General features: G+C 47.2%; 3 protein-coding genes and 1 long non-coding RNA gene across 4 annotated transcripts; 2 read left to right on the plus strand and 2 right to left on the minus strand.

The window, feature by feature from the left end:
- The first annotated feature begins 7425 nt into the window (after positions 1–7425).
- On the plus strand, positions 7426–10422 carry LOC136503491 (uncharacterized). The gene is made up of 4 exons (XM_066498553.1): positions 7426–7654; positions 7743–8361; positions 8445–8799; positions 10183–10422. Exons 1-4 carry the CDS (start codon positions 7426–7428, stop codon positions 10420–10422), a joined length of 1443 nt encoding a protein of 480 aa, XP_066354650.1.
- Positions 10423–14617: 4195 nt separating this feature from the next.
- On the plus strand, positions 14618–18575 carry LOC136505406 (syntaxin-132-like). The gene is made up of 13 exons (XM_066500559.1): positions 14618–14845; positions 15706–15822; positions 15940–15996; positions 16191–16239; positions 16350–16438; positions 16566–16639; positions 16727–16769; positions 17027–17087; positions 17190–17215; positions 17428–17505; positions 17591–17671; positions 17752–17817; positions 17981–18575. The coding sequence occupies exons 1-13, from the start codon at positions 14828–14830 to the stop codon at positions 18143–18145; spliced, it is 924 nt and encodes a 307-aa protein (XP_066356656.1). The 5' UTR covers positions 14618–14827; the 3' UTR covers positions 18146–18575.
- A 606-nt stretch (positions 18576–19181) lies between these two features.
- On the minus strand, positions 19182–22954 carry LOC136505407 (uncharacterized). Its single transcript, XM_066500560.1, has 6 exons — positions 22658–22954; positions 21886–22202; positions 21490–21599; positions 20303–20388; positions 19806–19916; positions 19182–19691 (listed from the first exon to the last, which is right to left on the minus strand). The coding sequence occupies exons 1-6, from the start codon at positions 22765–22767 to the stop codon at positions 19553–19555; spliced, it is 873 nt and encodes a 290-aa protein (XP_066356657.1). The 5' UTR covers positions 22768–22954; the 3' UTR covers positions 19182–19552.
- Positions 22955–30725: 7771 nt separating this feature from the next.
- LOC136505770 (uncharacterized) lies at positions 30726–34302 on the minus strand. The gene is made up of 3 exons (XR_010771311.1): positions 33693–34302; positions 31264–33577; positions 30726–30813 (listed from the first exon to the last, which is right to left on the minus strand). It is a non-coding gene; the product is annotated as an uncharacterized lncRNA (long non-coding RNA).
- Positions 34303–71191: the final 36889 nt, after the last annotated feature.

Here is a 71191-nt window from a genome sequence, read left to right on the forward strand (position 1 = left end):
TTATCATTGCCGGATGGTACACCGGGCTGGCGGTGGTAAGATGCCATCACCGCCGTATGGTACGCCGGGCCGACGGTGGTAAAAAAACCGTCACCGCCGGTGCGCAACCGACAGAGATAAAGGTCGCCCATCACCGCTGACATACACCAACAGGGCCCAAAACCGTCGGTAATGGGGTTCTGGAGCCGGCGGTGTTTAGCTTTCTGTAGTAGTGATATCCAATCCACCTATCGGGCTTATATATATATATAGGAGTTAGGGTTTCACCTCACATCTCCAACTCTGTCTCACTTCTCCCTCCCTCACTTCTGGTGGTGCCACCGTCTCACCCTCCCTCTCTTCTCACGCATCTGTCCTCTCCCTCTTCTCTCTCACTCTCTTCTCTTGGTTGTGGTGTTGGAGGGCCCAGCCTTGTGGCGCGATTTCGCGGCCTCACCCCTCGTCTACGACCGGTGGTGGATCCCGGTGCCCCTTCTCCGTGACTATGGCAGCCCTCCTCTCCCACGCACCGGATCTGGTGGTAGAGCGGCCGGATCTGGACGGTCGTGCTCCCCTGGTGCCGGATCCGATACCAGACGTGCGGCGCGGGGCTCGTCCCTTCTTCGGTGGTGGCAGGTGCTTAGATCTTGCGAGCCGCTACGGTAGCACACACATCCAGCAAGAGGCAGCGTCTGCGGCGGCGGTGGTTCGTGGATGGGCTCAACGGCCTTGTCCATGGGTTTTCTTTTTTTCTTTTTTTATTTGATTTACTGAGGCGGGCATTTGAACCGTCTTAGGAAAGATCGATTTATCGTGACCTTTGAACCAAGACAGTTGTGATGGCCGTCTCGTCTAATGCATTTCGCCCGCCTCCAAAAAAAACATTGGACAATCAATTCTCTACTTTATGAACATCTTACATATAGAAAGACCACTTCTTAGATCTTAATTAGACCCATATTATTTTTCTGATGCTTTTTAATTATTACATCACAATGGTAGTACATAGGATTGTTTATCCTCAGGTACAAGATGGATTGGTAGGTTTCATCGCGGCCAGAAATCCAAAATCTGTTCCTCAGCTACGGTTTATTTTCCTAATTTTTTTTGTCCTCTGTTGTGCACCCGCTTCGTCTTTTTTAAAAAAAAAAAATTGGTTCCTCAGCTGCGGTGGGTTTTTTTTTTTGTTTTTTCTCATATAAATAAACATAAAAAATAAATAATAAGCACAACACTATTCTTTGAACCATTGACCTTTCTCCAAGAAACAAAGATTTCCAATCTCAAATTGTTATATGTAGTTTTGTGATTTGGTTAAAAATAAAACCTATTCTTATTAAATTCTAGATTAGCTGATGGTCCAACTAATCAACCAGTATACTGAAATCTTGGTCATTTTATTTTCTAATCAAGTCTAAATAAATGTATCTTTGCAATCCTCGATTGAGAGCTACCATGTGAAAAATTAAGAGAGATCTCCTGTCATAATCATCAGTCGACATACCAATTTTTAAGTCTTGACACTTCAACAACTAAATCCTTGCTCACTTTAATCAGAGATTCCTGCTCCGGTCCTCAAAGAAAGTGTTGAAACTGATTATTCAACTATAGAAACACATAGATAGTATAATATTTTTAAGTATGATATATTTACACCTAAATATTTCTATGCTTTGTAGCGAAAGAAAAAAATCTATCAATATTGTATTTTATATTTTAATTCGATACAAGTTTGATTTGACGTTGTCATATTATTACCAATTTTTACATGTATTATAGATGTCATGGTTATCCTAAAATAAATTAGAGGTCTTAAATTTCATAGAAAAGGAAAACAAAAATAGACATGTAGCACTACCTACAGCAATCAGTGATGTCATGGTTGAGGATGTGCATCTCTCGCCGGAGTACTCTGCGGCCTCAGCATACTGTGCTATGTTCATCGGATCGACGAGGCCACCGGGCGCAAAGTAGTTATGGAAGAGAGGCGCACCTCCTCGTCACCTCGTGTGAAGTTCTTCTTTTGCAGGTTGGTACATCACCGAAGATGCTGGACAGCAGTGAGAAGGAGGCGCCATGGTCTGCAACAGAATGACGAACACGCCATGTGTGGTCAGGCCTCGGAGACCATGGATCACATCATCATGGCTCGTGGGCTGTGCCTTTAGCCGTCAGGTTTGGACAATGTTACTTGCCAAACTACATTTGCTTGATCAGGTGAGGATGTCATTATATGGTGGTTGCGAGTTAGAAAGTTTATTCCTAAAGTTGACCGGCGTGGTTTTCTCTCCACTTTCTGGTCGGTTGGATGCTTTGGAAAGAGAGGAATGCGAGAACATTCAGAAACGTCTGCTCTACGCCGGAAGAGATGCTACGTCTGATCATTGAAGAGGTTAATACTTGGATGTTGTCCGGTTAAACTAGACTGAAGTCGCTGCTTGCTCTTCTTTGATTAGGTCTCTTCGAGTTCTTGTGGTTTGGTCGCCAAACTGTTTGTATGTAATAGACTCTTAATGCGCCACAGGGGTTCAGGGTCGTGGGGATTACCGTGTTAGTTTGTACTGCAAAACCTTTTTCCTCTCAATGAAAACGTGCCAAGGCACGGTCGCGAAAAACTCATGAGCACTCCGCATAAATCTGAGGCGTCAAGCCCTCAACCCATATTATCGGTTGATGTCGGCATCGGCCACGCGCCGAACAAAGCCGTCAATGCTGGCTTCCCTTTCCAAACCTTAACTCTTTTCCACCTGTGCATTTCGCTCGGGAGAGAGCCGAGCGGCGAAGACGCGACGGCGTCCCCGCGGTTGCTCTCTGGTGAGCGTGCCGCCGGAGTCACCATCATCAAGGTCCTCAGCACCGGCTCTCGATCTTTTTTCTCTCCCCAGTCTCTCATTATAAATGATTAGGACAGGGCGTCCGGACGGTGCTTTTCATCGAACACATTAACTCGTCGTCAGATGTAAACGTGCGCTTGCTGCTTGGGCTTCTCTACGTAGGTCCACACACCAATTCACTCACTCATTTTCAGCTGCAAGGAGTCGCTCGCTGCGCCGTTTCGTTTTTGTGTTGCCGCCACTGCCTGTTCCTTCGAGGCACAGCGCTCAGCCGCCTCCAAGTCGCTTGGCAACCGGCCTTGCTAGGCGTGGCGCGTGGCTACCCTTGCCCAGTCGTGCGGCTGCTGCGTCCCCGCCGTGTCGTGCAGCCGCCGACGCCGCACTGCTGCCTACAAGTACCGTCGGTGCCACTCCGGTGAACTACACATGACGACGAGCCTCTGTTCTCTTAAGCAGGTGTTACGTTGAAAGTGCACGTTGTAAGCATATGTTTCAAGTATTTCAGATATTTCAGAGGTATGTTGCAATTGTTTCATATGGATGTTGCAAAAGAAAATCGGGATGTGGCATATGTTGCAATGGCTATATATGTGTGTTGCAAGCGTCTGTTTCAAATGTTTCATATTTTTTTTTCATATGTATGTGTCGGTGTTTTGGACCGGCGAGCCCTCAACCGACTAGTAAAAATGTACTGTGTGCCCCTAATCCCGGATGGTGATGCAAAGAGACACAAGGTTTATACTGGTTCAGGCAATAGGTGCCCTACGTCCAGTCTGAGAGAGCGATCTTGTATTCCTTGCACCGAGGTGCTTGTAGTAGGGGTTTACAAGCTGGGCGAGAGAGGGAGCTAGTCCCAGGTCTCTGCGTAGTGGCGTGAGTTGCTTGAGATGTTGATCTCTTGCAGTGAGGAAGCGTGTGTGTTACAGAGCGTTGCGCATTGCTTGCGCGTGTGTGTGTCCGTGAGCTCGTATCCCCCTAGAGTCTCTGTGTGAGTCTGTGAGCTCGTATCCCCCTAGAAGCGGCCCCGGTCACTCCCTTTTATAGTCGAAGGGAGGCACGGCGACGGTACATAGATTTGCTACGTGGCGTTTTGTGAGCGGAGGCGGCATGTCCGAGCCCCGCAGCTTGTCACTGTGGCGGCACGGTCGATGGAGCGGTCTTGTCCTCGGTGCACTGGAGCGACGCGCCGGTCACGCCTGATCCCGTGCGACGTGGGAGCTCCTGTGATGGCTTGACGCAGGGCATGGCGCATACTGTGGACGACGTGCCGGTCGATGTATGTTGACAACATAGAGAGCCGAGGCCCAGTCGGTGCAGAGGCTGAACCATTGTGGGGGGCTCGGCGGGCGCGAGTCCCGAGGCTACCGAGACCCCGAAGCGGATAGCCGAGCCTCGGAGGGAGCAGTTGGTCTTTGTACGTCGATTCCGAGGCTACAGGGACCCGGTCATGACTCTCCACGCCGCGCTGTCCTCGGAGCAGGGGTTAGGCAGCACAGTGCAGCACGGGTGTCAGTCATGGGCCAAGTGCCGAGCACAGCGGCCGGTAACCCCTGCCCCGTCCTGTCCCGGACGGCATGGCGTCAATGTGACTCACGTCTCGTCGGCCACTCTGCTGTACCGAGCCGTCGTTCGGTTGATGTTGCGGGAGTGGTTGAACGCGTTAGTTGGACGTGACGTCCTGTCAGAGAAGTCGGTCGAGGCGGAGGCGACAGGGTTGTTGCCGAGCCAGCCTCGAGCGAGTCGGAGAATCGGTACCTCGTCCGAGGCCTTACGTGCGGGGCCTCGAGTGAGTCGAAGAGTCGGTACCTCGTCCGAGGCCTTACGTGCGGGGCCTCGAGCGAGTCGGGGAATCGGTACCTCGTCTGAGGCCTTGCGGTTTGGGGCCTCGAGCGAGGCAGAGAGTCAGTACCTCGTCCGAGGCCTTGCGGTTTCGTTCTGGGCCGAGCCCGCTTCGGGTGAGCCCGGATATTGTTTGAGGTGGGCCGAGCGGCCCAGCCGAGCCTCGGATGAGGTGGGGGTTTGCCGATGGTTGTCTCTTAGTTTTGATTTTTATAAGGTCTAAGCGAGTTTTTTGGTCCTTGCTTAGTGGACCCCTTTTTATGGTACCCGACAGTAGCCCCCGAGCCTCGAGGAGAGTGTGAGCACTCTTCCTAAGGTTTTGACAAGACTTGGCTCACGGTAGCTTCTGGCAGGATGGTATTTCGTACTCGAGGCCTCGGTGGGTGCGCACGAGCGCACCCACCTGGTGTAGCCCCCGAGGCCCTGGAGGAGTGGATTTATTCCTCCAGGGGCTTTTCTCATGTTGAGCGAGGGGTTTTATTGCGTTTGCCGAGCCCATGAGTGCGAGTTTGGGTCGCTGGGCCTCGGCTTGTTTGCAGGAAGAGCCCTCGAGCCTCTGCACGGAGCAAGAGGGCGATCAGGAGTTTCCCTGTCTTTTTTGTGCGGCCCTCGCGCATCCTTTTCGCTCAGAAGGAGGGGTGGAGTATGCCAGGCTACCCTTGGTGGGCGCGAGCAGTGACACCTCCGGTGAGCTGTTATCGGGTAAGTCCAAGTGGAGGCCCGTGCCCCATTCGATAGGGGTCGGCTAGTGGTCCAGAGACACACTCCAAGAGTACCAGAGGGCTTCTCTAGTGGGTCCCAGGGCCGTTCGATTGGCCCCGGGGGCTCGGTGCCTCCCTATGGTGGGATCCCATTCAGAGACCTCCCTGCCGGTCTCGGACATGACTTAGGGCATCCCAAGCAATCGCTTGCTTGGGCCTCGGCCATGTACGGGCTCGCCCATAGTCATCCCTGACTCTGTTTGTCCTGAGGCGGCTATCGAGACCTTCGGGGGCCCAGCCTTCGAACCCTTGGACCGTAACGGGCTCGGTGCCCTTTATCGTGTTTGTCGAGCCCCCGAGTGCTAGTTTGGGTTGCTGGGCCTCGACTTGTTTGCAGGGTGAGCCCCCGAGCCTCTGCGTGGAGCAAGAGGGCAATAAGGAGTTTCTCTGTCTTTTTTGTGTGGCCCTCGCGCATCCTTTTCGTTCGGAAGGAGGGGTGGAGTATGCCAGGCTACCCTCGGTGGGCGCGAGCAGTGACACCTCCAGTGAGCTGTTATCGGGTAAGTCCAAATGGAGGCCCGTGCCCCATTCGATAGGGGTCAGCTAGTGGTCCAGAGACACACTTCAAGAGTACCAGCGGGCTTCTCTAGTGGGTCCTAGGGCCGTTCGATTGGCCCTGGGGGCTCGGTGCCTCCCTACGGTGGGATCCCATTCAGAGACCTCCCTGCCGGTCTCGGACACGACTTAGGACATCCTAAGCAATCGCTTGCTTGGGCCTCGACCATGTATGGGCTCACCTATAGTCATCCCTGACTCTGTTTGTCCTGGGGCGGCTGTCGAGACCCTCGGGGGCCCAGCCTTCGAACCCCTGGACCGTAACGGGCTCGGTGCCCAGTTCCTTAGTCTGGAAGGAATCAGGTGGGGAATATTCCTTTCCCACCAGCTGACAACGGCGGTTGCGCCTTTTGAGGCGGTTCCTCGAGGAGACGGAATGGCGCCTGCCGTTGCTGTGGTCGGATGCGACGCGATGTCTGTAGATGGGACGTTATTGTGCGTGCGCAGTTAATAAGGAAAAGGTGGACGCGTGGGCAGTTTAGTCGGATCCGGATTAACTGCGCTAGATCTGAGGGAAATTTCTCCGGTTTCGTTGCCCGTCCATTTCGCCCCCTTCCCTCATAAATACGTGACGAGCCTCGCCCCTCCCCTCCTTACCCTGCCTGCCTACGTTCGCCTTTTTTGCCCTCGAGCGGTTGCTAACTGTGCTAGAACAGAGGAAGAGAGCGCCGGGGAGAAGAAGGGAGAACGGGGAGGAAAGGCGAGAGGGAGAGGGAGGGATAGCGAGAGCACGCCTTACCACTGTAGCCGCATTCTAAACCGCACCCATGGCCGGCGGCGCTGTTGTCGTCTAGGTAGATCCTTGGGGTCCGTCCGATGTGTCTGCGGCGATGCAGCAGTCGCTTGTCGACGACGGCCTCCTCCGCTCGGTTACCGACCCCAACAGACCGGAGTGGATTGCTCCGGGGGCCGAGCCGGAGCCGAGGCCACGCGATGGCTACATCGTGAGCTTCGTGGCCTTCCACGAGCGCGGTCTCGGCCTGCCGGTGGACCGGTTCATGCGAGCGCTCCTGCATTACTACGGTGTGGAGTTCCACAACTTCAACCCCAACTCCATTGCGCAGGCGGCCATCTTCGTCGCCGTCTGCGAGGGGTACCTGGGCATTGCCCCCCACTGGGAGCTGTGGCTCCACCTCTTTTGGGCGGGGCTCACCACCAAGCCGGCGGGCACGACGGGCACGCGGAAGGCGATGAGGGCCGGTGGCTGCACTCTCCAAGTGCGCCAAGACCGGCAGCCCCTCTACATCCTGGCCCAGCTCACGTCATCCAACCGTCGCTGGTACAACAGCTAGTTCTACCTCTATAATGACGACGGCGGGCTTCCTCCCTATACCGGGCGGGTCATGGACAGCTAGCCAGAGAGGTGGAGGTACGGCGTCCCGACGGCTGATCAGCCCAAGCTGCGGCCACTTCTAGAGGCGCTGGAGAGGCTATGCAGCCGCAGCCTTATGGCGGCTATGGTCGTGGTGGCCTTCCATCGCCGGAGGGTGCTGCCACTGATGGTTCAGCGGCAGCGCCTGTTCGAGATGACACTAGATGAGCCAAATGATGGCGTCCGGTTGTCCACCGTCGCCCTCTCCGACGAGGAGATTCTACGCCGGGTGAGAGAGACGGTGGAGGGGCGACTGAGGAGCAGTGGTCTAACCCTGTTTTCCGATGCGCTCGTCACAGGGGTACCTCTCTCTGGTGAGTCACGCGCCACTGCGGCCCCCGAGGCCTCCTTGCTCCTTACATTCTCGATCTATTCTCTTATTCGCGTTTGCTATTCCTATAGGGATGAGGGATGTGCGAGCCTCCCTGCCGCCCGTTCCCAAGGACACAGAGCGGCGGGCAGTGAATAGGGCGCACGCCGAGGCATACAAGGAGCGGAAGGACGCCGAGGAGGCAAGGCGCAAGAGGAAGAACCTCGAGCGCGACGAGCTGGAGAAACATCGCTGGCAGCAGAGGCACGATGGTCTCCCGATGGAGCCGTCTCTATCACCGTCGTCGATGGATTCTTCGAGCGATGATGACGAGAGCGAGGCAGGGTGGGGTCCCCTAGACCATCTCCCTGACGTCAGGGAGACAGTGCCCGGGGCATCGGCGAGCGGCCTGGTATCTCCAGGAGGAGGAGGAGAGGACGCCTCGGGGCTAGCGATCGCCCGCCCCGGGGCTAAGGCTCCCGAGACTCGAGCGTTGGGGAAGCGCGCCATCAACCCGATGGGCTCGATGGCGGAGGTGGAGCGGGCGACGGCGGGGGCGATGCAACCACCTCCGCAGAGGGTCGAGGGGGCGCTGGAGTCCGGCGAGGGCCGACCGGCACCGATGGACACGAAGGCCATGCCACCGCCGCCGCCACCGCCGTTGCAGAGGATGAGGGACACGGTGCGGAAGCTATTGTGTCCCCGTTCGAGGTAAGTGTTTCATCGGTGGAGTTTGCAGCATCTCCCACTCGTTCTTTGGTCGTATGCTGACCTCGTGAGTGCCTTGTTTTCAGTTGGAAGCGTCAGGCGGATGTGCCTGTCCTAGCGCCACGTAAGGCGCTCAAGGTGAGCACCAGCTCCACCGCTCGATGGGTGGAGGAGGCACAGGCCGCCATACAACGTGGCACGGCATCGACCAAGGTCGACCCGAAGGAGCCGGTCGCCCAAGGGGAGGCTACCGAGGCAGCCACGAAGCAAGCAGGGGAGGAGGCGCCTACGCCCTACGAGGCCGAGGCCCTCGAGCTAGGTGAAGCCGAGGCACCCTCAATTGCTGAGGCCACCGAGGGCGAGGCCAGGGCCCCTAGGACCTCTGAGGCCGAGGTGGCGGAGGCTAGAGCTCCCGGGGCCACCGAGGCCAAGGCGACGGAGGCCAGCATGGGCGCGACAGAGCCGGCGGCCTAGGATGCGGAGACGGAGGTGGGGCAAGCTTCGGTAGCGCCCCTGGTCCAAGACCCGCCGCCGCTACAGGAGAGTGCCCGGGAGGTGGAGGTTCATTCAATCTCCTCCGATGATACTTCTCAGGGGAAGGAGGTGGCGGACGCCAAGGTGGCCAGCACCGCAGAGCAGCTAGGTCTGACTTCTAGCGAGGGGGGCTCGGCCCTCGTCTGGGTACAACCCAAGCCCTGCGGGTGGGATAGCCCGCGTGTCTTGTGGCGGAGCCAGGACAACCCTGACGGGGAGCCTCTGTTCGCCCTCGAGGATGTGGCTGAGGGGGGCGCTGGGACTCCTTCGAACAATTCCATCATCTGGCAGAGCAGTCGTTGCGGACAGTGCTGTCCGTCGTGGCTGACGACCTGCCCGGTGTTGCCCAGGTACGCGCCTTCTTTTCTTATGATGTGTCGTTTTTCCCTGAGTTTTCTCGTGGTGCTTGACGTTTGTTCTGCCTATCTAGGAGCTCGAGGCCCGGTCCCTTGGGAAGTCATTGTTCCTTCGGTAGGAGAGGGATATCTGGGACTAGCTCCGGCAGCAGAAGGACTTGCTCGCCAATGCCAATGAGTTTCTGTCAGCGTGGAGCACGGAGGTGGAGGACCTCCGCCTTCGCTGTGCTGATATGAAGGTCGAGGCGGCCACGGCTCAGGAGCAGGCCACCCCTTTGGCGGCGTGGATCAGGAGCTAGAGGAGGAGTTGACCCAAGTGGCCGGCGAGCGGGACACCTTCAGGTCCCGGGCTGAACAAGTGGAGGCTTCTGCCAAGGCCGTCGTCGGGTAGCTTGGGGCGGAGCAGGGCGTGCACCTGCTGATGAAAGGTGCCCTGGCGGAGGCTCTCAAGGTGGTCGAGGCCTCTCGGGTCGAGGCCTTAGCCTAGAAGGAAAAGGCCGAGGGTGAGTCCCGATAAGCCACGCCCCTTGTTTTATTTGTTTTTCTTACGTTCGACCCCTAACTCCCCGATGTGATGCAAAGCTAGAGAAGGAGGCTTCTAGGGTGGCCAAGGCCTCTTGGGTCGAGGTCCAAAGCTGGAAAGAGAAGGCCGAGGGTGAGTCCCATAGGCCTTCGCCCCTGTTCGGCTTATTTCCTTTTGCGCTTAACCCCATCCCGCTTGTCTTGGCGTAGGGTTGGAGAAGGAGGTCTCTCGGGCAGCTAAGGCCTCCATTGAAGTGCAGGCGGTGCTCAAGGCCGAGATCTAGGAGCACAACGCGCTGCAGAGCGCCGCCCGTACCGCCTGTGAGGCCTTGGATGTCGGGGGGTCGAGTCGGGCAGCTCCGTCAGGAGCTGCTTGATCGTGTTGAGCGGCCGAGTCCACGAGCGGCTCTAGGGGGCGCTGCATACGGGCGTCAAGTGCGCCCTGGCCGTCGTCTCCTCGCACTACATCGGCATCGACCTTGAGGCCATCAGCGACGATTACGTCGTGGCTGAGGATGACGAGGAGGCCGAGGAGGAGGTCGTGAAGCTGGTGGAGGCGGCTGAGGCCCCTGGCACAGCGCTGCCCAAGCTGTTCGAAGAGGAGGTGGTTCCTCCTGCACCGATCGCTGATGCTGGCGACCCTAAGTTCTGACCTGGACCAAAGGGGCCATGTAAATAGATTAGGATTTACATTATTGTACCATAACGCTTATGGCCGTCGAGGACTTTTTAAAGTACTTATGCGTATACATTTTTTAATTGTTTTTTATTGTATTTCCGAGCCTCTGCCCTCTGTCTCGTCTCTGAACATATCACTTGCAAAAAACTTCCTCGGAGCCTAAGCTGCCCCTTGGGCAAAAGGTGGTGAGGGAGTTGCCGTAGCCCGGAGGCGTAGGCCATCTCGTGGCTCGGCCGGCCTTTTGGCCCTGAGACAGACTTTTGGTCCTTAGGTTTTTTACAATCGATTTGTCGGAGTGCGCGAGAGAGTTTTGGCGTAGAATTTTTTTTCTCGAAAAAACGACTAAAAAATGGTGCCTGGGACTTAGGGGGGGTCCCCCCTTCTAGCCCCCGAGGGAGGCTCGGTTCTGCAAAGGCAGAGCCGAGTCTTGTTCGAGCCCCGCGGTGGGCACCTCTGCAGAGGCAGAGCCGAGTCTCCCTTGTAGCGTTATCATAACGCTGATCCCCCATCGATAGGTTCGGGGGGTTTCTCGAAAAATTAGAATAACTAAAGAACGCTTCTTTATTGTATTTCGAGATGTATATAATGCTTGGAAATTTAAGGGTAGAAGCGACGTAGTTGTTCTATGTTCCAAGCGTTGGTGAGGATTTCGCCCTTCTCGTTGGCTAGCTTGTAGGTCCCGGGCTTTAGCACTTGGATGACGATGTACGGCCCTTCCCATAGCGGGGTCAGCTTGTGGCGGCCCTTGTTGCTCTGCCTCAGTCTCAGCACCAGGTCACCCACCTTCAGGTCTCGGCTTCGAATGCGCCGGGCTTGATAGCGTCGTAGGGCTTGCTAGTACTTGGCCGAGTGTAGCAGTGCAACATCTTGGGCTTCCTCCAGTTGGTCGAGGGCATCCTCGCGGGCAGTGCGGTTGCCTTGCTCGTTGTAGGCCTGTAGCCTCGGGGAACCATACTCCAAATCAGTGGGGAGGATGGCCTTGGCTCTATAGACCAGGAAGAACGGTGTGAACCCCATGGCTCGGTTCGGAGTGTTCCTCAGGCTCCAGATGACCGACGGGAGTTTGGCAAGCCATTTCTTGCCATATTTCTTCAACTGGTTGTATATTCTTGGCTTGAGGCCTTGCAGGATCATGCCGTTGGCATGTTCTACTTGGTCGTTTGTCCTAGGGTGTCCTACGGCTGACCAGGCCACATGGATGTGGTGGTCGTCGCAGAACATCAGGAACTTGTGGCCGGTGAATTGTGTCCCATTATCAGTGATGATGGTGTTTGGAACCCCAAACCTATGGATGATATCAGTGAAGAACAGCACCGCTTGCTTGGATTTGATTCGATTGATTGGACGAGCCTTGATCCACTTGGAGAACTTATCGATCGCTACCAGCAAATGGGTATAGCCCCCGGGGGCCTTCTGCAGAGGCCCAACCATGTCGAGTCCCCATACGGCAAATGGCCATGTAATGGGGATGGTTTGGAGGGCTTGGGCTAGGAGGTGCGTCTGCCGCGCATAGTACTGGCATCCTTCGCAGGAGCGTACCAACTTGGTGGCGTCAGCAACCGCCATTGGCCAGTAGAACCCTTGGCGGAAGGCGTTTCCGACGAGCGTCCGAGGCGCTGCATGGTGCCCACAAGCTCCCGCGTGCAAGTCCCAAAGTAGGGCTTGGCCTGCCTCGGTGGTGATGCATCGTTGGAGGACACCAGATGGGCTTCACCTGTACAACTCGCCGTTGCTAAGGACGTAAGTTTTGGCTCGTCGCGCAAGCCGTCGGGCTTTGGTCCTGTCTACAGGAAGCTCTCCTCGAACGAGGCAATCAAGGAACAGGACTCGCCAGTCCGCGCCCTGGTTGGCCTCGGGAGGCTCCGCGTTGACTTCCATGGCCTCGAGCTCGGCCGCGGGGGCCTCGGTGACAGAGTGGGCCTCGGGCCCTGCGATGGGTTCGACCGGTGGGCCCTCTCCTGCCGCCGAGGCGTAGTCGACGGAAGGCTTGTGGAGGTCTTTGGCGAAGACGTTCGGGGGGACCGGGGCCCGTGCCGACGCCATCTTTGCTAGTTCGTCCGCGGCCTCGTTGAATTTTTGCGCAATGTGGTTGAGTTCGAGACCGTCGAACTTGTCTTCTAGGCGACATACCAACTTGCAGTACGCCTCCATTTTGGGGTCATGGCAGTTCGACTCCTTCATCACTTGATCGACGACGAGCTTCGAATCGCCTCGTACGTCGAGACGCCGTACTCTAAGTTCGATGGCGATCTGCAAGCCGTTGACGAGGGCTTCATACTCGGCTGCGTTGTTGGAGGCGGTGAAGTGGAGCCGAATCATGTAGCGCATGTGCACTCCGAGGGGTGAGATGAAGAGCAGACCCGCGCCTGCCCCGGTCTTCATCAGGGACCCGTCAAAGTACATGGTCCAGCATTCCACCTGGATTTGAGCAGGTGGCAGTTGGGTGTCGGTCCACTCCGCCACAAAATCGGCCAAGACCTGGGATTTAATTGCTTTCCGAGGTGCAAAAGATAGGGCTTCCCCCATGAGTTCCACGGCCCACTTGGCTATTCTACCCGAGGCCTCCCGGTTCTGGATTATCTCTCCCAGTGTGAAAGATGACACCACGGTCACCGGGTAGGACTCGAAGTAGTGACACAGCTTGCATCGAGCCAAGACTATGGCGTAGATCAGCTTCTGGATGTGGGGGTACCGTGTCTTAGTCTCGGAGAGCACCTCGCTGATGAAGTAAATAGGTCGTTGGACGGGTAAAGTATGCCCCTCTTCCTGCCTCTCGACCACTACGGCTGCGCTGGCCACTTGGGTCGTTGCGGCGACGTAGAGTAAGAGGGCCTCGCCCTTGGTCGGCGGCACCAGGATGGGAGGATTGGTGAGCAGTGCCTTGAGCTTGGCGAGGGCTTCTTCGGCCTCGGGGGTCCAAGAAAAGCGTTCGGATTTTTTCAAGAGGCGGTACAGGGACAAGCCTTTTTCGCCAAGGCGCGAGATGAAGCGGCTCAGGGCCACAAGGCATCCCATAGCCCTCTGCACTCCCTGGAGGTCTCGGATTGGTCCCATGTTGGTCACGGCCGAGACCTTCTCTGGGTTAGCCTCGATGCCGCGCTCCGAGACTATGAATCTCAAGAGCATGCCATGGGGGACCCCGAAGACACACTTCTCGGGGTTGAGCTTGATGCCCTTCTCTCTGAGGCATTTGAAGGCTATCTCCAGGTCATCGACGAGATCACTGGCCTTTCTGGACTTGACCACGATGTCGTCCACGTAGGCCTCGATGGTTCGCCCGATGTGCTCGCCAAGGACCTGGGTCATGCATCGCTGGTATGTGGCCCTGCGTTTCTGAGGCCGAACGGCATAGTCACATAGCAGTACATGCCGAATGGGGTGATGAAAGAAGTCGCGAGCTGGTCGGATTCTTTCATCTTGATTTGATGGTAACTGGAATACACATCAAGGAAAGATAGGGTTTCGCATCCCGCAGTGGAGTCAACGATTTGGTCAATTCGAAGTAATGGGAATGGGACTTTTGGACACGCTTTATTCAAACCGGTGTAGTCTACACACATCGTCCACTTCCCATTTTTCTTCTTAACTAACACGGGATTAGCCAACCACTCTGGATGGGACACTTCCTTGATGAATCCGGCCGCCAAAAGCTTCTGTACCTCCTCGCCGATGGCCCTGCGCTTTTCCTCGTCGAATCGTCGCAGGCGCTGCTTCACCGGTCTGGAGCCGGCCCGGATGTCCAAGGCATGCTCGGCGACCTCCCTCGGTATGCCCGGCATGTCCGAGGGACTCCACGCGATTACATCGGCATTCGCGCAGAGAAAGTCGACGAGCACGGCTTCCTATTTGCTATCGAGGGTGGCGCTAATCCTCAGCGCCCGGCCGTTGGAGCAGGTGGGGTCGACCGGGACGAGTTTGACAGCCTCTGTGGGCTTGTGATCTTTATTCACACTAAGTATCTAATACATTTTGCAAATCACAATAGCTACAAGTACAAAATAGATGGATACAGATTGAGATGACTATACTCAACAATACCCTCTATCACTACCAACCAAGCAAAGCTACACCCATCATTCTCAGCAGTCAGCCAGCACAAACAACTGAAAAAAAAAAGAACTTCTAGAAAGTCTTCTAGGAGAGGAGACCGCGGCCGAATCCTCTTCTTCGCAGTCCAGCCAATAAAACCCCTCTCACGCGCCTCAACCGTTCCGTTCTTCGCCGCGCTGCCGCGGACGCTTCCTTCCTCCTCCGCTCCGCCCGCGAATTTCCAGCCAGACCATCCTTCCCCGCCCGTCCGAACACGCGCCTGCCAAGAATTTCGCCTTCTCCGGCGCCTATCCCGCGCGTTCTTGCGCCGCCGGCAGGCCAAGGATAGATGAGGAGCCTTCTCACGGTTTGCACCGCCGCCGTTCTCGCCTCTTGCTGTCTTTGCGTGTCACTTGCTTGCGGTTTTCCTAGTTCGCTTCTCGTGTCAAGAATGGGTTCATGGTTTACTTTTGCTTTGAAGATCAAGGCCGTCAGGGTTTTCAGATGTTCTTGCTCCGGTTGTGGTTTTATCACTGGATCGGCCTTGATCGGTTCACGCGTGCCAACTTATTTATTTATCTTATTTTAGTTTGCTCGTGACCTAATTTGCCATGAGCATCGATAATCTTGTTCCTGCTGTTCTTGGCTTCTTGCTCGTCTTGCTATTTATGGAAATTTTGAGATGTTGCTAGCACTCCTATTTCTTTGAACTTTGGCAAGAGGCAACGATCTTCTCCTTCCTGCTGTTCTTACTCGTGTAGCCATTTAAGGAAAATCTGAAATTTTGGGACTTTCTGTGCTGGAATTAGAATATGTGTTTTTTTTTTTTTTGATAAAAAAATTTGGTGCCAAGTGATGGTATTCTTCGTGCCTGCCTGGTGGAGCTATCCGTGGAAATTTCGAGTTGTTCAGAACATGCTCTGCTTGAACGTCAGCATTTGGAGATTTTCTTCTCTCTTTTTTTTTCAGCTTACAGGAAAGAAAGAGGTAGTTTGAGCTTTGGCATGATCACTTTTTTTAGTTGACGAAACATCATGGTTTGAAACTTTCAATCTTGATATGTAAATGGCAGCCTTAGGACTTTTCTGGTCCAACCTTTTGCAATCCACAGTCCTGTTTGGCTGCTTTGACTTTGTATATAAGATAAGAGGAGTCTATCTCTGTGATTTTGTGAAGAAAAAGTAGACGTGTATTCTGCAAATCATTTTTTTTATCTCGATTTGGCAGGACTCGTTTGAGCTCGGCAAAAGGGAGCAGGCCCCAGGAAATGTGGACATCGAGCTTGGATTGCAGGGTGACCTGACTAGTTCTGCGCAGCCAGGTTTTGAGGGATTCTACAAACAGGTCCGTGTGTTTCTGTCTGGCAGATTTGATCTCTTCCTGAAAGAAAATCTGAAGTGGTCAACGACTTAATATGGTTGCAGCCTAACGCATTAAACTTCGTGCTACCACAAAATTCAGGTCAAGGAGATTGAAAACTTGCTCAACACATTGACAAAGTTACTGAAGGACCTTCAGGTGACTGCCAACATCAAATTGGAGCTGTTTTATGTTGCATTATTTAAGTCCAGTATATTATGGCCTACTGTTATGTTCTGGCGCTATCATGGCATTACTTCAGAATGTGTCTGATATATTTATTCCAGATGTTTTTTGCTTGTTTGCTGACTGAACAATATTAGCCTACATCTAAAGACTGTCAATTTACGCAGAACTCAAATGAGGAGTCAAAAGTTGTCACGAAGGCATCTGCGATGAAAGGTACAATATGGGATATCGCCATATCGGTTTCTTTTCTGCATGTAGAACAGCATTGGCATTTTCCTCCTCAAATGTTATACAACTAATGATGATTTCTTTCCTACTTGTAGAGGTAAAAAAACGCATGGAGAAGGATGTCAATGAAGTGACAAAGATTGCACGGCTTGCAAAGTCAAAAGTAGAGCAACTGAACAAAGATGTTAGTTTTCTCCCTCCTTTACACTTGTTTCCTGCAAATATATGCGAAGTAATTACATGGATAATAAGTTATGGCTGCTTATATATTTTACCATCTATCTTATGCTGTGCTGATTACCCTTCCCCAGAATGCTGCGAACAGAGAAAAGCCAGGATTTGGTAAGGGATCAGGTGTGGACCGGTCCCGGACAACAACCACTGTGTAAGGTCCCTGTAATCATTTTCTGCTTGCCCTTGTCCTCTTTATCTGTTTCTTGATATGATTGATTGCTTGGTGATCTTGTTGCAGTGCATTGACAAAGAAGTTGAGAGAACGTATACTGGAGTTTCAGGTAACTCCTTTCAACTTCAAATTCCAGTTCTTGTGCGTAATTTACATGATGAACATGTTTTCTGCATGCTTATTAACTAGAAATGGCGCTAAATATACAGCCAAAATGTGTGTTCAGTGATTTTATGACTGTAGAATGCTTAGTCATATAAAGCTTGAAAAGGAGCTGAAAATGTCAGTTTATGCTGCTTAAAGATTATAAATGTCTGTTTGTAAATGGGCATGCAATTTTACTATGATGTATGTGCATGTCCCTAGACATTACGAGAAGAAATCCAGAAGGAATATCGTGATGTAGTGGAGCGTCGTGTTTTTACTGGTTTGCTTTCTCAAACTCTTAAACATACTTTTAATTGTTTGCAGTTCAGTTACACTATAGCTTAATTATTTTATTCACTATTGCAAATATCCAACCAAACAGTAACGGGCGAGCGTGCTGATGAAGAGGTAAGAGAATACAAATAGTCTTAACTTCAAGCTATCATTTGGCATGTTCGCTAGTTGGTTTCTGGGCTGGTTTGGGTTGGTTGGTGCTGGTTTGTTGTGAGAAAAAAATACTATAGACTGGCTGGTTTGAGCTGGCTGAAATCAACCAGCGAACAGGCTTATTGTTAGCAAACCTGCATGTGCTGTGTTTCTAACACGGAATCAAAACTCAGACAATCGACAAGCTGATAGAAACAGGTGACGGCGAGCAAATCTTTCAGAGAGCAATTCAGGAGCAAGGGCGAGGAAGGGTACTAATTCTTTCAGCCTATATAACTGCAAGAATTTCAGCCTGGATGCTGACAGAGCTGGATGGTGAATTTCTCGCATTTGCAGGTACTGGACACACTGCAGGAGATCCAGGAGCGCCATGACACGGTGAAAGAGATTGAGAGGAAGCTTCTTGATCTGCAGCAGGTAATGAATGGTCAATCTCCCAAGATTCAGGTTTCTAGGACTCCACACTTGTTCCGCGTATTAAATTCTCCTTAATGCAGATCTTCCTCGACTTGGCTGTATTAGTTGAAGCCCAAGGTGAGATGCTGGACAACATTGAGACGCAGGTATGATGATTGATGCTTTGTCACTCAATTGTTGTTATTTTTCTTGATACCTGCAATCACATATTTCATTAAACATTAAAAGAAGGGAACTGGCCACAGAATTATTAGCACTGTATTTATTGAAAGATTCATTTTTTCTGACTTTTGCTATATCTATACTCAGGTCACAGGTGCAGTTGAACATATTCAGACTGGAACAAACCTTCTCCAGAAAGCAAAGAAGCTGCAGAAGAACACGCGAAAATGGACTTGCATTGGCATAATCATCCTCCTGATAATCATCCTCATCGTCATCCTCTCCTTGAAACCATGGTCGTGGGGTAAATAAGCAGCAAACAAGAAGCATCGTTCCCATGTTGATTACCTTTAGTATTCTTGTTATAGCTGTGCATATGTCAGAAGGTGCGAGATAGTCCTGTACATCGTATTGGAAACTTTTTCTTTTTTGCTTTGGAAGAGAAACTTTGGGTGTGAACTTTCAGGATTTGCTTGATTCAAATTTGATATATTGGGTGTGCAACTAAAGGCCTATACCTACTGGTTTCTTGGGAGATCGATAACACCGAGGCAGTAGTTTCTGAACAGGCTGAAGGACGGGTTCTTCAACTGGAGATGCATGTTCTCCCCAGTAAACATCAACAAACAGCAGAACCATTGAAGCAAACATGACTTTCACATAGAACCCTCGACCTTCGATTCGCTGCCGTTTGCTTAGTTTGCCCAAAACTATTCCACGAACTTTGTTGCATTCAATCAAAATTCTTCAGAACTTCAGTGAATTATCACTCTCAATGCTCAAGAATATTCAATGGATTATTATTTGCAGATCAGTTGCATTATAGCCTTAACTATTTTACTCATTCTTGCAAACAAGAGGAAGCTCCTGGATCTGCAGCAGGTAATGAATGGCCAATCGCTCAACATTCAGGTTTCAAGGACTCCTCTTTTTATACCAGGTATAAAATGCTGCTAAATGTAGGCCATTCGCAACTTGGCTGTCTTGGTTGCAGTTCAAGGTGAGATGCTGGACAACATTGAGATGTGGTAGATAAGGACAAACAAGAAACATTATTCCCATGTTATTATTGTTGTACCTGTGCATATACCAGAAGGTCCGAGAGCGTCATTGACATCGTTTTGGAAACTTTGGGTAACTTTGGGTGTGAACTTTCAGATTTTGCTTGATACAAAATTGGTTATGATGGGTTCGCAACTCTTTCAGTTATGCTTCAATTGGATGTGCAACTCTTTCAATCATGCTCCATTCAAATACCGATGACACGCAGCTAGATCAGCAATAATTTTGAAGTCATCTGCATTTTGATTTGCCTTGATAGTAGTATTTTGTCTACAAAAGAGTGTAATGTAAGAAAAATACCACGACTGCCCCAAAGAAAAGGCATTTTACAGGATATAAGACGACACAACACCCAACATAAGCCAGAGCCATAATTGAAACATGAGGTTTGCCATTTGCCACTAAACCTAGTGGTTGCTTCGATGAGATCAGTTACTGTCTTGTTAAAAAAAAGGTGATCATTTGCAAATGCATCCCTCGATTCGTTTTACATCATCGTACATTTCTATGAAACTACTGGGAACAGGCTATCTCCAACTGGAGAGGCATCTTCTCCCCCCAATTAAACATCAACAGGCAGCAGAACCATTGAAGCGAACATGATTTTCACATACATTCTTGTATTTAAACAAAGATCTCCATAGCCTCAATGAAATGTCATTCCTCAATGTGCCGCCTCTTTCGGGACTTATATGGCTGTTCAGATTTCACCATGCCATCTTCATTCTTGAGTATTCTGTGTTCTTGTTCATTCTGCTCAATTTTGGTGCTTGTATCCCTTGATCTACTTTCATCACTGAAGATTTGAGCAGCACACTTATTAGCACAAAGCTTGAATAGAGAGGCTAAATTGGGTATAAGATATAGCAGTTTAATAGTAACATGAAAACATGTGTTTGTATATCCAGACCTTTTGAGTTCTGATGCATATTCAGTGTCATGTACTGACAACCAACGCATGCATCCAGTGTGAGGTGGGATTAATGATCCAGTAATATGACAATTCATTTCTGTATCCACCCTGTGATTGAATATCAGAAGAAACATAAATAATTTATTTTGATCACACAATGTGGAGCATCAGCAATCCATTTCAGCAACTGTGATGTACTTCACTTCTCATGTACAAATTGATAAGCTCAAGTTCATTTACAGTGCTGCTGTAACACAATCACTTGTTTTAGGTCATCGGACATGGTCAAACAGTACATAGGCACATAGCTGCATGGGCAACATACATAGATGGCACAACAAAAATTGAAAAAAAATGTAGAAGTGTTTCAAATCTATGTATGTTTGTTGTGCCTACATTTGACTTCTAAAAATGATGTGTTTCAAATCAAAAAAAGAAAATATTGAGAAAAACGATGTTAGACTGACAAAAAAGAGAACAAGATCAGCCCATACCTTTTGACAGAAAACCTTATCATTGTTCCTCTTTTAATCACGTGCTTTTTATCTGTGCTGCTCACAAATTTCCCTCCATCACTTTTCTGTGCAAAAGTTAAAATATATTAAAAAAAGTTATGCATGCATTTTCAAGAGACTGGTTAGCCTTGATGAAATTAACAATTACGCAGGCTTTTACAACAAAGATAAGTTTTGTAGTCACAAAAAACATACACCAGCCCATGAAGAACTAAAGTGCATTCATTTCAGCAGTATAACTTGATATTCACAATGGTCTGAAGAACATCACAAAAATTTTGTTGTGCAAACACAAGTATAGGAAAGTTTTTTTATAAAAATTCAAGCTTCACTGGAGTTTCATGTTGAGGGGAATCTTGACTTTCGACACTTCTAAAAAATCACCTGTTAGCTCCAAATTATTTCCCCAAATGGTCAAACTTTTTTAGAAGAGAGCAAGGCCCCGTTTGGCATGCCTCCTATCAGCTCTGGCTCCTAGCTAGAGCCATGCCAAACGGGCCTAAAGCTGGTGCTAATATTGTCAAAACCTTCAAAGCTGCACTGTATTAAAAGATCAGAAACAAGTCATGGCTGTCCATCTACAATAAATAGGCAAACTTGCGGCGTCATAGTTTAATACATTACTCCCTCCGTTCTGTTTAATGCGGCGGAAGCTAGTTTCTGTTTCTGAGAATGGCCGTGGCTTAGCACCATAACATGCGCTCCTATTAAATGGTATGCAGCAGTTACCAAGCATTTTTTCGCCTTTCCCACTCCATGCATGCGTGCATGCATAATTGATCTGTAATTCCATTGGCCTGCTTCTCTTCCCTTTGCTGCATGCAATTGATAACGGTTCCACTAAATATAGAAAACAAAGCTGGATTAAATTGTTCTTGGTATGTGGAATAATAGTGTTAGCGCCAGATAAAACAGAACGGAGGGAGTATTTTTAAAGAGTACATGCTTGTGAATTCTGATAACAAACAGTTCCATGCTTTGTTCCCACTTCCAAGGATATTTGTTTCACTGAATACTATTTATGAGACACAGAAAAGAGGAAATTGATACATGAACACTAAATTACTGAAACTAGAGAAGCTTCAAATCAAATATAAACTAATAGAAAAAGGTGGAGTCTCAAATCATCACAGCAAAATAACATTCTTTTTCTCAATATAACTTACCCTTTTGAATTTGAACTTTTCACGGATATCTTCAGACATAATTGCCACTGAGAAAACCCCTAAAACAATGGCATGGATTGACTCCTTTCCAAGCATTTCAACCATCCCTTCTGAAATTAGCAAACATTTAAGCATCAGAGCTATGCATTTCACATCTGTACTGGGCCAAGTTATTATTTCATCCCACAAGATATGATGGCAGATCAGTCATTAGCAAAAGCACTGATAAAACTTTGTAGCAACAGGATAGAAAGTTTCAATATTGTAGTATCTCCAGGTACTAGTAACATGCTGATTTGCTGGCATGAGCTGATACTAAACGCAGTCAATCAGGTCTACTGCCTACATAAATACTACAACCAACAGTGCCCAAATTCACCAGACAAACCAACTTACCAAGGATCATGTCCGGTTGGGGAGAGAAGAGAAGCAGATTGGCACGCACTTGGACGCCGAAATATGGCACCAAGCCATTCATGATTTTGCCTTTGAAACAAATTTTGGGTTTACCACTTTCATCTTTGGGTTCACCACTTTCATCTTTGGGTTCACCACTTCCATCTTTGATTTTGCCTTTGACACAAGATTTGGGTTCACCACTTTCATCTTTGGGTTCACCATTTTCATCTTTCTTGGGTTTGCCCTCTTTGTCGTTGCCAAGATGGAATGCAACTTCATGCGTCAGCAACACGCCATCAAAACGGTCATCATACCTGATATGAATCAGCACCATACATATTTGCTCAAACAATAATCAAACTAGCTACAGAAAGCTTTGCGGCAGCTCGAAAGTGGCAAGAAATTTTGCTCAAACAACAGTCAAACTAACTTGCTACAGAAAGCTTGCCGAAAGTGGCAATAAGAATGTGACGAAAAACAAGGGCCCTACAGCTCATGCATAATCTCTCCGGGGACTCGACGCCTATCAATTTGCTCGGAACTCAAGCCTTATTAGCAGATAAAAAGCGACGCTACCCACCCCCACAGCCACAATCACCACACATTTCGCGCTTTTCTCCTGTGACAAAATCGCAATCGGTTAAATTTGGCCGGTTACGAGCGATTCGAATCCTAATGCGTAAGAAAGCGGTAGTTCAAGGAACACTAGCTTCGCGAGACGCATAGGGAGGAGATGGACCGAAGAGAGAGGGAAGGATAGCGGACGCACGTGAAGAGGAGCGCGCTGAGCTGGCGGTTGACGGCGTGCCGGACGCGCTTGGTGTTGGAGGGGTGCACGTACACCGTGAGCTCCGCCTCCGCGGTCCGGAGCGCCTCCATTGCTCGGCGACGGCTGCCAGCGAGCTTGCCTCAGAGGCGAAGGCGGACACGACAGGGCGCGCGGATCCCGCCGGCTTGGACCCGCGGAGAGCCGCTCGGTGTTGGGGGAGGCGGCGGCTAGCGTCCCGCTCGCGGGGAGGCTAGGGCGGCGGCGAAGTGGAGAACACTGGCGGCGGGGAAGCTAGGGCGGCCAAAGAGACTTTGGTATTTCACCCCTAGAAAACTGGGTTTCACACTTTTATCGTCGCGCAAAATGGTTTCGCTAGTTTACCATTATAAAACAATGTGTAACCCGTCGGAATGACATTTGGTGACTTTAGATCTCAAAAAAATGAAAAACAAAGTTTTCTTCCACATTTGCCCCTTGCTTTTTCCTTCTTCTTTCATGTGATAGCACACGGACAGACGGAACCGAGGGAGGAGAAACGGATCGAGCGAGCGCTTCTTCTCCGAGCGGGCGCACCCCCACGGCAGTGCCGCGAGCCTCCAGCGACGCCCGCCCGCCCCCGCGGTAGCACCGCCCACTCGCCTTCGCCATGTAGAGTCGTGTTCCCACCAGCGAGGCATGGTGGCTGCAGCAGGGACCTCGGGGCCGCCGGGCTCGTAGGCCGCTTCTTCGGCGCCGGCGAGCACAGCAACAAGAGTCACGAGGTGGACGACCTAGCCCCGGCGAGGCTATTCGTGGGCTTGCCCTTCGACTCGGTCATGAACGGGCACGGTGAGACCGAGGGCCATCAGCGAGGGGTGGCCTCGGTGAGCCATGTGCCGACGACACCACGACACATCGGGCACGCGATGGCCACACTGTCACGACTGGAGTTGGAGCAGTGCCCGCAAAGGCAGATGTGCTCCCACGGCACGAGTAGCACCGTCGTCGGCCTGACCCGGCAAGCCCCGCACCTGAGGTTCAGGTGTGCCGATGCCGTGGCTTCCCCCGCCGGAAGGCGAGCCGAGCGCGACGGCCACGGAGCACAGAGGGGGAGAGGGTCCGTCTTCGTCACGCATCCACGTCGGCCAGCACGGGAGCAGCCGGTGGTGCACGAGCTCGACGAGCGAGCTGGCCATGAGCGCGTGGAACTCGACTGAGTGGAGCTCGAGGCTGGCCGCCTTGCGCTACCTCCTCCACACCTTGTCGTTGGCGCCAAAGATGCCATCGCCGAGCAGGTGTCGCACGGTGTCACCTGCTACGTCGATCCGTTTTGACCACGAACGCGGAACGACGACGTGTAAGGAGAAAGCAGGGCAGGGGTAGGAGTGGAAGAAAACTTCATTTTTCATTTTCTTTGAGATATAAAGTCACCAAATGGCATTCCAGCAGGTTGCACATGTTTCATAATGGCAAACTAGCGAAACCATTTTACGGGATGGTAAAAGTGTGAAACCAGTTTTTGATGATGAGTGAAATGCCAAAGTCTCGCGGCAAAGGAGGCCAGGGGTTTTCGGACCCCAACGGCTTCGTCAATACGGCCCATAAAATCGATTCTAACGGGCCCTCTAACGACCCATGAAACTCATTACCTGGATGTGCATCATATTAACTGTGCTTCTGTATCAAAAAAAATAAAAATAAAAATTAACCATTCGGCATAAGTTCTTTCCTAAAAAATCGGCATAGGGTATAGGTGAAATCTTTAATCAGCCATGTAAGGAAAATGGACCCTTGGCCCATTTACTTTGGATTTTGGTGTTTGATGACCAACACAACTAAATTGGACTAATGAATTTGCAAGTGTTTGTTTTGTAGTTCAATAGGGTGCAAGACGTGACTTGGACGAAGGCGACGTGATGATCCGATGATCAACACCTTAAGCAAGACCTTAGGAGTACAAGAAAAGACCCAAGAGATCAAGCAAAGTCGAAGCATGAAGATAGGAACCAAGCCGTACGTAAGATCACGAAGAAACGAGCTCGCAGATGCGACCAAACGCAAGGACCGGACGCTGGAAGCGCGACTGGACGCTGGACCGGTGGCTCGGCAGACAGGCGACCGGATGCGAGGACTGGACGCTGGTGGCAACCGACCGGACGCAGGAACACAGCGTCCGATCGAGTATAGAAAGGTTCCAGAGCGGCACATCTGTGACCGGACGCGTCCGGTGGCAGGCGACCGGACGCTGGCCATCGTCCGATCAGCATATTAACGGCTCAACGGTCGGGACGACCGGACGCGTCCGGTCAGGACGATTCAGCGTTCGGTCAGTAGCAATTTCGCGGGAATTCGACCCCAACGGCTACTTTCTCAGTGGGGCTTATAAATACAACCCCCAACCGGCCATTTGAGTAGTGTGTGGAGCTGAGGAAATATACCAAGGGTGTTGATACATCATTTTAGTGATCTTCACATGCATAGTGCTTAGTGTTTTATTAGGTGATTAGCATAAGTGTTTTGCGAAGTGCTTAGGTTGATTAGACCACCGCTTATGCGCTTGCTCTAGGTTTATGCCTAGTGTTTAGTGAGGTTTGCATACCTCTTGCCACCCCGTGCTTGCGAGCACAAGTGTTGTACATCGGAGGGGCTTGAAGTCTTGCGAGATCACACCAACCGCGGTTGTGGTGTGGCCGCCACCGTGTACCGGAGGGAACAAGGCCCGCGGCGTTTTGGCCGGAAGCTTGATAGTGAAGACGGCGGGGAGCATCTGGGAGAGGATTGCCGAGAGGCACATCGAAGACCCACTTGCGCGTGGGGAAGGCCCGAGGCTATCCATGGAGTTACCCGACTGGGAGCTTAGCCCTTGTGAGGGATTCCTTGTGAGGGGCTCCAACGAGGACTAGGGGGAAGCTTGCGCGCTTCTCGATACCTCGATAAAAATACCAGAGTCGCCGACGGGAGTTTGTATATCTCTACCTTGCTCTTTAGCTTCCGCATTTACATTGTTACTTTACTACGATTGCGGTAGAGATAGCAACACACTAGCAAAACCATAGTTGCATATCTAGATAGTTTATCTATTGTATAGATTTTGCTAGGGTTAGAAACAGAGGACATAGTTTTAAGTTAGATTTTTAAGTTGCCTAATTCACCCCCCCTCTCAGGCGTCACGGTCCCTTCAATTGGTATCGGAGCGAGTTGGCTCATATTTGGACCTTTGGCTTAACCGCCGTTGAGCCGACATTATTGTAGAGTGGTTGGGATGAATACCGTTAGGCCTCCACAATTTGACGACGCTAACTTCCCATACTATAAAGCTAGAATGGCTTGCCACCTTGAGGCGGTTGATTTGGGTGTATGGAGAGTCACTCGTGACGGGATAAAACCCATCAAGAATCTCGAAAAACCCACAAAGAGTGACAAAAAAGAAATGTATTTCAATGCTAGAGCTAAGAATTGCTTGTTTGAATCATTTAGCATGGATGTGTTTAACCAAGTGTTCACCTTAAATACGGCATATGAAATTTGGTTAAAACTCCAAGAGCTCCATGAAGGCACAAGTAATGTCCGTGAGCAAAAACATTGTCTATCCAAGCAAAATTATGATTCCTTTGCTATGAATGATGATGAGCTTGTTCGTGATATGTATTCTCGATTGAATTTAATTATCAATGAGCTCTATTCAATAGGATTATTAAAGCTAGATGATGCGAACATCGTAAGGAAGATCATCTCCGTTCTACCACAAAAGAAATATGCAAGCATCATCACCATCCTTCACAACATAGAGAACTTGAGCACCATGACCCCGGGCATTGTCATTGGCAAGCTAGTGGCATTTGAAATGTCACGTAAGATGGGTCAAGGAGAAGCATCTTCATCAAGCAAAGGCAAAGCTCTCGCTTGTAGCAAGAAGAAAAAGATGAAGGGCAAGAAAGTTGAGTCAAGCTCAAGCTCAAGCTCCTCAAGTGAAGAAGAAGAAGAAGAAGAAGATGAGGATGATGATGATGATGATGAACAAGAATCAAGTGATGATGATCAATCTTCCTCCTCCACCTCCGACCTTGATGAAGAATCAATCAAACTTATCAAAAAGGTGGAGAAGATGATCGTAAGGCTTAATGTTAAGGGTGTGCCAATCCAAATTCAAGACCTCATTTTCACTAATCAAAGAAACGAGCAAAGAAAGAGGGGATGCTATGGATGCGGCGAGTTAGGGCACTTTATGGAAGTTTGTCCAAACAAGCCCACACCCAAGACAAAGAAGAAGGCGTGCAAGAATAAAGCCCTCACAACGATAAGGTCATGGGATGATTCTTCAAGTGAAGAAGAAAACCATCACAAGAGGCGAGGTCACAAGCACTCATCATCAAGCTCTTCTCGTGTGTGCCTTATGGCACGAGGTAACGAAAGCTCATCCTCTAGTGAGAGTGATAGTGATGATGATTTGCCTTCTTACAATACAATTGTGCAACAAAATCTTAAATATGCTAAAGTTTGCACTAGCCAACAAAAGAAGCTTAAAATTTTAAAAGAAGAGCTAGGTAGTTCACAAGAAGCATACAAGAATTTGCTTGAACAATATGAAAACTTTGCAAATCTTAATATTGAACTATCTACTAAAATTGAGCAACTTGAGGCTAGTGCAACAACAAGTGCATGCACAATTAATGATAAGCAACTTGAAAAGAAAAATTAAAAATTAAAAGAAAAGTTAGCTAGCTTACAAAATGATTATCAAAGTTTGCTTGCTAAAATGGAAATCATGTGTAAACATTGTGATGAGCTAACAAATAAAGTTGCTAATCTTGAGGCCGTTAAAAATACCCCCACCAAGGCATCTAAAAGAAATGACATAATTAAAAAGGATGCATCTACCTCTTGCAATGATTTATGTTTAGACACATTTGTGCAACCAAGCTTATGTTGAGAAAGTGATTGTAGATACATGCACACAAGAGGTTGCAAAAGAGAATGAGCAACTCAAGCAAGAAGTAGCTCGCCTCACCAAGGACTTGACTCAAGTGAAAGGCAATGCGAAGCAAACCCAACTTCATCAAGATAACACCGTCAAGGGAGTGAAGAAGCTTGATGAAGGACAAACCGTGGTTTGCTACGTGTGCCACAAAGAAGGTCACAAGTCCTATAAGTGCAAGGTGAAGAATGGGGGAGGAGCAAAGAAGAAGGAGAAAAAGCAAACAAGCAAGCTCTCCAACACCTACACCAACATGGTGGACAAGAAGGCCTCTACACCTTATCTCTTAAAGAAGAAGAAAAATGACAAAGTGGTGGCATCAAGGTGAACAAGCAAGCCAACAATAGGGTCAAACGCTTTTGAGTGCCAAAGGAGATCATCTCAAACATGAAGAGCACCAAGAAGGTTTGGATCCCGAAAGGGAAGTGAGGAGTCCGTTGGAAATCGGGGAATTTGGAGACTTGGCAAAGTTTGGGTGCATTTCATGGGGTGCATCATGATGGACAAAGTCATTGCTAAGTAGGTTAGTGAATACAATGGACCCAAATTCTCCTTCCCATGTTAGGTAACTGGATGTCATTACTTTCTTTTAGTATTCATTTCAATTGGTTTTGTTTTTCAATTGATATACTCTTAAAGCATCTAGTTATCTTTCATGTCTATGATTGCATTTACATGCTTAATCTTTTATCATGCATTCAATAGGTATATCATATGATAGGCTTGCTCTGTTTCATGATCAACCCTTGGAGTAAACCTACATGGTTTAAAATTGTTTAGGAGCACGGCACATAGCTTGTTTTACAATTATTTATCTAATATGTGCCAAAGTCCAAATTGTAGAGAATCTATCCCAAATATCATCCTTCAAATGGTATTTTGATACTTAAATAAATGTGCACAAATTTTACAAGTATTCAACACTTGTGTGCATAAATTTAGGGGAAGCCTATTCTACAACTTGGATGCTTTGAGACTGACACTTTTTCAAATGGTAGCAATTTTTCAAACCTATCACATGTGTAATAGTCTCATTGTAAGGAAATTGGAGTCCCCGGAGTTAAGCATCATTCTTCAATTGGCATAATCATGTTGTTTTCATTTCATATTTATATGCTTTCTCCGTGCATTATATAGATTAAACTCCCTTGTACAATAAATTGCTAACTATGCATATGCTTTGCTTTCTACCATATGTATGCATATATTTAGGGGGAGCTTAGTCTATATAATGTGAGAGTCAAATTTTGTGATCCATTTCACTCTTATACAAAGGATCATGAAATTTGACCCTCCCTTGTGCTACTAATGTCTTCCTTTTCGGTGTTTGATGCCAAAGAAGGAGAATTTAAAGGACCAAAGGCAAGCATCAAGTTGATGTCTACAAGTGGTAAGGTCCGAGAAAGGGAGAAAAGTGAATTATGGATTAGTCTAAGTAATGGGAGAAACTTTTTAGAAAGCTAGACTTTAATCCATAATATTACATGGGGACATTTGCAAGGGCAAGACAAGCTTTTAAGTAAAAGTTTCAATTGGAATCTTTAAGTATCAAATGAACTTGCCCTTTTGCATTGCATCCTAGCAAGTAGGTAGTTTTTAACTTCCAAATTCTTATTATTTGCTTGCCTTGGTTGTGTTAGCATCAATCACCAAAAAGGGGGAGATTGTAAGAAAAATGAACCCTTGGTCCATTTACTTTGGATTTTAGTGTTTGATGACCAACACAACCAAATTAGACTAATGAATTTGCAAGTATTTATTTTGTAGTTCAATAGGATGCAAGACGTGATTTGGACGAAGGCGACGTGATGATCCGATGATCAACATCTTAAGCAAGACCTTAAGAGCACAAGAAAAGACCCAAGAGATCAAGCAAAGTCGAAGCATGAAGATAGGAACCAAGCCGTACGCAAGATTACGAAGAAACGAGCTCACAGATGCGACCGGACGCAAGGACCGGACGCTGGAAGCGCGACCGGACGCTGGACCGGTGGCTCGGCAGACAGGCGACCGGACGCGAGGACCGAACGCTGACGGCAACCGACCGGACGCAGGAACGCAGCGTCCGATTGAGTACAGAAAGGTTCCAGAGTGGCACATCTGCGACCGGACATGTCCGGTGGCAGGCGACCGGACGCTAGCCAGCGTCCAATCAGCATATTGACGGCTCAACGGTCGGGAAGACCGGACACGTCCGGTCAGGACGATTCAACATCCGGTCAGTAGCAGTTTCGCGGGAATTCGACCCCAACGGCTACTTTCTTAGTGGGGCTTATAAATACAACCCCCAACCGGCCATTTGAGTAGTGTGTGGAGCTGAGGAAACATACCAAGGGTGTTGATACATCATTTTAGTGATCTCCACATGCATAGTGCTTAGTATTTTATTAGGTGATTAGCATAAGTACTTTGCGAAGTACTTAGGTTGATTAGACCACCGCTTATGCGCTTGCTCTAGGTTTATGCCTAGTGTTTAGTGAGGTTTGCATACCTCTTGCCACCCCGTGCTTGCGAGCACAAGTGTTGTACATCGGAGGGGCTTGAAGTCTTGCGAGATCACACCAACCGCGGTTGTGGTGTGGCCGCCACCGTGTACCGGAGGGAACAAGGCCCGCGGCGTTTCGGCCGGAAGCTTGATAGTGAAGACGGCGGGGAGCATCCGGGAGAGGCTTGCCGAGAGGCACATCGGAGACCCACTTGCGCGTGGGGAAGGCCCGAGGCTATCCACGGAGTTACCCGACTGGGAGCTTGGCCCTTGTGAGGGATTCCTTGCGAGGGGCTCCAACGAGGACTAGGGGGAAGCTTGCGCGCTTCTCGATAACTCGGTAAAAATACCGGAGTCGTCGACGGGAGTTTGCATATCTCTACCTTGCTCTTTAGCTTCCGCTTTTACATTGTTTACTTTACTACGATTGCGGTAGAGATAGCAACACACTAGCAAAACCATAATTGCATATTTAGATAGTTTATCTATTGCATATGTTTTGATAGGGTTAGAAAAAGAAGCCATAGTTTTAAGTTAGATTTTTAAGTTGCCTAATTCAACCCCCCTCTCAGGCGTCACGGTCCCTTCAAGCCATATGTTTTATATAGGTGATATTGTTGTAAGTGTCTAACCTTCTCATGTATAGTACCGGTATGAATTGGTAATGTACTCTGGTCTTTTCTTTTCCTCTCTATAGTACAATGATACGCAGCTGTCCTGGTATTCGAGAAAAAAAAATCTTTAATCAGCACACTTGCGTCACAACTCGTGCCAATGCTTGCGTGTCGATGCGTGATTGAACAGAAGGTGCGTAGTGTGGATGGAACAACAGAGTGGACTGAGGTTATTTTGATTTGTTTATATGATAAGCTATCTGTAATCTTGGCTTCGACAAAAGCTATATGTAATGTTGTGTCACTACATAAGCTGTAATATAATGTATTCTAAAAATTTAAAGACAACTTAAAAGAATACTCAAATAATTTATACTCATAGATTAAACCCAAATAAGAAGTTGCTCCTTAAATTATAATTTTTTAACAAACTTTGCTAAATCTGTGCATGAGCACCATATAAAATGTATTATATTTCAATAAAGAATTTAGAAGTCATAATTCATTATATTTCAGGACTAATGGACTAGAAGTAGAAGACTTGTTTTTTTACCTTTCTTATAATAATTATATACAACGGAGACTGTCCGAGAAGTCAGAGTTGCTGTAGTCGCCACGATCATCGACTGTGTCTGAGTAGCAGTAAGCGGGAGAGGCTGAGACACGCCGATAATCCTCGGATCCACACCCTGAACTGCTGGAGAGGTGAAGTCGAGTGTCGTGGGGTGGATCGGAGACACCTGAGGAAAGCTCTGACCCTAAGGTGCGCTATACTATATAGCTGGGGCCAAAGAAACCTGCTGAACAGGTGCAGGAGCTGCTATCTGGACTGGAGGCGGTGGAGGAGAGATACCGGTCTGCTGCAGAATGTGCTCGAAGTAGTGAAAGTGGCGTGCCTCACTAGCAAGCATCTGGTCCTAGAAAGAATCCTGCCGAGCCTGGATGTTCTCAAACAAGGTAAGCATCTACTGCCCTAGCTTGGCCTACTCGGTACGGGCCTCTGCCTCACGTCGTGCTGCTCGGCTGCTAAACATTGTATCTCGGCGGCCTGTCTCTGCTGCTCAGTGATTATCTGCTGAAGTAAAGCTGCCAGGGTAGGGTCTGTCACTGGAGGAACTGGCGGAGCAAAGCGGGAACCACTAGCTTCGTGGTCATGGGGTCGAGGTGAAATAGGCCGAGGCTGTGGCCCAAAACCTGGTAGCTCGTCGTCGTCGTCATCATCATCAAAATCATCATCATACTACTGATCAGTGTCTCTAACTGACTCGTCCTGAGGGTCCTCCGTCCCTGGCAGCTCAACAGGCTCAAGCTCTCTGTGTCTCTCGTCTATCCCAAGGGCTACTGGCTTGTATGTCATGAAGGCTCTGGCATGAGTGTCACGAGTCATAACATACCGCGGATGGTGAATCGGCCTCTCAAAGATGAGACAAGTAGTGAGCGTAGGGAAGCTGAAGACGAGCTCTGCATCCATCCACCACTGTGTCCTCAATCTCACAGAGCAGAAAGTCCACGACATCAAACACTGTGTGAGACACAAGAGCGCCAAGTAGCCACTGCTGTAGGTGGGTTAGGGCCACTCTGAAACCAACCCATGGAAGTAGTGTCCTCCTTATAGCTGCCTCAAGCACCTGAGCCACTCGTGTCATGTCCTGCGGACTCCGTCGGGACCCCTCGTCGAATGGCGGACGGAAGATGGCTGCTACGTGGGCTGCTGGAGGCTACGTCCCGCCGTGAGGCCGTCTAGGAGGGTCTGCTGAACCATAGCACATACTGCGTAGTCTGACTGGTGTCTCTGGAAACCCGTACAGCTAACGAATCTCACTAGTGAAGATCCTGTGGGTCTCGCCCTCAAACCTGAACGGAATGAACTCGTGGCTTGGGTCAACCCAAATTGTGGCCTAGAACACTCTGACCCACTCATCCATGTATAATCCTGATCTGCACATCAGCTCCTCCAGTCTGGGCAAGTAGGTGATGCACTGTGAAATTTCATGAGTGCCTGCTGCTCACCTCCGATACGCCAAGTCCAAAACTCTATGGGGTCTCAAACCAACTCACTCAAGCACCTGTGCTCTATAGAACGACTCCTGAATAGTCGTGCTGAACGGCTCTGAAGCAGTCTCCTCAATCTCTACAGGTAGCCACTCCTCAAGCGGGATGTTCCGGAAACGACAGACACGTCCGACTATGGTTGTACGAAGCTCAATCCTCCTGAACATGCTCAAGACCCTGCTCGTCACGCTCTCTGAAGCGTCGTCTAGGTGGCACTAGAGGCAAGTCCTCCTTGGGGTCCTCTGGTTGCTCCTGCTGACGCTGACTCGGCGTCGGGTGCACAGTGGTGCGTGCACGAGACGACCGACGAGGATAAGGCGTCTCTGTCTGCTAGGGCTCTGACTGCTGAGTCTCTGTAGCTGTAGGACCAATCCTCAAAGTACCACTCCTGCCACCTCTCACACCTCCGTCGTAAGCTGCTGCTGCTGCTAGAGCCTGCTCGACCTCTCGGTGCTGCCTCTTCCGCTTCTTGGTTTGCTCAATCACCTTCGCCTTGCCCTTGTCCCTCGGCGGATGACGAGGGTCCTGACCGTCACCACCCCCACCAGCAGGAGGAACCGGATCGGTGCGCTTTGATCGCGTCATCGCTGCAACTGATAAGAATACCACTGAGACAAGCACTCACTGACACTGCAAAATCAACTGCCAAGAATCAGCTGCCAGAGAATCACTGCCAAGCAATAGAACTCCCCCTGACTCAAGTCATCCTGCCCAATTATCATTTAAGAGGCTTGGCCTCCGTTCCGTACTCGCGGACTTGGCCCCGAGTTCAACTGTCACTGCCCACTGACCAAAATGTCTCACACACTGACACACTGCATGATGGAATAGGTGGAAATATATATAAGCAATTTAATTTCTAGAGATGAGAATTTCCTATGTGAAGCAAAGCAATTTTAGATGAGGAAGTGAAATGAGGGGCTTTGCTACCTGACAATAGCAACGATCCGACCACCAAGCAGTAGGAAAGGAGGTCACAGGGGCCACACACGTCAACTGCCGAAGGATGTGACAGAAAAGTGCAAGCACACAGCAAGGAAAACTGATTGCGGCAATTCGTCGAGCACATGGCGGGCAGGAAAGGTGCTCACCAAGAAGAAACGGCTGCCGGCCAAGATATACGCCTGATGGCGAGCACATAGCACAAAACCACAGCACATGATCGCCGGTGAAGATGGGGAAGCGAGCTCAGGAGAGGTCAAGGCGATGACGTCGAGCTCGGCCTCCAGGGGACGCAGAGGTGGGCCGTGGACCTCGGGCATGGCTCGCGCTTGAGAGATGGCGAGGGTGCGAGCGCACGGCGCTGCTTGGGCGAGACGAGGCCGCAGAGGCAAGGAGGAAGCACGACAGCAGGAGATGGTGGGCACGCGGCGGCGACAAAACGGGGGCGCGTGCGTGCGCGAGTGAGTGAGGGTGCGGCCGCGGCGAGGAAAGGGCGCGGGCGAGCGCTGGTGCGCAGGAGGAGGCATGGCGGTCAGGGAGGAGGAGCGTGGTGGCTTGGGCGTGGAGCGGGCGCGACGGCGTCATACGGTTGCGATGCCTGTGCGGCGATTTGGGTGGAGTCGGGCGCGGGCGGAGGAGAAAGGAAAGAGCAGCTGACTGCACGGGCCCATGTGACAGATAAAATTTACTGTGCTCTCAAAATGGTCACCGGACAAGCTCTGTTGGAGGGAAGGTGACCGTGACGGTGACACAGACGGTGCACCGCCATAGCCTATCCAGTGTACATATACTTGGCCATCGGGCCGGCACGGCCCGGAGGATGTCGGGCCGGCACGGCACGGGAGGCCGGCCCGGAGGATGTCGGGCCGGCACGGCACGTCGTGCCTCCCGTGCCATGCTGCTGCGGGCCTCGTGCTTTGCCATCAGCTCGAGCACGGGCCTGTGGGCCTAAATCCGTGCCATGCCGGCCTGCTAGGCACGGCCAAATCACCAGGTCGTGTCAGCCCGAGGCCCGTAGAGTTCAAAACACATCAAAAAATTCATCTCAATAAGAAGTATTCAAATTTAAAGTATTTTTTTCCAGAAGAGCTTCAAACCAAAACAAAAAACCATACACACAGAGAACAAGAGGAAATTAAAAGGATAACTGAGTTGTGTGCAATGCTGCTTCATTAAAAATTTTTCTGGGTAAAACTCACCCTTGTGAGAAACCCCAGAAAGGGAAAAAGAGTGCAGCACAGCTCTTATAAGTCTTAAACATGTTCAAAGGTTTACATGATACATCACACATCACAGATACGGATCATAATCAAGTCTCAGGCTCTCAGCTCACCTCTCAAGTCTCACACTCTCACTGTCTCAATCTCAACTCTCAACTCAAGAACCACCAGATGTAGAAGCCACAGGTACAGATATGCTAGCAGAAGGAGCCCCAGAACCAGAAGTAGATGCATCTTCATCAAGATAGAGATGCTCGAAGGAGTCTACCAGTTCTTGGTTGTCAACATCATGCTGCAATCTTCTTTCCCCCAGCTCCCGATCTTTTATGCAAGCAAGCATCTCCACATGTTTAGGCAATAGTCGACGGCGCCGCTCCTCAAGTATTCTTCCTATCAAGCTGAAACAAGATTCTGAAGACACTGTTGAAACAGGAACTGACATAATGTCTCTAGCCATGATAGAAAGCACTAGATATGTTAGCTTATGGTCACGTCACCAGAGAAGTAGATCAAAGTCATCCTCATATGTAGTGACATTGTCACTGTCCAGATAAGCAGATAACTCACAAGCAGCAGCAGAAGTAGATAAAGAAGGACTGGGAGCAGAGGCAGGGGAAGGTCCAACAACACCAAATGCTCTAGGGCCTCCAAAAATTCTTCCCCGTGCCTGCTTCCTCTTACCTGTGATGTTTGCAGGATGTGCAACCCTCCTTTGAGACCTAGCTGCACCAAACTTTTCTTCATACTTGTTAAACAACTTGAAAATTTCAGTTTTCACAATACCATAATAAGAACTGTAGTCAAAACTAGTTTTTGGTTGCATTATGGTAAGAACATTAAATAAACCTCTCATTTTACCTCTAGGATCAAGAATGAATGCAAATGAATACAGCAGAGGTATGTCTTTCCAGTATTTTAGGTATTTAAGCTTCATAGGATAGACAATAGAAAACAGATTATGATCCTTTGAACTTTCATGCAAATGAGTTATAATATCTAGCAGATGGTGCAGAATAAGTGGACTAGTTGGATAGTAAACACCAGAAAGAGTGACTTTGGAGTCATAAAAAACTTCCAGGAATTCAAGTATTTTATCAACAATATACCAGTGACTTGCAGTTAATAACGTTGAGCCATAGTTAGAATTAATGAACATAGAAAAAACATCCTTATATGAAAGCAGGTGTTTAAGCATAAGATGTGTAGCATTCTATCTAACATCCATATCCAAACTAAACTTTCTAGGTCTAACACCCTTAGCAATGCAAAAGTTCTTGAACAAAGCAATCCTTTGATTAGATGAATTCAAAAAGTTAATAGCAGTTCTAAAATCCTCAGTGTAAGGTTTGAACTTTTTTTAAGCCAGATTTTACTATCAGATTAATAATATGGCAAGCACAACGTTGATGTACAAGATGATACTTAACCTTATTAGGATCTGAAGGTGTAGGTGCAGGTTCAGAATCCAGATAACCAGCAAACATAGGTGTCAATGTTGAAAGCATATAGGCCCCTAGTTGGGTTTCGGTGATTAATGATAATACAAGATTACTATGACTAACGTGTGTTTTGCAGATGTAATTAAGTTAGGTCATGGTAATAGAGATCAATTGGGCAATCAAGGTTGTCATGCCCCTACGATGGAAATCATTTCGATTTTCAAAGGATGGACGACAAGGTTAAGGATGACTAGTTCTAAGTGTCGATTGGAGTTGGAGAGACACTTAGAGTAGTTTAGGACTTTGTTTTTCTTTTGGCCGTACTATTAAGGGGGGTATGGACGGGTAGCTTGACCTAGGTGAGTCTAGTGAGTTAGGTGTGGTGCACACTTGTTAAAACTAGCTCTAGGTAGCTTCTATGAATGCCTAAGATCCTTTGGAGCAAACTTCATTCACTTATGATTGAGAGTTGGAAGTGAATGGAGGGTCAAATACTGACCGGACGCTGGCTCCGGTGTGACCGGACGCTGGCCGCAAGGTCCGGTCAGTTCATTTGATCAACAGACTATGTTCGGTGCGACCGAATGCTGGAGAGGTCAAGTGACCAGACGCTGAGAGGCAGCGTCCAGTCGACTCTAGTAAGGTTCCAGAGAAGGGAATCTACGTCCGAACGTGTCTGGTCAGTACTGACCGGACCCTGGGGGTTCAGCGTCCGATCAAGTACAGTAAGGTTCCAGTAAGGGTTTATGCGACCGGACGCGTCCGGTCAGTGGTGACCGGACCCTTCCAGCGTCCGGTCAACACATTTTTCACTGGTTCATGGGTTGAACTGATCGAAGCGTCCGGTCAGTACGACCGGAGCGTCCGGTCACCCCGCAGAAGCTCATAACGGTTCGTTTTTCAGGCTGCCTTATAAATAGAAGCTCTACTTATGTGTGGAGTCGCTTTTGCTCATTCCAACAGCTGAGAAACACGTTTGTGAGTGCCAAGAAGAGCAAGGTCCTAGTGAGGTGATTGAGATTTGAGAATCCAAGAGAGTAGCCTCATTAGTGAATCAAGAGTAGCCAAGTGTGCATCCATCTTCTCATTAGGCTTCGCGTAATCAAGTGAGAGTTCGTGCTTATTACTCTTGGTGATCGCCATCACCTAGATAGCTTGGTGGTGATTGGGAGCTTGGTGATCACTCGGCAGAGCTTGTGGGTGACCCAACTCAAGTTGTGAGCGGCTTTGGGTGATTCGCCGTGATGGAGTGTCGAAGAATCAACCCATAGAGAGCACTTGATCCTTGCGCGGATCAAGGGGGAGGTACACCCTTGCACGGGTGCTCCAACGAGGACTAGTGGGGAGTGGCGACTCTTTGATACCTCGGCAAAACATCGCCGCGTTCCTCTCTCTCTATTTACTTTGAGCATTTACTTTGAGCAATCCAATACTTATTCTTACATTCATAGAATTGCCATGTTAGAGTAAGTTTGGAACATAGGTTGCAAGTCCATTGTGCGTTAGATTAATAGAAACAATTTTCTAGGCATAAGGGGTTAATTGGGCTAACCGTAGGATTTGATTATTGCAAGAAAATTTAGAATCAGTCCAATTCACCCCCTCCCCTCTTGGGCATCTTGATCCTTTCAATTGGTATCAGAGCCTCGTGCTCATGTTTTTAAGCTTAACCGCTTAGAGCAAGATGTCTCACGGGGATGAACCTCCTCCTATCTTTGAGGGAGATGACTTTCCATATTGGAAAATCCGCATGGAGGCGTACTTAGAAGCTCTAGACATTGGTATTCTTAGAGCCGCCTCACAAGGCTTCCCAAAACCTCGGGATGCTACTAACCTACAAGGCGATGAGGTTAATTATGAAAAATGGAATGCAAAGGCTCGCAACACCATCTTTAGAGGCCTTTGCAAAGATGTGTTCAACCATGTAAGGAACCACAAAGACGCCCATGCACTATGGTCGGACGTTTGTGCGCTCCATGAGGGAACCAAGAGTGAGCATGAGGAAACGCTATCATCTTGTGATTAAAAAGCTAAATTCATTTGAAATGCTTCCCAAAGAAAGTGCTAATGAGATGTATTCTCGTTTAAATATTCTTATAGAGGAAGTCAATGGGCTTGGACTTACTCAAATGTCTCCATCCGACGTTGTGAGAAAGATCTTGAGTGTCCTCCCCATTGACAAATATGGGCACATTGTGACCATGCTACATCAAGGTGATCTTTCCGCCGCTACACCGACACAAATCTTGGGAAAGATCAATGCTCATGAGATGTACATGCACATCACGCCACAAGATGGCTCATCCTCTACAAAGAAGAAAGAGAAGGACTTAGCATTCAAAGCTAGCCAAGATAAGGGCAAAGCAAGACTTGAGTATGAGAGCTCAAGTGATGAAGAAGATGATGAAGAAAGTCTTGCTCTCATGGTAAAGAAGACCGCCAAGATGCTAAAGAAGCTAAACAAGAGTGGCATCAAGTTTGACGGCAAGAAGAATAAGTTCTTCACTAGCTCAAGAAGAAAGCCAATCTCCGAGATGGATTGCTACAATTGTGGTGAACTTGGCCATCTAGCTCATCAATGCACAAAGCCCAAGAAAGACAAGTTCAAGAACAAGAACAAGGATAAGAAAGATGACTCAAGCAATGAAGATGAAGATGAGAAGAAAAAGAACAAGCCATACAAGAAAAGAGATGGCAAAAAGAGGGACTTCTACAAGAAGAAGAAGAGTAGAAAGGCCTACATTGTCGGTGATTGGCTCATGGACATTGATTCATCAAGTGGATCATCCGATGATGATAGTGACAATGAGAAGGTGGCCGCCATTGCTATTGATCTTGCATCTTCACCGCCACCATCGCCATCATCCTCTACACACCTATGCCTTATGGCCAAGGGTGAACGCAAGGTAACTAAGAATGATGATAGTAGTGATGATGAGCAAGCTAGTGATGATGATAGCAATAACGATGATGATGATTCACCTACATATGATGATCTTGTCAAAATACTAAGAAAATACACTAAGATCATTAGAAAGAGTAGAGCTACAAATGAAAAGCTTGATGCTAAAAATGATTCACTCTTAGCTAAGTGCGATACATTGGAAAAGGCTAATGATGAGCTTAGAGAAACTAATGATGCTATATCATCCAAACTCAAGGAGCTCAAATCTTCTAAGAAAGAGCTTAAAGATAAACATGATAAACTTGAGTGGGTGCACAATGAGCTCATCACTAGTCACAACAAGCTAAAAGATGAGTATACAACTCTTAAGATCAATCATGATACTCTTGTCATTGCTCAGGAATTCCTACCAAATGAGCCACATGATGCTACTAACCATGTTGTTAAGATTGATATAGCTACATCATGTGATGATTTGATTGATGAGAGCATTGAACAAGGATCTAGTGGCAAAGGCAAGCAAGTGGTTGAGTGCAATGACTATGATGAATATGTCAAGCTCAAGAACACAAATGAGAAGCTCATGAAAGATCTTGAAGAAATGAAAAGCCACAACACCATTGTGCTAGAAACTCTTGATCATGACAAAGAGTTGATTCTTGAGAATGAGAAGCTCAAGGAAGAGAAGAAAGATGATGCTCTAAAGGAAGAAAATAAGAAGCTCAAGTTGAAGAAAGAGCATCTCAAGATTGGATTGAGCAAGTTTGCTAGAGGCAAGCACCTCCAAAGTGAGCTACTCATGAACATCGTCATGAAGATGGATAGAAGTGGCATTGGATATGTGGCAAGTATAGAGAAGAAGAAGGCTCAAGTTCAACAACAATAATCAAAGCCAAAGCCAAAGCCAAAGAGATGTTTTGAGTGTGGACAAGAAGGCCACTTTGCTCATGAGTGTCAAACTCCACCGCCACAACCCTTGCCCAAGCATGCTAGACCCTTTGCCTTCAATGCTCACTACATGCTTAGAAAGGACTCTAGTAGAAAGATGAAAGTCATGTTCTTAGGTCCCCCTAACAAGAATAGGCCTAAGAAGATTTGGGTGGCTAAGTCACTTGTTGAGAAGGCGAAGGGCCCTCAATAAGTTTGGATTCCTAAAGCTTGAATCTCTTGTGTGTAGGTAAACTACAAGACCAGTGGAAGTCATTAGGTTATTGATAGTGGTTGCACTCAATATATGACCGGTGATCCTCGTATGTTCACCTCACTAGATGAAGAGGTAGATGGACAAGAGAAAATAACATTTGGAGATAACTCAAAGGGCAAGGTTAAAGGATTGGACAAAGTATCAATATCAAATGATCATTCCATCTCCAATGTGCTCTATGTTGCTTCATTGAGCTTCAACTTGCTATCCGTTGGACAATTGTGTGATCTTGGCTTCCAATGCTTGTTCACCGAGAAGGAGGTTGTTGTATTCAAGGTAGATGACAATCAAGTGATATTCAATGGATTTAGATACAACAACTTATATCTAGTGGACTTCACCTCTGAAGATGCAAATTTGAAGACTTGCCTATTCACCAAAACAACACTTGGGTGGCTATGGCATAGAAGACTTGCTCATGTTGGGATGAGCTCACTCAAGAAGCTTATGAAGAATAATTTGGTGAGAGGGTTGAAGGATGTGAAGTTTGAGAAGGACAAACTTTGTAGTGCATGTTAAGCCGACAAGCAAGTTGCAAATACTCATCCAACCAAAGCTTTCATGTCAACCGTAAGAGTGCTAGAACTCCTACACATGGATTTATTTGGACCAACAACATACAAGAGTTTGGGAGAAAATCTCTATTGTCTAGTGATTGTTGATGACTACTCAAGGTATACATGGGTATTCTTCCTTCATGACAAATCCAAAGTTGCATCTTGCTTCAAGAAGTTTGCCAAGAGAGCTCAAAATGAATTTGAAGTGAAGCTCAAGAAGATAAGAAGTGACAACGGAAAAGAATTTGACAACACAAACATTGAAGCTTATTGTGATGAAGTTGGGATCAAGCATGAAGTCTCCGCAACTTATACTCCACAACAAAATGGTGTAGTTGAGAGGAAGAACCGGACTTTGATCACTCTTGCAAGGACAATGCTAGATGAGTACAACACCCCCGAAGCTCTATGGGCGGAAGCAATCAACACCGCATGTTATGCATCAAACCGCCTATTCCTTTAAAAGTTCCTTGGCAAGACTCTTTATGAGTTGCTCAATGGGAAGAAACCAGACGTCTCCTTCTTTAGGGTGTTTGGTTGTAAATGCTACATCTACAAGAAGCGGCAACACCTAGGGAAGTTCCAAAGATGTTGTGATATTGGTTTTCTTGTTGGTTACTCATCAAAGTCCAAAGCATATAGAGTATTTAATCATGACACCGGCTTGGTTGAAGAAACATATGATGTGGAATTTGATGAATCTAACGGCTCCCAAGGAGCACATGAGAATCTTGATGATGTAGGTGATGAACCATTGAGGGAGGCTATGAAGAATATTCCGGTGGGAGACATCAAGCCAAAAGATGATGAAGATGATGTACAAGTCATTGATCAACCTTCTTCATCAAGTGTGCCACAAGATGGTGAAAAAGATGGGAGAATAGAAAATAAAGATACTCATATCTCCCATGAGCAAATGGTGGTACAAGCATAAGATGTTGATGCTCCACAACCTCCTCCTCAAGTGGTCAATAGAAGAAATACACCTCTCCTATAAGATCATCCACAAGATCTCATCATAGGGAGTCCATCAAAGGGTATAATGACTCGATCTAAAAAACTTGCTTCATTTATTGCTTATCACTCTTTTGTCTCTTGCTATGAGCCTACCAAGGTAGAAGAAGCTCTCAAAGATCCAGATTGGATCAATGCCATGCATGAAGAGTTGAACAACTTCACTCGCAATGAAGTTTGGACTCTTAAAGAGCGACCAAAAGGTGTAAGAGTCATTGGAACAAAGTGAGTGTTCCTCAACAAGCAAGATGATCAAGGTGTTGTTGTGAGGAACAAGGCAAGACTAGTTGCAAAGGGGTTCTCTCAAGCTGAAGGTTTGGATTTTGGAGAGACCTTTGCACCGGTTGCAAGATTAGAAGCCATCCGTATCCTTCTTGCATATGTATCACATCATGAAATGAAACTATATCAAATGGATGTGAAAAGTGCATTTTTAAATGGCTTTATTAATGAACTAGTCTATGTTGATCAACCTCACAGGTTTGAAGACCCTATATATCCTAATCATGTTTATAGGTTGTTTAAGGCACTATATGGGCTTAAGCAAGCCCCAAGAGCTTGGTATGAGCGCCTTCGGGACTTCCTCATTGAGAAGGGCTTCACTATCGGGAAGGTCGACACCACACTATTCACCAAGAAGCTTGATGGGCATATCTTCATTTGTCAAGTATATGTTGATGATATCATCTTTGGATCATCAAATGAAGACTCATGCAAAGAATTTGGTGATTTGATGTCGAAGGAGTTCGAGATGTCCATGATTGGTGAGCTTACATTCTTTCTTGGTTTTCAAGTCAAGCAAATGAAAGAAGGCATCTTCATCTCTCAAGAGAAATACACAAAAGATCTTCTCAAGAGATTCAAGATGGATGAATGTAAGCCAATCAAGACACCAATGCCTACCAATGGACATCTCGACCTAGATGAGGGAGGTAACACGGTTGATCAAACTCTCTACCGTTCTATGATTGGTAGCTTGTTATATTTAACCGCATCTATGCCTGACATCATGTTTAGTGTGTGTATGTGTGCTAGATTTCAAGCTAGTCCTAAGGAAACACATTTAATTGCGTAAAAAGAATCCTTAGGTATCTCAAGTACACACCAAGCATTGGCCTTTGGTATCCCAAAGGAGCTATATTTGAATTAGTTGGCTATTCTGATTCAGATTATGCCAGATGCAAAGTGGATAGAAAGAGCACATTCAGAGGGTGCCATTTGCTTGGTAGATCACTTGTGTCTTGGTCCTCTAAGAAACAAAATAGTGTGGCTTTGTCCACTGCCGAAGCGGAATACATTGCTGCGGGTGCTTGTTGTGCACAAATCTTATACATGAAACAAACTTTGCTAGACTATGGTGTAGTTCTAGAAAAGGTACATCTTTTGTGCGACAATGAAAGTACGGTAAAACTTGCAAATAATCCGGTTCAACACTCTCACACCAAGCACATAGATATCCGCCATCACTTTCTAAGAGATCATGTTGCTAAAAATGATATATCACTAGAAGGTGTAAGAACCGAAAATCAATTAGCGGATATCTTCACTAAACCGCTAGATGAGGCTACATTTTGTAGATTGCGGAATGAGCTCAATGTACTTGACTTTAGCAACTTCACTAAAAATTGAGCTTGTGTTATCCCTTGCATTCATTATAATATACAACATGTTTAATTTTTGGCAATGCATATAGGGCTTGTCTAACATGGTTAAGATAACCACCGAAAAGCGTGTGAAGAAGCTTAACCTTGGATCAAACTGGACAAGAAACTAGATTTACTTACAAAGTATTGCATATACATGGATGTTGTTTTGTCGTTTTGTTCCATTTGCCCTCTTATTGCCTATCTTCTTAAAAAGAATTATAGCCTAAGGCAAAATATTTTGAAAAATATGAGGGTTTAAGAGAGGTCACTCACATCAGTCCCAATTGGTGTTTATTTGGATCTTATTCAAATTGGGACTTGATTGGGAACAGGCAGCGTGAAGGGACTTTGAAGATTTGCTGGAAAAGGACCACCAGACGCTGCACCGGACGCTGCTGTCCAGCGTCCGGTCAGTTCACAGGAGGTGAACTGCTACTAAAGGAGTGACCGGACGCTGTGTTTGTGCGTTCGGTCAGGAAGAGATCTAGCGTCCGGTCGTTTGAAGAAGGAACAGGCTGTACTGACTGGACCCTGCCTGTGTCCGGTCATGGACCACTAGACGTGTCTGGTCTCGATTCCAGAGGAATTGGACCTCTCTAGAATCGACCGGACGCTGGGTGGTAGCGTCCGGTCGCTACCACCGGAGCGTCTGGTCAGTGGATCTCGCGCGGCATCAGGACTCTTCTTCCGTTTCCTTATCTGTTGCATTGGGGGACCTATTTAATCCAATCCGGTCGTACCACCCCATCCAGTCCGATGCCCTAGCCGCCAACGCCGCCACAGCATGCCTCACCAGCTCTCTGCATGCCTCCCATGCTAACGCCGCCGTCCAGCTCCACGCGTCGCCATCCACTACAGCCGTGCGCCACCACCGTCCGCCCTGCTCTTGCTCCCACTGAGCCTCCTTGTACGCTCAAGCCACCATGCGTCACCACATCACCGTCCTCTGCTCCCGCGTGCCTCTCGCGATTCAGCGCCGCCGGAGCCGAGCCAATGCATCCGGCGCCTCCAGCCAGCAAGCAGCTCCACCGCGCCGATCTGCCGTGCCCTAGCCCTACCTCCATGCCGGTAAGGCCCTTCTGCCGATTCATCAGATTACCTAGCATCAGCGCAGCAACCCTAACTTTGTCATTGTCGCTGATCCCTGGCTGATTCTTTGCAGAGCTTCGAGAACCCTAACCCTAGCCGGTTCAGTGTTTCCCTGCATGACGTCTCCTCTTTTCCTGGTTCGCTGATCGTCAGGTAGCATGCCCGTTGTCTCAATTTCGTACCTACATTGCTTGCTTCCTAGGTCTTTCGCATCTATTAGATATATTGTATTTATTTGTATATCCATCTATTCCATCATGTAGCGAGTCAGTGCCGTTGAGGTTCTTGTGGTAGTTGTCAGACAACTCGGAGCCAAGCTCGCGAGTACAGATCGAGGCCAAGCCTCGGGAGTGTCAGTTTGACAATTGATCTTTGTCAGTGGCAGTTCATCTTCTTGTCAGATCAGATGGCTCGCACGAAGAATGTTGGTGGTGGTCTAGGAGATGATGATCGGAGGCCCCCGCCTCGCCAGTCTACAGGATCGAAAGGCAAGGCAACGAAGCAGGTGACATCCAAGAAGTGCAAGTACCCCAACGCAGAGATAGCAAGAGCAGCAGCAGTTGCTGAGGCTGCAGAGCGTGCCGAGAGAGGTGGTGCTCGTAGTGGAGTTGTCATAGCAGATCATCTGGCACCCGATGCTCAGGGCAGACTTAGGGAGATTGAGCGACTTCATGGTAGTCCACCTAGGACTGTCATGATGGCAGGACATCGTCTGGCTATTGAGGAGCCTCAGCGTCAGGGGGAGTCTTAGTAGGAGTCATAGTAGTAGCCCCTACCAGCAGAGCCTCAGCTAGCTTAGGAGACTCAGGAGGGCCAGCAGGCCGAGGAGACTGAGCCGGCACCCTAGCTACGCCACTCTGGTCGTACCAGTGCTACAGTTCCACTGAGGCCAGCTACATAGTGTAGGGGTTCACGCCCATCGCCTAGACCACAGGGTCCGCCTCTAGTGGTACACCTTGACTTGAGGGCCGCCATAGCCAGATAGGTTCGCCAGCTGAGGTTTGTTGAGTTTGACGTGTGGTTTCCTCTGAGGAGGGATGAGAGAGCAGCATAGGGTTTCTATATACCGCTCTAGGAGGATTTCTATAATGCTTATCTCAACAGTGGGGCAGTGTTCAGATCTCAGAGAGTCTATAGTATAGAGTCTATTATGGCAGCAGCCGGAGAGCATATCCGCCCCTACTTGTCATATTTGCCGGGGCTGACAGATCTGATTGGCCGGATAGGAGTATATGTACCATCTTGGGTTCGGCAATTTTATGCTTCACTCTACGTTGATCTGCAGCATAACTTTATACACTTTGCATTCAACAGCAGAGACTACAGGGTGATGAGTTTCAGGGCCCGGGAGATACTGAGGCTATAGGATTAGCCTGTCAGATTGCATGAAGTATGTTGTGGACAGCAGGAGCCTCCTAGGCATCCTCATGGAGGTTTAGTGCCCCCTACTGATCTTGTGCGGCATTGCTTCAAGGAGCCCTTTGGTGAGGGGTCAAGGAGGAACCCTAGTGACCTGACTCCTACAGCTCGAGTACTAGAGACTATCATCAGAAGGACACTACTTCCTAGATTGGGATACAGAGAGGGTCTGACTCACTTATAGCTCTGGCTTCTCAACACCCTGATGCAGCAGACCATGTTCGACATTTGGGACCTCCTTCTATTAGAGATGGAGGATACTATAGCTAAGGGCTTCAAGGGTCATAGATAGCTTCCATATGCACATTGGATTACATTCCTGATGCTCCGGTCTGTGCAGGTTTGGACCCCTGAGATGGTTGTAGAATACAGAGGTGCCACTACTGAGTTTCTGGCTTATAACATGGCACAGAGGATCTAGCATAGCACACCACAGGCACCCGCTCATCCTAGTCGTCGTCCAGATGTTCCAGAGTCAGCAGCTTAGCAGGTCGAGATCATCAGAGGCATAGCTACTACTGAGGAGGAGCAGCTTGAGGCACAGCAGGAGATGACCGAGTCCAGTGATAGTTCGGATGATGACTATCAGCCGATTCCTCAGATGCCTCCACGCAGACATGATGCAGAGGCCGGCAGTTCCAGCTCAGCTCCACCCGCACCATAGACGGACCCCGCCTTGATTGCTATTCTTGAGCGGATGCAGCAGGATCAGGCACGACAGGCACAGGAGACTGCTGCCAACTTCGCATAGTTCTAGGCTCATCAGGACGAGTTCCAGAGGCAGCAGCAGCTCCTTCATCAGCAGCAGATACTTATGCAGCAGCAGCTCATGGGATTTATGCAGCATGTAGTTATAGCACTTGGGGCCCCACAGCCACAGCCTTCGCCCCAGCTTGCCTAGCCTGCCACCACTATGATGACTCTAGCAGTCAACCCAGTGGGCTTCAGAGTCAGGGATAGCCTCTAGCTCCTTTTGCTTCAGCCACATTTTAGGTGTCCTAGTGGTTGTCCTCACCAGTGGTTGCCCCACAGTTCACTCCATATCATACGGGCTTCTCACCGGATCAGTCTTCCTCGCTTTTTGTGCCTGACATGTTAGTCTCTAGGAGTCTTGGAGCATCCTTCAGTGAGTTGACCGGCATGCCTACACCTCCACATATGCATGCCACCGGTCCTTCTATAGCAGCTCTAGTTGTCATGACTACTCAGCGGCTCCCCTCGTCTGTCACCTCTTCAGATCCTACAACAGATGTACCAGTAGCTTCACAGGAAGCACCTACCCCAGCTCAGACCCAGACCGCTTCAGCGACACTTCCTGCCATAGAGGGTCAGTCAGTACAGAGCTCAGGGTCAGATGATGATGGCGCCCAGTTCCAGCTTGCTCCTCGTACCTCAGCGCCCGGCCCGTCCACTGTAGCCCCGCCAACCGACCCTTAGGTTTTGGTGTTTGACGCCAAAGGGGAGAGGGTTCGAGTATGTAGACTTAGGGGGAGCGACATTTAGGGGGAGCTAGTTATCTAGTATTAGCTTATTATATACATTTGGAGTTTTATCTGTGTGATACACTATTACTATTATGCATTCGTGTGTTACTTTCATGCATATTATTATATCTATGTGATAGTGATATCTACGTGATTGTGATATATGACATGTGTGCTCTCTACTTTACATTATTTATATGTCATATCACTTGTGTTATGCTCATTTGCCTTTGCTTCCGTGTTTATACTCTGATGCAAATGAGCTTTGTTACTCGTACTCATGCTTAATTCATATCCTTTGAGTACATTGTGTTGGCTTGGGTCATATAAGCTTGACTAACACTTTTGTTCTTATCGACAAAAGCTTATATGAACCAAGCCCGTAAAAAACCTCACTCTTTCACATACTCGAGGTGGTATTGTCATCAATCACCAAAAAGGGGGAGATTGAAAGCATTTAGGCCCCTAGTTAGGTTTTGGTGATTAATGACAATACAAGATTACTATGACTAATGTGTGTTTTGCAGATGCAATTAAGTTAGGTCATGGTAATAGAGATCAATTGGGCAATCAAGGTTGTCATACCCCTATGATGGAAATCGTTTTGGTTTTCAAAGGATGGACGACAAGGTTAAGGATGACTAGTTCTAAGTGTCGATTGGAGTTGGAGAGACACTTAGAGTAGTTTAGGACTTTGTTTTTCCTTTGGCCATACTATTAAGGGGGGTATGGATGGGTAGCTTGACCTAGGTGAGTCTAGTGAGTTAGGTGTGGTGCACACTTGTTAAAACTAGCTCTAGGTAGCTCCTACGAATGCCTAAGATCCTTTGGAGCAAACTTCATTCACTTATGATCGAGAGTTGGAAGTGAATGGAGGGTCAAATGCTAACCGAACGCTGGCTCTAGTGTGACCGGACACTGGCCGTAGGGTCCCATCAGTTCATTTGATCAATAGACTACGTTCGGTGTGACCGGACGCTGGAGAGGTCAAGTGACCAGACGCTATGAGGCAGTGTCTGGTCGACTCTAGTAAGGTTCCAGAGAAGGGAATCTACGACCGGACGTGTCCGGTCAGTACTGACCGGAGCCTAGGGGTTCAACATCTGGTTGAGTACAGTAAGGTTCCAGTAAGGGTTTAATGCGACCGGATGCGTCCGGTCAGTGGTGACCGGACCCTTCCAGCATCCGGTCAACACATTTTCACTGGTTCATAGGTTGAACTAACTGGAGCATCTGGTCAGTACGACCAGAGCGTCCGGTCACCCCGTAGAAGCTCATAACGGTTTGTTTTTCAGGCTGCCTTATAAATAGAAGCTCCACTCGTGTGTGGAGTCACTTTTGCTCATTCCAACAGCTGAGAAACACGTTTGTGAGTGCCAAGAAGAGCAAGGTCCTAGTGAGATGATTGAGATTTGATAATCCAAGAGAGTAGCCTCATTAGTGAATCAAGAGTAGCCAAGTGTGCATCCATCTTCTCATTAGGCTTCATGTGGTCAAGTGAGAGTTTGTGCTTGTTACTCTTGGTGATCGCCATCACCTAGACGGCTTGGTGGTGATTGGGAGCTTGGTGATCACCCGACGGAGCTTGTGGGTGACCCAACTCAAGTTGTGAGCGGCTTTGGGTGATTCACCACGACGAAGTGTCGAAGAATCAACCCATAGAGAGCACTTGATCCTTGCGCGGATCAAGGGGGAGCTACACCCTTGCGCGGGTGCTCCAACGAGGACTAGGGGGGAGTGGCGACTCTCCGATACCTCAGCAAAACATCGCCGCGTTCCTCTCTCTCTATTTACTTTGAGCATTTACTTTGAGCAATTCAATACTTGTTCTTACATTCATAGAATTGCCATGTTAGAGTAAGTTTGGAACATAGGTTGCAAGTCCGTTGTGCGTTAGATTAATAGAAACACTTTTCTAGGCACGAGGGGTTAATTGGGCTAATCGTAGAATTTGATTATTGCAAGAAAATTTAGAATCAGCCCAATTCACCCCCCCCCCTCTTGGGCATCTTGATCCTTTCAAATGTTTCCATAGCCTTACCATTGGAAGAAGCATTGTCAAGAGTAACAGAGAACACCTTGTCAAGCAAACCAAATTCTTCAATCACACAAGCAACTTTTTCTGCAATATTCTCACCAGTATGTTTTACCTCAATCAAGCGGAGACCAATTACCTTTTTCTACAACTCCCAGTCAGCAGACACAGTGAGCAACAACACTGATATAGTCTTCATTTGCATTACCAGACCAAATGTTTGATGTCAGACCAACAGAAGAAGCACCAGACAACACACAGTTTTTAATTATATTATGTCGTTCATTAAAAAGTTTGCCAAGATCTCTACTGGTGGTCTATCTAGAGACCTTAACAAACCTAGGATTATGAGCTCTAACAATGTATTCTTCCCAAGCATCAGTCTCACCAATTCCTAAAGGCAGATCAAGCTTAGCAATCAAACGACATAATTCAGATCTAGCAACTTCAGGTTTATAATCCCAGTTATAAACAGAACCATCAGGATTGTATGAAAGCCTAGATTGAACCCTAGCACGTTGATCAGTTTTAATCCTATATGATTTTTGGTGCCTTTTTAAGTGACCAGTGTCAGTAGCAGATCTAGTAGACAAGGTAGATTTGCACATCCTACAAACAGCCTTGGTGCAAATTCTAGAACCATTAATAACCTCATAGATCTCCTCAAAATCAGCCCACATAGGCAATTTGCGCTTACTAGTGTTACCTGTACCAGCAACCGAAGGAGCAGAGCCGTTGGAGTTCGCAGTCGCCGTCGCCCCTTCACCACCGTCCGCATCCACATCGATCGGAGTCGGAGTAGCAGAGCTATCCCAAAGATAGATACCGAATAACGCAGCAGCGTCGGCTCGAGTGTCGTCGTCGTTCTTGCCCTCTAGGGCTAGGCCAATCAGCAGGAGGCCATCCTCGTCGGCCATGGCTGCCTCTCCAGCCCCGTTCCTCGACGGTGTGGGTGGCCACCTTGCTCGCTCTAAGCCGTAGCTAGAAGATGATGCATCGGCTACCGACCTACGAAACAATGGAAGAAGAAGAAATCAGAAGCATACATTGAAAGAAAAAGAAGAAATTAGAACATGGTTAGGGTTAGGGTTAGGGTTAGGGTTTCACCTGCGCAGCCGGAGCCTGGTGCCAGAGAAGACGACGAGAGAGAAGACGACACTCTGTTAGCAACGACAGCGGACGACAGAGGAGGGACAAACAGAGACAACCAACTCACATAATCAATGAGATCTAGAGGGGAGATAGGGAGAGGGAGAAGGGAGAGGTGGAGAGGTGGAGAGGGAATAGGGAGGGGATCAGGTAGGAGGAGTAGAGAGCTGCTCGTCGGTGGCAGGTGGATCGTCGAGGTCACCTCACCGGAGTCGGGGAGGACAGAGACCGTGAGACCCGAGAGCGAGGCGAGGCGAGGAAATGAGCAAGGGTTCAGGGTGTGAGAGCCGCCGCGGCCATAGCGTGCGCTTATATATGAGGAGGGGGGAGGCATCGAGGTCACCTCACCGGAGTCGGGGAGGACGGAGGCAAGACTATGATGGTAAGAGCTGAGAGCGAGGCGAGGCGAGAGAGATGAGAAATGAGCTAGGGTTTGGAGTGTGAGAGCCGTCGCGGCCGTGGCGTGTGGCTTATATATGAGGAGCAGGGGGAGGCGGGGGCAGCTGGGCCGAGCAGCGTGCTGGGCCACGGAGAGGCCGGGAGAGGGAGGGGAGGAGGCCAGGAGGGGGAGGGCCGAAGGGGGGGGTGGTCAGGCCGCTGCTGGGCTAGCTGTCTCAGGACGGGCCGTGCCGTGCTGGCCCATGAGCCTAAGCAGCGGCCCAGACACAGTATGTCATCAGGCCATGCCGTGTCGTTGTGCCTTGGGCTGCATGGCCAAGTATAAGTGTACACCGGTAGAGATGGTGACCAAGGAAATTTTCACTATTTTCACTTGCACCACCCTATGAACAGTTGTTGCCCTTCGGTCTTCAGGTTTGAAATTGGTCTTAGCCGAACCTGCACCCAACCATGTCCCAACCTCAAGAAGAAGCAACTAAACATCAGTTGGGACTGGTATGGGTCATCCTCACTCGAGCTCTTATTTTCAAGGTAATTTTGCCATAGGTTTAATTAATTTTTAAGAAAATAAGCAATAAAAGAGTAGGGAGACATCATGTGGCCACCACATAGGGGCCATAACTGAAACGATCACGGTTTCCTCGAAAGGGAAATCCATAGATTCAAAGTATAACATGATAGTCCTAGGTGATCATCCCATCACATTATTAAATAATAGTCAATATCACAGTCATACATCGAATACCTGTCTCAAGAGAGTACAAATAGCAAGGTTTACTCATTATTACATCTCCACTTGGTAGAATCATTCAAAGCATGCAGCATCTAGAATAGCATCAAGTAGAAGGGCAGCGAACATCGACTCCATCTTCTCAACCAAACTTGAGCGTAGGAACAAGACCTCTAATCCTCCCAATCATCTTCCTGGTAGTCGTACTCGAGCTCAGAACCTGTCAAACAATTATCAGTACGATTTTGTACTGGCCACTGGCTCCCACCCTATGCTTTTGCGTTTGCTTTGTCATAGTGGAATGCAAGGGTAGAGCAAAAGACCTATTGGTGGCTATAGACTCCTATGCGAGTATGTCAAGTTTTAATAATAATACTTCATCAAGTTTTAACCCATCTCATCCACATGTTCTCCAATCCCGTCACACACATCTCACCACTCTCACACTCTCTAGACGACAATGACGACTCCCGCTCATCCCTTGCCTCATCGACCAAAGCCGGAAACCAACACAAGAACCTAGGGGGGAGAAGAAAGGACTCCAGTCACTAATCAAGAGAAGCGTAGGTCATAGGAATGTCCATATCCGAGGACGCATCTATACATATAGATCGATCAACTCTGTAGAGCGTGTACACCTAGAACCATAAGATCACCATCATTGATGATGCCCCACCTAGGCTGATACCTACTGCCTCCCAACCGGTATGGTGCCACCCTACCACTCAGCCCTAGGCCACCCCAGAGTCCACCGACATGTTGAGACTATGAGGCATAGTACCAGGCCCCCAAAAGGTCACTACGCTGTCTTAGGAGGGTGTGGGTCATACACCCATACCTCCCTACACTATCCACTTCCAACCTAGCAGTAGTGGCACCATCCTAGCTGGTCATGTAACCTTCCCCCGCCCATTTAGGAGCGAGTGGTGTGTACGTAGGGTCCTATGATTCGGTTCTCTCGACATACCAGTCCTTAGGGGGACCCGATAGGATATCTTCTCAATAGGGGATAACCAACACCCCATGCCTCGACAGCACCTTCATCTTGGGGCTTCATCCCACAAAGACACTCCACCCTAGGATCTCCTCATCTCACATGCACCTGTCACATGTACCACTCGTAGGGGATGCCCAGGTTGCACCCCCTGGCAAGACTCATCGTAAGATCCTGCCTGACTGACTCAACCCTCACCACTCACCCAAAACACACGCTAAGATCTCCCCAGTTGTTACCACATTACCGGCACCCAGTGCCTTAACCACTCACATACAATCCTCCACCAAGCATCATCATAGATATAATGCGTAGTAGAAGTAGTAGCAAGTAAGTAAGCGAGCATCTAACCTAACAGTGGGTGTGTAGGGGTATAGGTTGCGACAAGGTAATGGCTCACAAGCAATTCTACCATACAACCTATCACAGATCATTTGCATAAAAGTACAGAACTAGCATCTACATTGTAGCATGTCGAATAGGATTCTACGAAGTTGGATCAGACGTGTGAAAGCTCTAGTTTGGTTTTGGTGAATTGATGAAACCCTAAGTGCTAACCTAGTTTATCAAGTGATCATGAGATAGGTAGCACATTCTAAGTGGTGAAGCAAATGAAGATCATGACATGATGATGGTGATGCCATGGTGATGATCAAGTGCTTGGACTTGAAAAGAAGAAAGAGAAAAACAAAAGGCTCAAGGCAAAGGTATAAATAGTAGGAGCTATTTTGTTTTGGTGATCAAGATACTTAGAGAGTGTGATCACATTTAGGTTCAATAGCCGTACTATTAAGAGGGGTGAAACTCGTATCGGAATACGGTTATCAAAGTGCCATTAGATGCTCTAACTCATTGCATATGCATTTAGGATCTAGTGGAGTGCTAACACCCTTGAAAATGTTTTTGTGAAAATATGCTAACACATGTGCACAAGGTGATACACTTAGTGGTTGGCACATTTGAGCAAGAGTTAGGAACTTCACCAGTGGAGTGTCCGCCCATAGAGTGTGGACAGTCCGACGGTGCCACCAGCACCCTAGATAGAAAAAACAGAGGTCACTGTAAGTGACCGGACGCTCGTCTCGGTTGGACCGGCGCGTCCGGTCAATGGCAGTAGAGGGCACGCAGCGTCGGTCTCTGACTGGACGCTGGGTCATGAACTGACCGAATGCTGGAAGGCTATGTCCGGTCCTGCTGACGTGGCAACACACAGGGTTGAGGGTGACTGACCGAACGCTGGCTATGTTCGGTCAAACATGACCGGACGTGTCCGATCATGAAAAGTCGTCTCTGGATGCTTATTAGAAACGATTGGACGCTGGGGTTCAGCGTCCGATCACTTTGAGCTGCTGCGTCCGGTTGTCATATGACCATTGAGATTGCGCGTTCGATAAATGAAGAGAGGGACACGTGGCACGCATCGTGTGACCGGACGCTGAGGTCCAGCGTCCGGTCAATATGACCGGAGCGTCCGGTCACCCCATGTTGTGCCCAGTGAAGGGGTACAACGGCTCTATTTCATGGGGGCTTCTATTTAAGCCCCATTGCCGACTCAAGCTCACTCTCTTGGCCATTTTATTGACATAGCAACCTTGTGAGCTTAGCCAAAGCCCTCCCACTCATCTCCATCATTGATTCATCATCTTTTTGAGATTGGGAGAGAATCCAAGTGTATTGCTTGAGTGTTTGCATCTAGAGGCACTTAGTATTTGTGTTTCACTGTAGGATTCGCTTGTTACTCTTGGTGGTTGCCACCACCTGGACGGCTTGGAGCAGTGAGGATCGTCGAGCGGAGAGTGGTGATTGTCTCCGGCTTTGATCGTGGTGATTGTGAGGGGTTCTTGACCTTTCCCCGGTGGAGAGCCAAAAGGTACTCTAGTGAATTGCTCATGGCTTGTGTGATCCTCATCTTGTGTTGGTTGTGCGGCACCCTATTAAGGGTTTGGCGTGTGAAGCCAATTAGCGCATGAACCTCAAAGTGAGTGAATCGCCACAACGAGGAGTAGCTTGCCGATAAGCAAGTGAACCTCGGTAAAAAATCATTGTGTTCATCATTTGATTCCAAGGTGATTGGTATTCATTGGTATTCATTCTTGTGATTGATTGGCTCCTTCTTCGACATGATGGTATAAACAAATTGCTCACTCTCTTTACATTACCGCAAACTAGTTGTCAAGCTCTTTAGTGTAGCTAGTTGTGAGAGCTTGTTAGTTTGGTTAGTGTGGCTCTTTAGTTAGCTTTTGAGAGCACACTAACTTAGTGTAGTGTCATAGCTATTGTATGGATAGAAACTATATAAACTAGAATTGTGGTAGGTGGCTTGCATTTTTAGTAGGCTAGTGCAACACTTGCTTCGCCTCATAATTATCTAACCAATTTGTTAAGTGTTGTTGTAGAAATTTTAATAGGCTATTCACCCCCACTCTAGCCATTAGGACCTTTTAAGTGGTATCAGAGCTGAGGTCACCGTGATTTGAGGCTTAACAACCTTTGGTGTAAAAATAGCTCAAATTAACAACACAAAGAAGCCACTCCAATTTGATGGCTCCAACTATCCCTATTGGAAGGCTAAGATGACAACTTATATCAAGTCAATCAATAGGAAGGTTTGGATGGTGGTAGAGACAAAGATTGAGATTGAAGATGAAGAGGCTCCCACTGCCGCCGAAGAAATACTACTCCAAAATAATGGCATTGCTCTTAGTGCCATCCATGATGCTTTGGATGAAAGAATATTTGAGCAAATCAAGAATATTGAGAGAGCTAATGAGGCATGGAAGAAATTGGAGGAATCATTTGAGGGCACTCAAGCCGTGAAGGGTGCAAAGGCATACATTCTCAAAGAAAAGTTTGCAAGCTTCAAGATGAAGGAGGATGAGGGTGTGCCGAAGATGTTCCGTAGGCTTCAAGTGCTTGTCAATGATCTCAAAGCACTTGCAGAAGAGGTGAAGGACAAGGACTTCTCCCACAAGTTCTTGAGATGTTTGCCTTCAAGGTTTGGCACATTGGTCACTATTCTAGTGAGGAGTGGTTTGGACACCATGACACCAAACTAAGTGTTGGGAGATATAATGACCGATGATACATATAGAGATGATGATGAGAAAGAAGAAAAGAAGCAGAAGAAAGATGAGAAGAAGAAGAGCGTGGCATTCAAAGCCACATCATCCAAGGGCAAGGCAAAGCAAGAAACATCAAGTGAAGATGATGGCTCATGGGATGATGATGATGATGAGAAGATGGCTCTCTTTGTAAAGAAATTTGGCAAGTTCATGATGAAGAAAGGGTACCATGCTAGAAGAAAGAAATCTTCATCCAAGAACAAGAGTCAAGAAGGTGCTTCAAATGTGGAAGCAAAGATCATCTTGTTGCTCAATGTCCATACAATAGCAACAATGATAATGACAACAAGAAGAACAAGAAGGACAAAAAGAAAAAAAAAGAGAAGAAGGACAAGATGACCTTCAAGAAGAAGAAGGGTGGTTCATATGTGGTCACTTGGGATAGTGATGCTTCCTCAAGTGATGATGATGATGATAGTGATGATGACAAGACCACCAAGAAGAAGGCACTTGCAAGCATTGCAATCAATGAGAAGCCTTCTCTCTTTGACACTCATCATGCTTCATGGCTAAGGCCACTAAGGTACAAACTTATGATGATGGAAGTGATGATGAACATGATAATGAAAATGATAGTGATAGTTATGATGATGAACCTACTAAAGATGAATTATATGACATGCTAGAAGATGCTAAAGAACACTTTGACATTAAGAGAAGGGAATGCAAGAGCTTGAATAAGGAGGTAAAAGCCCTTAAGCAAGCCCTTGATGAGCTCAAAGCAACTCTTGAGAGGCTAGAGGAAGCCCATGAGAAGCTTGGCAAGGCTCACAAAAAGTTAGAAAAGGCTCATTCCTCTTTGCTTGATGAGCAAAATGAAAAGAAGCATGTTGAAACTTGCAATGTAGGCTTAACTTGTGATATAATTGATGAATCATTATCTATACCTATCATTGTTGCTCCCACTAACCCTTCTTGTAGTACTTCTACTTCCACCTCATCTAGTAGTGATGGTTTCACTTGTGATGCCTCACTAATGGTTGAGAATGAGAACCTCAAGAAGGAGGTCAACAAGCTCACTCACACTTTAGCTAAGGACTATGGTGGTGAGGACCGCTTGCTTATGTGCTTGGGTAGCCAAAGAGCTTCTCTCTACAAAGAGGGATTAGGCTATACGCCCAAGAAAGGCAAGGCGGCTTTTGCTCCTCACAAGACTAGTTTTGTGAAGAACAATGGTCGGTTTTGCACTAGTTGCAAGTAAGTTGGTCATATAGAGCAAAAGTGCATGAACAAGAAGTCACAAGCTAATGTATCCTCCATTAAGCTTGATTCTTTCTATGTGCTTACAAAGGGTGCAAATGGTGTAAAGGCTAAGTTCATTGGTAAACCATGGATGGGCTCAAAGAAGAAAGCCATTTGGGTACCAAAGAGCTTAGTAACTAACCTTCAAGGACCCAAGCAAGTTTGGGTACCTAAAAAGAATTGATCTTCTTTTGTAGGTCAATCACAAGACCGGAGGAAGGCATTGGGTTCTTGATAGTGGGTGTACTCAACACATGATCGGTGATGCAAGAATGTTCAACTCAATCAACACCAATGGCAATGATGGTTATGATAGTATTACATTTGGTGATAATGGCAAAGGCAAGGTCAAAGGACTTGGTAAGATTATAATATCCAATGACATGAGCATATCCAATGTGTTGCTAGTAGAGAGCTTGAACTTTAATTTGCTATCCGTGGCTCAATTGTGTGATCTTGGATTCAAATGCATATTTGGGGTAGATGATGTAGAGATCATAAATGTTGATGGCTCTAATTTGATCTTCAAAGGCTTTAGATATGAGAATCTATACTTGGTTGATTTCAATTCTAGTGAAGCTAAATTATCTACATGCTTGTTCACTAAGTTTAGCATGGGTTGGTTATGGCATAGAAGGCTTGGTCATGTTGGAATGAAGCAATTGAATAGATTGGTTAAGCATGACTTGGTTAGAGGCTTGAAAGATGTTGTGTTTGAAAAAGATAAGCTTTGTAGCTCTTGTCAAGCTGGCAAACAAGTTGGAAACACCCATCCTAAGAAAAGCATGATGAGCACTAGTAAAGCATTTGAGTTATTGCACATGGATTTGTTTGGGCCAACTCAATACACTAGCTTTGGTGGTAACAAATATGGCTTTGTGATAGTGGATGATTATACTAGATACACATGGGTATTCTTTCTAGTGGACAAAAGTGATTTGTTTGCAACATTCAAATTATTTATCAAGGGCATTCACAATGAGTTTGAAACAACCATCAAGAGAGTTAGAAGTGACAATGGTAGTGAGTTCAAGAACACTAGAATTGATGAGTTGTGTGATGAATTTGGAATTAGACATCAATTCTCGGCCAAGTACACTGCACAATCAAATGGCCTTGTTGAGAGGAAGAATACGACACTCATTGATATGGCAAGGTCTATGCTTAGTGAGTACAATGTGAGTCAATCTTTTTGGGCTGAAGCTATCAACACGGCTTGCTATTGTAGCAACCGCCTCTATTGTCACTCATTGAAAGAGAAGACACCATATGAGCTCTTGAATGGTAGAAAGCCCAACATTGCATATTTTTGGGTCTTTGGTTGCAAATGCTATATCTTAAAGAAAGACACTAGATTGGGCAAGTTTGACAAGAAATGTGATGAAGGATACCTTCTTGGTTATTCCACTACAAGCAAAGCATATAGAGTTTGGAATTTGGATAGTGGTACTCTTGAGGAAGTTCATGATGTTAAATTTGATGAAACCAAGGGTTCACAAGTAGAGAATGAGAACTTGGAAGATGTTAGAGGCATTCAACTTTCAAATGCCATGAAGAACATGGATGTTGGTGAATTGAGGCCTAGGCAAGTGAATGATAATGAAGATGATCAAGTGCAAGTGCTCTCTAACTCAAATGTGCAAGATGATACAAATCAAGTTAGTACAAGTTGCTCTCATGATAATGAACAAGATCAAGTGGCTAGTACATCATCTCAACCCAATGATCAAGCAAGTGCAAGCAATCAAGTTCCAATCCTCCAACCAACCAATATTGCAAGGGATCATCCATTGGACACTATCATTGGTGATATTTCAAGAGGTGTGCAAACTAGATCAAGATTGGCTTCATTTTGTGAGCACTTCTCATTTGTGTCATCCATTAAACCAAAGAAAATAGATGAAGCATTGAAGGATGTTGATTGGGTAAATGCTATGCATGAAGAATTGAATAACTTCACAAGAAATCAAGTATGAGAATTAGTAGAGAGACCAAAGGGACACAATGTGATTGGAGCCAAATGGGTCTATAGAAACAAGCAAGATCAAGATGGGATAGTAGTAAGGAACAAAGCAAGATTGGTAGCTCAAGGCTATACACAAGTTGAAGGTCTTGACTTTGGAGAAACATATGCCCCGATTGCTAGATTGGAAGCAATTAGAATCTTGCTAGCCTATGCTTGTGTCCACAATATCAAGCTCTATCAAATGGATGTTAAGAGTGCATTTCTCAATGGTTATATCAATGAAGAAGTATATGTTGAGCAACCTCCTAGTTTGAAGATGACAAGAAGCCCGACCATGTGTACAAGTTGAAGAAGGCATTGTATGGCTTGAAGCAAGCACCTAGAGCCTGGTATGAGAGATTGAGGGACTTCCTACTCTCTAAAGGGTTCATAATGGGTAAGATTGACACCACTCTTTTCGTCAAGAAGATTGGAAAAAACTTGTTTGTGTTGCAAATCTATGTTAATGACATCATATTTGGATCAACCAATCAAGATTTTTGTGATGAGTTTGGAAAGATGATGGCTAATGAGTTTGAGATGTCCATGATTAGAGAGTTAAGTTACTTCATTGGTCTTCAAATCAAGCAATTGAAGAATGGTACATTTGTGAGTCAAGCAAGTATATCAAGGACATGCTCAAGAAGTTTGGCATGAGTGATAGTAAAGCCATTAGCACACCAATGGGAACAAATGACAACTTGGATAGTGATGCAAGTAGAAATATGGTGGATCAAAAATTGTATCGGTCTATGATTGGAAGCCTACTCTATGTGACCGCATCAAGGTCAGATGTCATGTTTAGTGTATGCATGTGTGCAAGATTTCAAGCCTCACCAAGAGAAAGTCATTTGAAGGCTACTAAGAGAATATTGAGGTATGTGAAGCATACACAAAATGTTGGTTTGTGGTATCCCAAAGGAGCAAAGTTTGAGCTAGTTGGTTACTCTGACTCGGATTATGCGGGATGCAAGGTTGAAAGGAAGAGCACCTCGGGTACATGTCAATTGTTGGGAAGATCACTTGTTTCATGGTCATCAAAGAAACAAAATAGTGTTGCATTATCAACCACCAAAGTCGAATATATATCCAACGGTAGTTGTTGTGCACAAGTACTTTGGATGAAGGCCACTTTGAGTGATTTTGGAATCAAGTTCAAAAAAGTGCAATTGCTATGTGACAATGAGAGTGCAATCAAGATGACCAATAATCCGGTTCAACATGCAAGAACAAAGCACATTGATGTCCATCACCATTTCATAAGAGATCACCAACAAAAAGGGGATATTTGCCTTGAGAGTGTAGGCACCAAAGATCAACTTACCGATATATTCACCAAGCCATTGGATGAGAAAAGGTTTTGCAAGCTAAGGAATGAGTTGAACATATTGGATTTCTCAAATATGTGTTGATGCACCCCCCACTCATATGACATGCCTCTCCTTCGAGCAATCCAAGGTAAAAGTTGATTGGCATGGCATACATCCTTGCTAAGGACTTCGTTTAGTGCATATAGACATCTTTCATATTTAATAGGTTCATTCATGAAAATCAAATGAATTTGATGATTGTATGGTACCACTATTGCTTCTATGCTTATTTTGATCTAGTGGTAGCATATGGCATGTTTGTGGGCTTGTAAACCTAGTGTTTGATCTAAAAAATGAGCTCTAAGTGTTTAACTCAACATGGTACAAGATAACCCTTATTTGGAGGTGTGAAGAAGATTGTCCTTGGATCAAACCGAGTTAAATATCTTTGACAAATGATCTAGATTGAACCAAATTTGAGAAAATGATTCTCATCCCATTGATTGACATTGATAGTCTCAACCTATCTATAATTTAAGTCTTTGTGGTCATTGATGACAAAGGAGAAGAAATAGTGCACAAAGATAGTGAAAAGACAACACAAAGGGGAGAGAAATAAAGATACAAGTGATAAGGGGAGAACTTGACATAAGGGGAGAAATATGACAAAGGAAAGGGATCAATTAAAAGCTTGAGCACACAAGTAGGGGGAGCAAGCTCATGAACTTGTATGGTGCATTTGAATGTGCATTTTATATGTTTGCTTGCATGGCACAAGCTTTAAATTTCAATATTCATGCTTGTGTGGTGTATGCTAGTTATATGTTTGAATGATAAAATGAAAATATAGCATGCATAAGTTTATCTAGTGATTTCATTTCCAAGTGTTTCCAAGTGGTATCGAGCTAACCATGGTGCTAAGGATGGTATAATGGTGCACTCTGATTGGTATCACGCTTCAAAGGTCCATCTTTTACACCTTAGCATCATTTGGTAGACAATATCTCCTATATTTCCTATCTAAGCATATGTGCAAGCTTCAATCTAAACTCTTAGCACATATGTAGGAGGAGCAATTGCTACCATTTGGGGTTCATGAAACTTGTCCATATCTTTTTACACATGGTAAATATGCTTGGGCAAGTAACATGGATTCAACTGAATTTCAATTCATATCTTTGTGAAAGGGTTGTCATCAATTACCAAAAAGGGGGAGATTGAAAGCTCTAGTTTGGTTTTGGTGAATTGATGAAACCCTAAGTGCTAACCTAGTTTATCAAGTGATCATGAGATAGGTAGCACATTCCAAGTGGTGAAGCAAATGAAGATCATGACATGATGATGGTGATGCCATGGTGATGATCAAGTGCTTAGACTTGAAAAGAAGAAAGAAAAACAAAAGGTTCACGGCAAAGGTATAAATAGTAGGGGCTATTTTGCTTTGGTGATCAAGATACTTAGAGAGTGTGATCACATTTAGGTTCGATAGCCGTACTATTAAGAGGGGTGAAACTCATATCGGAATACAGTTATCAAAGTGCCATTAGATGCTCTAACTCATTGCATATGCATTTAGGATCTAGTGGAGTGCTAACACCCTTGAAAATGTTTTTGTGAAAAATATGCTAACACATGTGCACAAGGTGATACACTTAGTGGTTGGCACATTTGAGCAAGAGTTAGGAACTTCACCGGTGGAGTGTCCACCCGTAGAGTGCGGACAGTCCGATGGTGCCACCGGCACCCTAGATAGAAAAGACAGAGGTCACTGTAAGTGACTGGACGCTCATCTCGGTTGGACCGGTGCGTTCGGTCAGTGGCAGCAGAGGGCGCGCAGCGTCGGTCTCTGACTGGACGCTAGGTCACGAACTGACCGGACGCTGGAAGGCTGTGTCCGGTCCTACTGATGTGGCAACACACAGGGTTGAGGGTGACTGACCGGATGCTGGCTGTGTTCGGTCAAACATGACCGGACACGTCCAATCATGAAAAGTCATCTCTGGATGCTTACTGGAAATGACCGGACGCTAGGGTTCAGCGTCTGGTCACTTTGAGCTGCTGTGTTCGGTCGTCATATGACCGTTGAGATCGGGTGTTTGATAAATGAAGAGAGGGACACGTGGCACGCATCGTGTGACCGGAGCATCTGGTCACCCCGTGTTGTGCCTAGTGAAGGGGTACAATGGCTCTATTTCATGGGGGCTTCTATTTAAGCCCCATAGTCAGCTCAAGCTCAGTCTCTTAGCCATTTTCATTGACATAGCAACCTTGTGAGCTTAGCCAAAGCCCTCCCACTCATCTCCATCATTGATTCATCATCTTTGTGAGATTGGGAGAGAATCCAAGTGCATTGCTTGAGTGTTTACATCTAGAGGCATTTGGTATTTGTGTTTTGCTGCTGGATTCGCTTGTTACTCTTGGTGGTTGCCGCCACCTAGACGGCTTGGAGCAGCGAGGATCGTCGAGCGGAGAGTGGTGATTGTCTCCGGCTCCGATCGTGGTGATTGTGAGGGGTTCTTGACCTTTCCCTAGCGGAGAGCCAAAAGGTACTCTAGTGGATTGCTCGTGGCTTGTGTGATCCTCATCTTGTGTTGGTTGTGCGGCACCCTATTGAGGGTTTGGCGTGTGAAGCCAATTAGCGCGTGAACCTCCAAGTGAGTGAATCGCCACAACAAGGAGTAGCTTGCCGGCAAGCAAGTGAACCTCGGTAAAAAAATCATTGTGTTCATCATTTGATTCCAAGGTGATTGGTCTTCATTGGTATTCATTCTTGTGATTGATTGGCTCCTTCTTTGACACGGCGGTATAAACAAATTGCTCACTCTCTTTACATTACCGCAAACTAGTTGTCAAGCTTTTTAGTGTAGCTAGTTGTGAGAGCTTGTTAGTTTGGTTAGTGTGGCTCTTTAGTTAGCTTTTGAAAGCATACTAACTTAGTGTAGTGTCATAGCTATTGTATGGATAGAAACTATATAAACTAGAATTGTGGTAGGTAGCTTGCATTTTTAGTAGGCTAGCGTAACACTTGCTTCGCCTCATAATTGTCTAACCGGTTTGTTAAGTGTTGTTGTAGAAATTTTTAATAGGCTATTCACCCCCTCTAGCCATTAGGACCTTTCAACGTGGCACCTGGCAGGTCATCTCCAAGCTCCTCAGTATAGTCGAGGTCATGCTCCTCAGTCTGTGGGTCCTCCGGGTCTATCAAACAAGACATATAACCATGATAAGTGACTCCTATAGATGATCACAAGAAGCAACAGAAATTCAAAAGATCTAAATCCACTCAAATGCAAGCCTATGACATAGAGGTAATTTTTAGAAAAATTTGGGCACTGGTATCATATTTTTCTGAGCTTGTATGAATTTTCTAAGTTTAAATCATTTTTCAAAAAAAGAAGAATAAGAATTTGAACAGTGAAGGACACGTGTCAGCACATGATTGGACGTGGGAAATACGATCACTAACAGGTGGGATCTGTGGTCAACAGTGACTGACAGGTGGGATCAGGTCAACGATTAGTGTTGACCGGTCAACGATCAACGTTGACTGGGCCCAATGGGCCGGGTTGGGCCGGGCCGGGCCTAAACACGTGTCAAGTGTGGGGCTAGCCTTGTGGCCTGGCTATGCTCCTAACGGGCTCAGGTCCACAGGCATGGCTCATGGTGGACTCAGGCGCATGGGTCCATAGACCATAGACTCGGTCCATGGTGTTCCGCGTCCATCTCTCCTTCTCCTCTCTCTAGCTCATGGTGCACCGGGTACATGGGGTGACAGCGGCGCAGCAGCTCCCTCTCTCTCAATCTCACGGCGACGCTCCTCACCGATGGCGAGCTCGCGTGTTCTAGTGCTATGGCGGCTCAAAGGGGTAGCTAAGGGAGTCTATGGCATCGTGAGGTCATGAGGAACTCCACGGTGGGCCAAAGATGGCGACTTGGAGGCTTGGGCGCCCGATGTAGGCTCGACGGCAGGCAGCGGGGTACAATTTTGACGGTGGGGCCCTATGGTGCATCGGGATGGCTCCAGCGAGCTTCGCTAGCTTTCTCGTTCTACGACGAACATGTCAGTGACTCCAATCATGATGACAGGGGCTTGACCGAGGTAGGCCATGATGGCAATGGCACGACGATGGTGGCGGACGGCGGCGGGGCAGCTACGGCTGCATTAGGGACCAAAAGTGGCCCTTTTCATTCGATTGGGGTCACGGGAAGGCCACAAAACTAGTTAGTGGGGACCTTAAGCCACGACGGACTTTGCACCATGGCAAGGTGTGCGCCGGAGCTCTAGTGAGCTCATGGCCACGGTGAACTAGGGCAAGGCGTGGACTTTGCGCTCATCCATCTACACGACGAGGTGCGTGGGGTCAAGGCAAAACTCGACTGTCTCGTCTCATCTCATGAGGTGGCCGGAGTCAGTCAGGATGGCCACGGCATGACGACAGCATGAGTGCGTGGCCGCACCGACATTGTAAGGCGACCAGCGGTCCCAAGGCTCCTCTTCTCCTCCCATCTAGTGTGTGACGTGTTCCTCGGTGAGGCGAGGCTTGCTGAGGTGGGCTTCCTACCTCTATCGGTTCGGTGACTGCTTTGCCCTGGCCATGCTCTGGCCATGGCAAGCACGCTCGATGCACGTGCGGGACGCCGGTGTTCCCAAGCATCCTAGGCTCGGCAAGGGCGAGTTCTTGGTGGTGTTCATGTGTGCATGTGTGTGGTGCATCACAGCGGCGAAAAGGCCAACCCTTGGCCCTCCCAAGGGGGAGAACACAGTGGGGTAGGGGATGACAAGGCAGTCCCACTAGTGTGGACGCACGGTATGGGCCGCTAGATGGGCTGGCTCAGCCACGCACTAGCGCGGGAGCGCAGACGCGGTGCCGAGCCGCAGCGTGGGCTGTTGCTGCTGGGCTTCTTTCCCTTTTCTATTTTCCTCCCTTTTTCAATTCCTTTTCCATTTCTATTTTATCTCCACACTACACCTAGGGCTTCTATGCATGTATGCATGTGTTGCCAACATGTATACACCCTAGTGGGGTCCACTAAAGGTCATTTAGGGCTTTAGGGTCCAAGCCAAAGGTAGGCAACACACACACAATAATTTGTTGAAAGGTTTAATTGATTTTATTGCATCACATAAAATCATGAAGAAGCAACTCACAAGTGGAATTAAAATGCAACAATGCACAACCATGCTAACTTGTGTTCTACTAGTGCAACTACATGGGTAGTTTCCTAGTATGCACACTCACCATGCATGGGTTTTGTTAGAAAAAATTTTAAGTTCAAATTTTTGGTTATTGGAAAACCTGGGTTGTTACAATAACCATTTGGAGCATCAAATGCTCCCCCTATTAGTGGATGAACACATCGGATGCTCAAACTTAACTGAAAAGAAACAACAAAAGCAACACACATGCATATGCAATGCAATACTTGAATTTTAATCTAGTTGCTTGTCAAGTTTGGTCCAAGGTTAAGCTTTTTCACACGCTTTTCGGTAGTTATCTTAAACATGTTTTATATTACAATGCAATGCAAGGGTTAACACAAGCTTTTTTTTAGTGATGTTACTTAGGTCAAGCACATTGAGCTCATTACTCAACTACAAAAGGTAGCCTCATCTAGTGGTTTAGTGAAGATATCCGCCAATTGATCCTTGGTCCTCACACCTTCTAGTGATATATCATTTTTAGCAACATGATCTCTAAGATAATGATGACGAATATCTATGTGCTTGGTACGAGAGTATCGAACCAGGTTATTAGCAAGTTTTACCGCGCTATCATTATCACACAAAAGGGGTACCTTTTCTAGAACGACACCATAGTCTAGAAGAGTTTGCTTTATATAAAGGATTTGTGCACAACAAGCACCTACGGCAATGTACTCTGCCTCGGTGGTGGACAAGCCAACACTATTTTGCTTTTTAGAGGTCCAAGACATTAGTGATCTACCAAGCAAATGGCACCCTCTGTATGTGCTTTTCCTATCAGTCTTGCAACCCGCGTAATCCAAATCGGAATACCTAATGAGTTGAAATCTAGCTCCTTTGGGATACTAAAGGCCAATGCTTGGTGTGTGCTTAAGGTACATAAGGATTTTTTTAATGGCAACTAAGTGAGCTTTCTTAGGATTAGCTTGAAATCTAGCACACATACACACACTAAACATGATGTCGGGCCTAGATGTGGTCAAATATAACAAGCTACCAATCATAGAACGGTAGAGAGTTTGATCAACCGATTTACCTCCCTCATCTAGGTTGATATGTCCATTTGATGGCATTAGCATCTTGATTGGCTTACATTCATCCACTTTGAACCTCTTGAGAAGATCCTTGGTATACTTCTCTTGAGAGATGAAAATCACTTCTCTCATTTTCTTAACTTCAAAACCAAGAATGAATGTAAGCTCTCCAATCCTAGACATCTCGAACTTCTCTGACATCAATTCACCAAACTCTTTGCAATAGTCTTCATTTGTTGAGCCAAAGATGATATCATCAACATATACTTGACAAATGAAGATTTCTCCATTAAGCTTCTTGGTGAATAGTGTAGTGTCGACCTTCTCAATGGTGAAGCCCTTCTCAATAAGAAAATCCCAAAGACGCTCATATCAAGCTCTTGGGGCTTGCTTTAGCCCATATAGCGTCTTGGACAACCTATAAACATGATTAGGATATCTAGGGTCTTCAAACCCAGGAGGTTGATCAACATAGACTAGTTCATTTATAAAGCCATTTAAGGATGCACTTTTAACATCCATTTGATATAATTTCATTTTATGATGAGATGCATATGCAAGGAGGATACGAATGGCTTCAAGTCTTACAACCGGGGCAAAGGTCTCTCCAAAATCCAAATCTTCAACTTGAGAGAACCCCTTTGCAACTAGCCTTGCCTTGTTCCTCACAATGATGCCTTGATCATCTTACTTGTTGTAGAACACCCACTTTGTTTGTAACACCTGTGTTTTTTTGCATCATGTTAAAAACTACTAAAAATTTGAATTTTTTAAAACTTTATAACAAATTAAAACTTCATTAGTTTATTCTCCACAAAACCACTTTTGAAAGAAAATGTTTTCAAAAACCCTCGTATCAAATTTCACCATATGCATTCTCCTTGCATTTGCGATTGTTGAGTGTTTGCGTGAGATGTTTGCTCGAATGATTGTATGTTTGTAGAATGCTTGCCCTCTGTAATTTATTTGCGGCACCAAAGTTTTGCCTTGAATTTCCAAAATCTTTATTTAAATTCCAATTCATAGTTAGATTCCTTTCTTAGAAATAGGCCCTGTTCGTGTGCCCTTAAATCCGGCTTGATCCGCTTATTTTTTTATCCGGAACATTGTTTTTCTATGATAGATTCCTCTAGATTCCTCCAAGCGAACGGGGCTATAATTAGAAATACATCATCTATCTATTAATTACAAAAGGATATAATACATCTGGGAATGAAAAATCCTTTCACATTTATAACAAGCGTCTCCTCCTGGGCCCAAGCTGCCCCTTTCCCCTGCTGCTCACCGACGCGACCAGCACGGCCCAAGTCGCAAGGCACACACTACGTCTTCCCCGCGTTGACTCCGCGTATGAGCACGTGAACCATGGCTATCGAGATATTTTCGGTGAACCGCCTCTCTCCCTTGTCGCTTCCACGACCAATCTTATCGGCTCCATGAATTCTGTCGACACGCACACAAGCAGCCCGCCTTCGTATGCCATGGAGGTCACCAAGATATTTTGCCAGAGCACCGTCTCACTGCTCCACCAACGTACTGTTGTAGTCGCGCGCGGCTATAAATAGCTGGCCACGACCACCGCCGAGCTCACCCCATCGAGCTCCGATAATGGCTCCCTCTCCCGCCGAGCTGGCTTCACCTCGTCCCCGTACCCACTGCCGTTGCAAAGGCGCGAAGGTGTTGACGAGGCCGCACCACCAGCTTTGCCCAAGACCAAGCACCGTCGGAGCCGTGCTCGCCGAAGCCGCCGCCGCCCGAGCCGCGCCGGACCAGGCCGACGCTCATGCGCCGCGCATCGAGCTGCCACTACCCTAACCACCTCCATGCCGAAACCACTGCCGCTCTAGAATCCGCCCGCACCAGAGCCCCGCCACGCCGTCCGCCCCTGCTCTGCTCACCTTCCCTGTTCTCTTCCTCCCCCACTCTGCCATCTCTCACTCCCTCTGCAAATATGGAAGACGACGCCGCCGGCCCTGCACCCTCCACAGACCGGCCACCGCGCTGGAGCCGTGGACACCAGCCGCCGTCGCCGTGCCCCCTTCTCTCTTCTCTCTGCCCCTCTCCTCCTCTCCTTCTCTCTCAATCTCTCCCTCTTAGTTCCTCCCACTCTGTTGACCGCACGAGAGTAGGAGTGAACCCACCCTCGATGGCATCCAATGCCAGGCGCTCCACCATGTCATCTAGACGAATGTCCAGGTGACACGTCACCAGACGGGACCCATGTGGTAGCCACAGAAACCCACCACCTCTCCCCTTCCTCTTCTGTAAGCTCGGTTCGCGTAGACCAGGAGAGTGAACACACGGGTCCACGGCACATTGGAGACCGGCGTACAACATAGTGCAGCTGGCCGAGCCCACCAGTATGGGCCCACGCGTCAACCGCTATAGCGCAGGAAAATACTAGGGACACACGGGAATCGTACACAGGAGATTATTCGTAAGCCTTTTTAATTATAGAAAAATTCCTAGAAAATTTCTAAATAAACTAGAGTTACCCTAGAAGATATCAAAATATTTTGCACTCATTTTCCATTAGCTAAAATTCTAAAGATAATTTTCAAGTTCCTTTTTTCATCTGTGTTTTGCCGATAAACTTAGGAGATTTATATCTTCCTCGTCTTAATTCTGAATCCCATAATTCTTTCACTAGAAATCTTTTAAAATAAAACCCTACATATTCAATTCCTCTTTCCTAATTTTTGGTGCCCATTTAAATTCTAGTTTGATTGCTTTTCCATTGCTATATTTAAATTAAATACTAATAATAATAGTAGTAGCCACCACCATAGAAGTAGTTAACCCCGTATATTTGTGTATGTGTATGTACTATGACACATACTCGAATATATCTGTACCCAATCAATTGAAATGAGTAGACATCTATACATACATAGATATGCCTGATACCCAGGTATACGCCTATGTATGGCTAACCCTAGCAACCTAGTTACTCAATTCAAATTAATCATAGGCATATGCACATGTATGAGCATGTACGCCGCTAACCCTAGCCATAACCTAGCCCACCAACTTAACCCTAGGCACTTACATATGCATGTGTGTATGTGTCACTAACCCGGTTGACCTACTAAAAGCCTGACCGAGTCATCTTTCTCTTTTAGGTTCACATAATAGTGAACCCCATAATAATGTGGTTTGGTTTTCCATCAGGCCAACCACCCACCTTAACCTAGCCGTAGGAACTCTACCCTATGGATAGAATACCTCTATCCAAACCTTACTTCAAATTGACATAATATTGATAACCTAGATAATAACCCATCACCAACTACTAGGACCAACCCATCTAGGATCGTTTCATTCACTTTGATTGCTCATACTTGTTTTACATGCCTTGCTTGTTATTTTCCTTGTTTGTGTTTTCTTGCTTGTCGATGCTAGACCACGTAGGATAGAAAACGTGGAGAGAACCCGATGGAGTCCAGAAGCCAAGAGCAGGAGACACAGGAATTGGACAAGGATATAATCATCACCGAATGGAGGCAAGTCCTAACACCCACCTACCCCTTTCCCTCCACTTCATTTGCCATCCCTTAACTAGTCCCTTTTTTCCACCACCACATTTTGCTAGCCTCCATCATAAACCCACCATACCCTATCCTCACCAATTAATAAACTTAACTTATAATACATAAATTCTCTTTTATGAAATAATGGAATTATTATAGGTCATGAGCTCGGTTATGATAATGTGAACATTGATGATCATTATCTTGATATGATATAAGCTTGATTATGATATTGTGATAAGGTAATGGTTACCTTGATGTCAGATGAGCTCTATGAACCTGAGGTTAATAACTATGGAACTTAAAACTGGTAAAGCTGGACTAAACCCCGACAGGGGGCGAGTGGGGGTAATTTATGTGGGATAAATTACCTTGGCAGGATCGCCTAGTGAGGGTTCCTGTGGGAGATACTCGCCTCGGTCACATAAGGACCGATTCATAGTCCCTCTCGCCTAGTGAGATATTACGTACAACCATATGTCTATATGGGTAGACTTGATCTCACACCCCGTTAGATAGAAGTATAATTTTATACTCAGAGGCTGATGTTGGTGGCAGAATATCAAGAGCAGGGACGGATGCAATGTGATCTTCTGTGGCCCGGTTACCGTGGATGCTATGTGATCTTCCACGTTAATCCTTAGAGTTTTGGCTATGTTCGAGCCCATGATTATTGTTTTAGTCGTGTTCGAGCCCATATTATGGTTTACTTATACGGATGCTATGTGATCTTCCATGGTTTGATTGGTGTGGATGC

The sequence above is a fragment of the Miscanthus floridulus genome, chromosome 14 (genome assembly GCF_019320115.1).
Source record: "Miscanthus floridulus cultivar M001 chromosome 14, ASM1932011v1, whole genome shotgun sequence".
NCBI lineage: Eukaryota > Viridiplantae > Streptophyta > Magnoliopsida > Poales > Poaceae > Miscanthus > Miscanthus floridulus.

Bases quoted from the DNA above. Each gene is read 5' to 3' on its own strand.
- LOC136505407 (XM_066500560.1), bottom strand. From the start codon at position 22,767: ATGGAGGCGCTCCGGACCGCGGAGGCGGAGCTCACGGTGTACGTGCAC. The intron at 21,600-21,885 runs GTAAGTTGGTTT...TGCTAATTTCAG, and splicing joins CCAACCGGACATGATCCTTG to AAGGGATGGTTGAAATGCTT. The intron at 19,692-19,805 runs GTCTGGATATAC...TCAAATCTTCAG, and splicing joins TATGCATCAGAACTCAAAAG to TGATGAAAGTAGATCAAGGG.
- LOC136505406 (XM_066500559.1), top strand. The intron at 16,240-16,349 runs GTACAATATGGG...TCCTACTTGTAG, and splicing joins GAAGGCATCTGCGATGAAAG to AGGTAAAAAAACGCATGGAG. The intron at 17,818-17,980 runs GTATGATGATTG...ATCTATACTCAG, and splicing joins TGGACAACATTGAGACGCAG to GTCACAGGTGCAGTTGAACA.
- LOC136503491 (XM_066498553.1), top strand. From the start codon at position 7,426: ATGGTCGTGGTGGCCTTCCATCGCCGGAGGGTGCTGCCACTGATGGTT. The intron at 7,655-7,742 runs GTGAGTCACGCG...CTATTCCTATAG, and splicing joins CACAGGGGTACCTCTCTCTG to GGATGAGGGATGTGCGAGCC. The intron at 8,800-10,182 runs GCCAGCATGGGC...GAGCGGCTCTAG, and splicing joins CCGAGGCCAAGGCGACGGAG to GGGGCGCTGCATACGGGCGT.